At 38.1% G+C, this 57,974-nt stretch overlaps 7 protein-coding genes across 7 annotated transcripts; 1 reads left to right on the top strand and 6 right to left on the bottom strand.

The window, feature by feature from the left end:
- Nucleotides 1–74: 74 nt before the first annotated feature.
- Nucleotides 75–2,128, bottom strand: LOC135594416 (pectinesterase-like). The gene is made up of 2 exons (XM_065084792.1): nt 1,020–2,128; nt 75–912 (listed from the first exon to the last, which is right to left on the bottom strand). Exons 1-2 carry the CDS (start codon nt 1,996–1,998, stop codon nt 218–220), a joined length of 1,674 nt encoding a protein of 557 aa, XP_064940864.1. The 5' UTR covers nt 1,999–2,128; the 3' UTR covers nt 75–217.
- Nucleotides 2,129–13,959: 11,831 nt separating this feature from the next.
- Nucleotides 13,960–15,252, bottom strand: LOC103999428 (putative F-box protein At4g22180). The gene has a single exon (XM_009421183.2). It carries the CDS (start codon nt 15,250–15,252, stop codon nt 13,960–13,962), a length of 1,293 nt encoding a protein of 430 aa, XP_009419458.2.
- A 6,039-nt stretch (nt 15,253–21,291) lies between these two features.
- Nucleotides 21,292–25,097, bottom strand: LOC135593883 (protein OXIDATIVE STRESS 3 LIKE 1-like). Its single transcript, XM_065084201.1, has 2 exons — nt 24,643–25,097; nt 21,292–22,028 (listed from the first exon to the last, which is right to left on the bottom strand). Exons 1-2 carry the CDS (start codon nt 24,915–24,917, stop codon nt 21,548–21,550), a joined length of 756 nt encoding a protein of 251 aa, XP_064940273.1. The 5' UTR covers nt 24,918–25,097; the 3' UTR covers nt 21,292–21,547.
- Nucleotides 25,098–26,792: 1,695 nt separating this feature from the next.
- On the top strand, nt 26,793–30,637 carry LOC135594160 (uncharacterized). Its single transcript, XM_065084569.1, has 4 exons — nt 26,793–26,959; nt 27,042–27,211; nt 27,286–27,488; nt 30,289–30,637. The coding sequence occupies exons 1-4, from the start codon at nt 26,887–26,889 to the stop codon at nt 30,362–30,364; spliced, it is 522 nt and encodes a 173-aa protein (XP_064940641.1). The 5' UTR covers nt 26,793–26,886; the 3' UTR covers nt 30,365–30,637.
- Nucleotides 30,638–31,531: 894 nt separating this feature from the next.
- Nucleotides 31,532–38,563, bottom strand: LOC135594159 (putative F-box protein At4g17565). Its single transcript, XM_065084568.1, has 2 exons — nt 38,454–38,563; nt 31,532–32,927 (listed from the first exon to the last, which is right to left on the bottom strand). The coding sequence occupies exons 1-2, from the start codon at nt 38,561–38,563 to the stop codon at nt 31,598–31,600; spliced, it is 1,440 nt and encodes a 479-aa protein (XP_064940640.1). The 3' UTR covers nt 31,532–31,597.
- A 1,488-nt stretch (nt 38,564–40,051) lies between these two features.
- On the bottom strand, nt 40,052–41,197 carry LOC135594158 (F-box/kelch-repeat protein At1g57790-like). Its single transcript, XM_065084567.1, has one exon. The coding sequence runs from the start codon at nt 41,195–41,197 to the stop codon at nt 40,052–40,054; it is 1,146 nt and encodes a 381-aa protein (XP_064940639.1).
- A 5,625-nt stretch (nt 41,198–46,822) lies between these two features.
- On the bottom strand, nt 46,823–47,971 carry LOC103975032 (F-box protein At3g56470-like). The gene has a single exon (XM_009389941.2). It carries the CDS (start codon nt 47,969–47,971, stop codon nt 46,823–46,825), a length of 1,149 nt encoding a protein of 382 aa, XP_009388216.2.
- Between the last annotated feature and the right edge of the window lie 10,003 nt (nt 47,972–57,974).

Raw genomic sequence — 57,974 nt, 5'->3', positions numbered from 1 at the left:
TGGAAGCTTTTCAATCAGAGATTAAGGTTAGAGTTGGATGAATGCAGCAGGAACATGTGTCTTGGAATCAAATCAACCCTGGAACGAAGTGTTCGATTAAAATGGCCATATCACAGGTCAATACATAAGCAAGGAGCCTCAATCCCACCTCTCAATCTCATCTTTCCAACTCCACATGGTTGCTCACTCCACACTAACCTCCCATGGATCTCGGATCTCAAAATTTAAGGCCACCAAAGTAGCGTATGTTGGAGAACTTGATCCACTTGGAACCTTGGATCAAGGACTCCACCGTGTACTTCTGTGCCTCGGTCCTGCCGATAACATGGTATCCAGGCCAGTTCACCCTGCCGCTGGTTCCGGCACCGGGCCCACGGTTGTTGTACTCGGCGTAGTACAACGTGTCAAGGAAATTTGCTCCGTCCCACGGCATCCAACCCTCAGGCTGGATCAGGTCTCCGATGGTAGATTCCATGACGATGGTCCTCGAGTATGCCTTCCATGGCCGGCCAAGGTAGTTGCGGAACTTCAACCTCTCCGGGAACAAGGACTTGTCCGGGACGATGCGGCAGTTCTGGATCACCAGCGCGGTGGTCTCCTTCGCCTGAGATCGCCCATGAGCCGTTAAGATGTTCTGCTGGTTGTCCATCGGGCGTCGCATCACCAGGAGGCAGTTCTGAAGGATGGTGGAGGAGTCGCCGAAGATGAAGTCAATCGTCCCGGAGACGACGCAGTTGCGGTAGAATTGTCGGTGGGCCTGCACGTATAAGGTGTCTTGGTACGCATCCATCCTGCAGTTGAAGAAGGCTGACATGTCCGACTGCACGCGGAGCGCCACAGCTTGGTGCTTCTCTGCTCCGGCCGTGTTGCTGAACCCCATTGACTTGGCGATAAAGCCTTGTCCGAGGGCAGCTGGGGAATGCCAGTAACATGAGCTTTCCTTCTGCTCTATACTATTGCAGTAGTGCAGTAGTAAAGTAGAAGCATATATAACATGGGAAAGTAAGGAAAGCACAAACCGAAGGTCGCGGTATCAACAGTTTGCACGCCATCGACGTAGTTCTTGCTCCCGGTCACGACTGTCTTCCTTGATCCATCACCGTACATGAGGACGTTCACCTTATCCTTGCCAACGATGACATTCTCCTTGTAGACCCCAGCCTTCACGTAGATCACGTACCGCCCAGAGTAATCCTTTGGCATGGCATTAACGGCATCGTTGATCGTCTTGAACTTTCCACTCCCATCCTTAGCCACCACCACATTAGGGGTCAGCTGGCCTCGCGCATGGGCAGCCAGGAGCTTCCTGTCATGGCCCGAGAACCACGAAGGGTACCCTTGCTCATCGACCAGTAAGCGTCGACTGCCCATGGTTATGTTAATCGGGATCTTGAAGGACTTTAATAATGAACTAAGCTCATCGACAATGGCAATGGCATTGCTGGTGACCTTTGTGGCCGTGCTTAGACCGTCCTTCATGGTGGACTGGAGCTCCGGTTCGGTGATGCCATCGAGACAGGTCTGCTGGTAGGAGATGACGGCCGAGAGCCATGTCTTGATGTCATCGGTCCTCCTCGCCAGACCCTGAAGGTCATGAGTCTCCGAGAAGGCAGCATTGAGCTCCTCATCGGCATCCTCGAGGAGCTGCCGGCAAATGTTGAACGCAGCCTTGTTCATCGGGTCATTCGCCTTCAAACTTACGTTGTTGGACAGGTGGAAGGCAGCTTGGATTTCGTCAATGGCCGCCTGAAAAGAAGCTTGGATGACTTCCTTGGGGGAGGAAGAGCCATTGATGGCAGAACCAATGGTGCGTTCACAGTCGGCTTGGTAGTCAGTTTTGGCGCAGAAGGCCGAGACGGACTTGGACGTGGTGGTAAGTGAACCATCACCCTCAGAAGCATCGGTCTTATGATTCGAACTCACAACAGTAGCTACCACTCCGATCACCGCGGCCACGAGGAGGACCGCTGAGACAGCACCGAAGATGGCCTTCGACATCTTCTCTTTTATTCTTTTATTCCGAGATAGGCCTGTGCATCAAATTAGCGATACAAAGGAGTGAAAGGAGGATGTTTATTTTGGAGCCCTGGCTCCTGATGTGATAGGCCGACTAGGGATGAAGGGAGGGGGGTGTTTATATAGGGAGGGAGGGAAGGAGGGGTGGGGGGAAGAGAATGGATAAAGCAAGCAAACCAGAGGCCATGCATGGGTTCCATTTCCTTGTGACTTGGTCCTGTTTGAAACAAGATGTGGACGATCGTTTCCCATTTCCTTGTGACTCGGTCCTCTTTGTAACAAGATGTCGATCTGTACTTTTGTTTAGCCATTTTAATCGCCTATATTTTTGGCTCCTGAAGAAGTCTTCTCCTAACTCTGAGGGAAAGCTTTAGACCATTCATGAATTACAATTACAAATTAAGTCCAAGCATAAGCATTATAGAAATTTAATTTGCACTATCCTTGCATTTGTTGGAGCTTCATTCATTAGGTTGAACCTTTGGTTAGCACTGTTACAAATGATATGTCCATCCACAAAACTATAGTATGATGCATGTCAAGTCAACAATAGAAAGTAAAATTTTCACCATATAAAGTCATCGTCAAACCGATTCTAATATAACTAGTCTTTTAATTTCACTGAATCTAAATCGACTAAAAATACTTATTCGAAGTTAATAGTTGTACACTCATTAGATACTTATAAATTAATTTTAATTTACTTTTGATGTGAGATTAATTGTGATACTATATTTTTTTCATCGGGTGTTGTTAATTCACCTTAAAAATAATAATATATAATTTAATATAGCAAAATAAGAAAAATTAAAATGAAAGAAAGAAGTTATTTGTAGAGGAAAAAACTTTATCAATCCCAATTATATACTCATTTATGAGTTATAGATCCCATGAACCCCCTAAATATAAAAAAATTAAGTGATATGGGACCCATAAAGTAGCTATGAATTCTTGACTTTTATTGTGTCCTTTTAGATAAGTTTTTGAGCTAGGAGTTGTGCCATTTGTGTTAAGAAAAAGATTTTGAGATCATTCGGGTCAAAAGATAAATATAGTCATCTTTATGGATGAAATAATGATGTTTTACCATTATTGGGCTAAATGATCTATCTATGATCTTTAGGATTATTGCCAACTTCAGATGGATTCGGGATCAACTTGGGAAAATTAGGATATATTTCATTAACTCAAATCCCATGCAAACCGGGAAACCAGTATTCAATCAGGAAACTGTTGAATTCAGTTCTTTTCATTAACTGATGATTTGGTATGCTGATTCCAATACAGTTTTCAATGTGAATTAGTTCAGAACCAATCACACTTCTGCAAAATCATAACATAATTGAGATTTGGAATGGTCAGATTATATAAAAAGCGAGCTTTGCAGACAACCAAAATTGTAAAGCAATTATAACATTAAACATAGAGATTGTTGTAATAAGTATGATTTGCAACATCAGATACTCAAATTCCAACACCTTGTGAGTTTCCTTAAATAATTCCTAAATTGTAAAATTGAAATTTGGAATAAAAATACAAATAACAAGATGTCTATAAATAACTAAAGGTGCATACATTGTGGAGGATGAGGTTGTTGAGTCGAAGGATAGATCGATGAGTCGAATAAATCAGAAGTTCATATGATGAGCCGATCAAGTTTCTATCATTCTGCTGAAGGGTTAGTCACGTACACAAAGGATTGAATGTCGAGTCATTGGGCTAAAAATATATTATTATTGGGTTGGAACCAAAAGGCTTTTGGACTTTGTACTAAGCTGGCTCAAGCGATAACACTGCTAGGGCAAGTAGTGATAGTTAGGCCAAGTAGTGGCACCATTCAAGTCGATAGTGATACTGCCTAATATGATAATGGTAAAGAGTATCTTACCCTTTTATTCTTATAGGTTTTTAGGGTTTCTTGCGCCTATAAATATCCTTTTTAGATTGGCCAAAAAAAAAAGTTCCTTCAGCTCTTCAAGTGTTGAAAATCTTCTCCTAAAAACTTGCTTTGAGTTTTATTGGGCTTGCTACGTCATGGAAGGTGTCGAACATTTGTAAAAGCTCGAGCGTTCCAAGTCTAAAACTTCTAAGTTTTGAAGAAGAAAAAGTTATAAGTGATAATTGATATTCACATATTGGAAACAAGATAAATAGTGAAAGCTTGATGTCGACATAGGTCAGAAAATCTTGATCACTATAAATTGGTGTGTCTATCTTCTATTTGTGCACCTCACTTTCGCATACTTGCTTATATTAGTTCTCTACTTTTTCCTTTTTTTTTAACCTTTGAAGATTGTCAAATTTATACTAGAACTAATTCACTCACAAACTCCCCTTAGTACCATTACTGATATCAACACGACTTCTCTAAATTGATTGTTTCTTCAAGTTGGTCATGTCTTTCAAATAGTTCTCTACTTATATTAGTTCTCTACTTTTTCCTTTTTTTTTAACCTTTGAAGATTGTCAAATTTATACTAGAACTAATTCACTCACAAACTCCCCTTAGTACCATTACTGATATCAACACCGACTTCTCTAAATTGATTGTTTCTTCAAGTTGGTCATGTCTTTCAAATAGTTCGTAACTTCAACTTGGTCACATCTTCTAGTCGATTGTGATTTTATATCGTTTATATCCTTTGAGACAATCACATCCTTAAGTCCATCACATATTTAAGCTGATCATATCTAAGTTCGATCTGTCTTCAAGTCAACTATACCTTCGGCTCGTATTCGAGTTAACTTAATCGTAGAATCGACCGAACCCAATGCATCATAATCAGATAAAACAGTTCTCAAATCACCTAGAGAGAATGACAAACCATTGCAAGATTCTAATTCTTAAGCATGATAACTCTGGAGAAGTGGACCGGGTTGAATCAACTCAATGAATATAAGATGTTTTCACCCATGTTCGGGTGTTGTTCACACTATATAAGATATGTTCATACTATCATACTCAATTTGTCTGATTTACTCAATATATTGTTCATGCTAGTTGGTATAGCACAAAGAAACCCATCCAAAAACATTCTGAATTCAAAATTGTCAACTTCGATTTACATGTTTCTAAAGACAAATTAAATTAGATCGATCAATCCAGTCTCTAATCTACTTATCTATATTTTCAATGACCTGATCATCTTTCAACTTACAATATTTGAAGAGACCTCAATCAAAGTCTCTCTCTTGATGCCTCAATGAATTCTCCAAAATTTGAGTCATAAAGCCACAGTATAGTTTTTCATTTTTGCAACCCAGCATTTTGGTCATCCATTTATGCAAGTTTTAATTTCAATTCTATGCTATAATTTCTGAGGTAAGTTTGAAGATATATGTATCTTTTTTTCCTTTAGCACTAGGATAACCAGAGTTAAATGAAAATGTAGCTATTTGACACATAAATTGCTAAGAGTTGAAATAATTCCAATGATGATTGCCAGTGGTTTTTCCAAATAAAATGGCATGATAATAGGTATATAGAGACGAGATAGATCTCATCATTTCTTTCCTGTTACTAATCTCACCAAATAAGACTCCAAGGGTAGTGTAGTCATTGGAATAATTAATGATGTGTGGTAAGAACATACAGAAATCTATCAAAAAAACATACTTTTGAGAGGAGCAAAAGGCATCCACTGCTTCTGAGCAGAACGGGTCAGTGATCCATATGTGTCTTTATGTTGCCTCCCCATACAGCAAAACCAATTGCAATGTGTTGTATCTATGATTTGATAATTGAAGCAGGACCATATCATTTCCCTTCTATCTTCTAACTTCGATCAAACAGATGCAAATTCAGAAAATAAAGAGAAACTTCTTTTTGTTCCAAGTACAGCACAAAAAACATTAACCTTTGGTACAATGATAAAGTTGGTAATATTGGTAGGCCTTAGTACAATAATGATGTTGTTCCTTTACAATCGGAGAGATTAGGGAATACAAATTGATAACCACCTCACAACACCGTCACACTGGGTAGAACTTTACGTAGATTAAAAGGGACTTCACTTATTTGTTAAGCAGTAGAATTTGCCATCATGATACGTGACATCCCCGTAAAAATGATCCTTTAATGATATTATCCTATTAGATTATGTGATCCTATGGTAAAATGTATAATGAATATGATTAGATTTTAATTATGATTATTGTTCAATAGAAAGGAAGTCTAATTATGACAGGATTCCTTAAAGGATAATATTGATGGGAGGGACTCTCCTAATTATTTATCCTAAACCCTCTGTTCTCACCTATAAAAGAATATGATCTTATAGGGATGAGTATAACCAATACAACTAGTTATTGATATTACTGATATATTCTCAGTCTCTTTTAATATTTAAATCCATCACTCATAGCAGTCTTATGAAGGATAGGAGGAAGTCTAGTTCTTCTTATAGATCGACATCACTATAACTTTCAGATTTAATGATGGTGCACCCACAAATCAGATAAAAACTTTTTAAATGATATCGAAAGGTATACATTGTAAATTTAATATATTATTATTTAATTTTAAATTTTAACTTTAAGGTTTTTCGTATAATAGTAGCATAATGATGGTTTTTATTATTTAATATACTCACGATGGGTATCAAAGCCATGTTTGTAAAATCAAATACTTTAGATCTATTTGTTAATATATTTTGCTTGTAAAAAGGTGTTATTTTATTTTTATTTACAATGCATGAATAAATCACCTATAGTGTTGATTTGTTGTTCTATCTAGTTTGTCTTATCATCTGCTTCTATGCAATGTTAGGTTCCTTGTGCTTGATTGATGGACCACGATTAACAGTTTACTATCGATAACAGTATCATTAAGGAATCACTAGTAGTAGCTGTGTACCCAGTGGAAGCACAATGGGGTGTGATGACTGTAGCAGTACCACTACGTTTGGTGCCTACAACAGTTTCGCTACCAGTGGCGGTTGCAGCCATACCACTATAGCAAAGCTTGCTGGTTGTGAATAATATCAATTGAATGCTGAAGGTTATGGTTCCCAACGGCTGTACAACGTGATGTGCTGGTATAATCGCGTACCATGATGACTATGGGGGTTGTCGGTCAGCGCGTGTGCATGGCTACGCGGTGGGACGATTCATTGGCGATGCTCGGTTAGTAGTGCACCACGAAGGCATTCCGTCGGTGTGGTCTTTGATCGACTATATGAGGACAGTCGCTCCATTACAGGCATGGGTGGTAGGCAGCACATAGGCAATGGGCAATCACTGCATCATCGATCCACATGCATGGGCGCGCTGGAACTAGCTACAACTATGAGGGTAAATTTTTAAAATTATAGGTTTGTCCTTATAAATTTTTTTAATTCTAACTATGTTCTTTTGATAATTTTATTCTTCATAAATAAAATATTTTTTTCGTATATCCTAATATAATTATAGTTTTATCCTTCATAAATTAAAAATTTTAAACTTATAACCTCAATTATAAAATCGATTAATTTAATTTATTATAACCAAATAAGTTGATCAAACTTGATTATTACTGTATTTTAACAATTTGACTAGATTTAGATTCAATTAGTTAAGTTTTTGACCGAATTCTCAAAAAAATTTAAATTTTGATCTATTCTTTAACAAATGATTAGCCCAATAGATAAAATACTAAGTCATGCATGTGGCACCAAAGTAGATATTGTGTGGAATGTTAATTTGATTGCCAATCATTGTAAGGACATTATGTGGGGGTGTTAGAACAATCGAGTCTCGAGTCTTGACGTCCACGATGGTTTTTCTCTACCAATTGTTCTTCGTCTTGACTTCTTGAGGCGACGATAGAGGTGATGCTGACCTTCTCCAATAATCTTTCGTGTTTGAGAGAACTAAACCAAACGTTTTGTAGGATGTGGAGAATAAGAATGAGAAAAAATCAAAAGTCTAATTTCGAATACAACTACAAAATTATTCGGTTAATATACTATTAGAGACAAAATAGTTAAAGGAGAATTCTAGGTCTTAAATATGGCCACAAAATCCCTCTATACGTTTGTTTCTATTCATCCAAATGTTCCTCAATAAATGCAACATTATGTGATTCATGAAATCATGTGTATAATCATACTTGGCACAATCACCGATATTGATTTATAAAATTAAATTTATAAAGGAAAGACTTAAATCAAAATATCAACATAAGAATTGCTAATAATCATAAACAAATTCATGCTTCACAGAATGTCCAAAACCATCCTAGAATAATCATCTTGTCAAATACATCAAAAATAGTTTTATAATGAATCCCTCCCATTTCATAGGTCAATTTGTGCATATTATATATATTCTCTATTGGTCATCAAATAGGATGATAAGGTATCAATGAAATGCATGTCATGATATGAAAGCAGGAAACTATGAAAAATAGCAAGGTATAATAAACTAACAAAAGTGAGGATCCCTACCTCTTCTCTCCTATCGCTTGTGTTTTCTCCCTATGATGGTTTGAGAAGAGAGGAGCCATATGGTACGTTTAATATGGATATTGTAGCTCTCCCAAAAATGACAATCTCAGTTTCTTTCACAATAAATTATTCTACAGTTACATACTATCCTTAACCTAAACTAAATTGGAAACAAAATAAATCATAATTATTAATTATAACGAAATCAATTTTAATTCATAATATAGCCTTACCAAATATCCGGACCTAATATATAAAACTTTCCTTATGCCCAATTTATTCTATGCAAGAAAACTGTAGATTCCTATTATGTGGCCAAACTATTCATATGAAAAGTTAGGTTGGGTGGTCTATCATACACCATTATTTTTTATATCAAAAGTTAATTCATATGTTATTTCTGAAAAATTTTGAATACAAAATTATGTATTTCTCTATCCTATCACCATCAAACTAATATAGTAAATAGGTGTTTTTACCATTTATTAGTGATCATGTGTCTGTCCACTTGGGATTTACTACTCCCATAGCTAACTTGTTTTGATTTGTTTTGGAATAATCTTAGTATAACACAAAGGCCCTTTACAGAATTTGTAGGTTAGCATGTTGTTATAGATTGTTCCCAAAGGTGTTAATGTCTACAAAGGTGTCAATGTCTATGCTTTTCTATGTACATGTGTCTTTCAGAATATATATATAAGGGGCCTAAATTAGCTTTGGTAACTCAAGTTTGATTAAATTTTATGATCTTTATGGTTTGTAATCGTAACTCACTTGGAGATAAAAATTCTCATAAACAAAGCCCCCGACTTAAACTTATTAGGATTTTCTTGTGCAGAGATGCGATGTAAAATGTTAGCTATCTTAATATCCTAAAACCCTTTAGGTGGTATCAGACTTTACGGGGCTTGAGATAGTATATAAGGATAGGTCATCATATCACTAACAATCGGTATTGCATGTGCCCTCGTGAGCATCAATTATATGAGTACCAGGCTACATTCATTCTTTTGTCGTGTGATCGTTTTGAATTTACGAAATCTATCTTTTTATTGTATTTACCATAATGTTTTCAATTAATATCTACTTATGTAATCTAAGGTTATGCTTTTTTATAATGATATAATAGTTTGTCTATGTGTTTACTTTCACTAACTTATTCCGAAGGAACCTAAGGATTTGTATGAGGTCATATGAAGACCGACCTTTTGCAAACATATATAAACACCCCCTTCAACCTACCTTGTACTCCAAAATGCATCATCAAGATCATATGCATGTGCCTTAAGGCTCCTTTTGACTCAGACACCATGCATGTGAGATAATTCTTATCTCATTAAAACGAGAAAAGCAAGAAATCATATGGTTTTGCAATTGCCTCTACAAGTGCAAAAGTTATTGACTTCTATCCAAGGATAGCACTATGAAGTAGGTGCTTCCACTTCATATTTCATCTTTTCAGCAGACTCCACTCATACTACTTGGTGCTTTCACCGAGTTTAAATCAAATTGCTTTGCTTTCATTAATTTATATTGAGATAATGGTGGCCTTTGCATCCTCTATGTTAGGATCTTAGTGGCACTATAAAGGTGGTGATTAGTTCTCCTACAAAATTTAAAATTTTAATAAAGAAAAAATAATTATATAAAATCTAATTAAAATAAGTAAACAAACATAAGAGAGAAGCACAAGTAAAATAATAGAGAGGCATAATAATTTGATTTTCTTGACTTATCCCTACTCGTTTCTTTTAACAAGTAAAGATTAATAACCTTTTATACTTTTTTCTTTTTAAGGCTTAAAAAGCCTTCACTTAACAACTGATGACTCACACCTTCTATAATATACTAATAAATCTGGTTGTATGATAAATGGGGTGTTTAGATCTAAATTAGGTATGATTTCTAAGTTTATCACGGGTTGGCTATTGAGAAAATGAGAGAATAAATTGGAGGCCCTACAAAGATGAAGGATTCATAGAAAGCCCTACAAAAACTACAACATGGGCTTGTCTAATAAAAGTACTTTGGATACCTAAATTACTATAGAATATTGAAAGCTTCAAGAGATAACTAAGATTATTTTCTTAGATATGATCAAGAATGCACATGGGGGCCTTTTTTGGTATGCTTGGGTAGTCGTTAAATCATAATGGGGATTAACTCTACAAACTTTTATGTGAAATATTCGATCATTGTTAAGTCAAGATGTTATGTATTGAATCGTCAAATGTTACAATTATCAATAAGGTATTTCGTGCAAATGCTAAGGATAACAAGTTATTCTTTTGATAATGTAGACCATCTTGTTAGAGTTAAGTCATTATCCCTATAAGTACCGAGTGATCCTCATTGTAGGATGATGACTTAGTTGTTATATTGATCAGGCAAGGTATACAGATGAGTATGATATGTCATCAGATTCCTTGTGTCAAAGCTCCCATATTAATTACAAAGATAACTCAAACTCAAGAAGTTGGAAGAAACTCAAATATCTAAAAGAGAAATTGAACACTTGAAAATTTCAAGATGGATACTCCACCAACCAAGCTTAAATAGGGCATCTATAACCTTAAAAGTTCTAAGAATGTAGAGCAAATTAAGAAAAAGTTCTCGTAAACATGGTTTGTCTCACCGGTCCATGCTAGTGTATCGACTAGCTATCAATACGATATGCATCGAGCTATACAGAGTCATACCAAGCATATTAATATGGTACATAGGGGCATGCTAATACATGACCCACACTGATCCCCTGTTGGATTAGTACATATTGCATGTACTGAGTAGTATATTGTAATATAATGAACCTTGTTCCTAAGAAATGTTCCAAGGTGATACTACCACCACTTCTTTCAACATTATCATCAAACCACTAAATCAACATTGTCTAGGTCATTCTAGATGTGCCTGATGATACTACTCCCTATCTAAGTAATATTACCACCTAGGCTAAGCCTAGGCTATAAAGCCTAGTAAGAGCCCAAAATAGCACGGAAACTAGCTTAAGCAACCTATCCTCATAAAAGCCCATTTTGAGGCCAAATAACAACTCATTGATGACCCAATTAAGAATGTGTATAGGCCCGATGACTCAACTAAGGCTTCAATAACTCAACCAAGGTATTAATGAGTTGACCAAGGGTTCGACACATCAATGGTTCTTTCAACTTGTTGTTGAATCTTTTGGTGCATTGTTAAATCTTTTGGCATGTCCTCTAGTCTTTTGGCATATTGCCTTACCTTTTGATATGTCGAGTTATCCTCCTCCAACATAACATTCGATTCTCCTACATTATGTCCAATTCTCTTATATAATATTCGATCTTTCAATACAACTTTCAATCATCCAAAATAACAACATACAACTCTAGTGATTGACACTATGAGTCAAAGTTCATGTATGTCACTTGACTTTTCTAAAGATTAGATCTACAAATTCAATAAGTAGTTTGACGATCAAATCTAAAATTCAACAAAGATATCACCAAGAAGTGACATGGGGGTAGTAGATCATGATGGAATAATTTGAGATAAAGCAATACACTAACAAGTCTAATCAGGGACTTGATCATTCGGAGGAGGGATGGTTGGAACTATTGAGAGCTGCATTGTGGTGGGCAACATGATAAATGAGTGTAGTGGTGCCATAGAAGTCAATCTTTTGTGTATGTATTAAATTTTCAGTTTAAGAAGAACTATGAACTCAAGGGATAAGTACTATGGTATCATACAAACAAGTCTTCCATGCATGTATTGAATTTGCATTAAAAGAATGACTATATAATTAAGGAGTGAGTCTCATAGTCTTACAGAGGTAGGTTTTCGATACATGGGGTAGTATGTTTAAGTACATACAAGTAATCCAATTAGATTGAATGTGGACTCCAAAAAGAGTGCCACTAGACCACTCAATCATAGAGAAAAAAGATGCAAATGTGAATTAATAGAAATAGGGCCACGAGCTTAATGGTGTATCATGGTATAACATAGGCAATACTTCTTAGTTGTTCCTGATCTCTTACTTTTATGAAAGGAGAACACATTAGTTGAGGGCCAAAGCACTAGAGAATATAATAGTAAACTCCAAATACTAAGATAAAATAAAAGGATAGTTGTGAAAGAATTTCATAAGGCCTATGTCAAAGAAATTCTTATTGAGATAATCCAAAGTGATGAACTTTGGATTGAAGTGACGATGATCGACTAAGGAATGAAGTAGAGAGTATATTATATCCTTTATTACTTAGAGGAGTAGATAACAAAAAAATAAATAAAAAATATAGTACAACCGGCTAAATCTATGAAAGGGTTATGAGACAAAATTTAACCCCTTGAAAGCAATAATTCTCTTTAAAAAAAGAGAGAGAGACAATAAAAAAGAGGGGAAGTTTAGTAATCAATTATAAATAAGAAGGAATGCTCCAAAAGTCTAAAGGCAAAGGCTATTACTTCGCTTGATGTATGGAATGATACCTTTTAAGAAGTAGGCGAAGTTGAGTAATTTTAATTTTCTTAATTTAAAAAAAAACTGATAAAAATACTCTAGTTTTCTTAGTAATTTAGCAGAGTAAATTTATATAAATTCAAAACCCTTTGAATAAAATTGAGGCAATCAAAGCACTTGGATAATTTAATTTTTTGCTTTTATAATTAAAAAATAAGCTTGGCACTTAACAAGGAGACCCATTAAAAAGAGCAATGAATTCAAAATTCTCATCTTCGCCTTACAATTTTTTTTAAAGAAATGAAACTCCACCGATCAATCTATCCTCTAATATACATATTAATATTTTTAATGGCCTAAGTGTCTTTTACCATTTAAACTTTGTAGAGACCTCAGTCCCAAGTCCATTGATGCTTTTATGAATTCTTTGAATTTGATTGATACTACATGGTCTAATTTTCCAAATTTTCAACCTAGAATTCTGCATCGACTTCTTGTATTCGATCGATCATGCAAGTCTTTGTTTCAATTCCATACCATAATTTTTAAAGGATCAAAACGTAAGTGCTTTCTCTCTCTCTCTCTCTCTCTCTCTCTCTCTCTCTCTAACTGCGATAAGTAGTCGTCGTAGTTTTATTGACTAACACATAAATTTCTAAGTGCTAAAATAATTCCAATGATGAAGTCCAGTTCCAATAAAACGACAATGATGGATCGGTATAGTTAGTATCCTAAACAAAGCTCCGGGCTCAATGTTCCATTGTATCTTTAGGTTGTCTCTCCATAATGGAAAATGAATTGCTATGTGTTGTATCTACGATTTCATATTCTATGCCACATCAAGACATGCAAATCAGGACATTGAAACTTTGTGCAATCAAATATGATTTCCAATATAAAGCAAAATATATTCTTGCCCACAACAAAGCACAAGTTAAATGAATTAACATCGAGATGGTTAATCAACTCTAGACTAATAATGTTCATAGGAATAATGATCAATCAACATATCTCTACATTCAGTAATAGGTTATTCAAAGACAACCAGAACCAGTTTTTCTTTTGTAATCACTGTAGTGAGGGTGTGAACCAGATGACTGATGCCAAGTCGAATTGAGGACAAGATGATGCATAGTAGTTATCCGAACATTCTTCTTTCAAATTGAACCATCCAACATCAGAAGTGAGTAGTTCAATGCCATTGCCAAATGCTACTGTGTAGGATTCGATGAAGAAGATACCGTCTCCATGTACTATCGGTAAATTCTCATTTGATACCAACATGGAATTGTTGGTACCAATGAACAATGACATACTTCCCAAGTCGTTTGTAGCAGCAGCCCAACAAGGGTTAGTCTCGGGATTAGCCCTCAAAACCATGAATTTTTTTGGCCTACGCAGTTCCATTTCATTCGGTAAAACGGGTTGATTTATATATCTTAGAAACATAAACAACTCTCCTGTGCTCGAGCGTGCTAAGTATTTTTTATACGTACAGCTGAGATTGGAGCCGCGTATGTCGTGAAAGTATGTAACACTAAATGTTAATCTCTCAACGACAAGTGCCACAGTGGGACAATCTCCACTTAGGTCAAAAGCTTCGACTTCACATTCATTTGATAGACAGTAGAATTTGTCATCATGATACATGACATCCTCATACTGATGATCCTTGGTTGATGGTTCCTTAAGAAGAAGCCACGCATCTTTGCCTGCCTTCGTGTAGGCAAGATCACCATAAGCACCATAGAGTGTCACCGCGACGTGGTTATGGATAGTAGGATTTGAGGAAAAGACAACCTTGCCAATGAAGCGATCGCGGAATGCTTTAAAAGGGTTATAAGCAGGCACATCAGTTGCTGGATTGTCCATAGACCAGACGTCACATTCAAGCATGAGATCATCAGTAGGTAGGGTGGTGAAGGAGGGAAGGTAGATTTGAGACCTTGTTAAGGGATTTAGGAGGCTGACGTCCAATCGAACATTGGCGATCGCAAGCCAACCAGCATGAGAACCAACACAACGTGTGCCACGAAGCTCGGGGATAGGGGAGTACGTGAAGAAGAGGCCAGTAGGGAGAGATGCGAAAGTGCAAGAGTCGCTTTGCTCACTTTCATGATCGGGTATGAGGAGCCATGGGGACGGGACATCCATGTCCAAGACTGCAGCATGATACCAAGTTGTGCATGTGGCACGAAGGCAAAGACGGTGTGGGATGGGAAGTTCTTCGCTGATCTTTGTTATGAGATCGAGTGGTAGTAATGTCCAATCTGGTCTCTCTGTGGTGATTCCTTCCTCCACCTGTGGTTCTTCCTCTCGACTTCTTGAGGTGACAGTAGAGCTGATGTTGGCCTTCTCCATTAATCTTTTGTACCTAAGAGAATTAAATACCAGTTTTTGTACCAATTAAAAGTCCAGTCATATTCTAATTTCGAATACCACTCCAAAATAATTCTGTTAATATGACTCAAAATTTGCTATCTATTTAAGTGTTCCACAATAAATGCAATGTTCTACAAGTCACGAAATCATATGCATAATCACAATTGGCATAAATCAATATATAATGCCCACAAGTAGAAATCAGGTCTGAGTTGAACCAAAGTCAAACAACAATGCAAACAAAGGTTCAAGAAGTCAAAACACTTCTTTGACTTTTGTATCAGGCCAAATTTAGTCCAACCCACATGACTTCAATGAAACGTAAGAGAAGTCCCTCAACACCTCCCATCTACTCTCCAAATCCGCAAGAGAGATTGTAGAAGACAAGAACGATGATATATTACGCATGAAACATGTATAAAGGTTTTAGAAGAATCTTATATCACCCAAAGGAGACTAATGAAACATAGCAAGGTGTCAAGGAAAAGTGAGGATGCCTACCGATCTCCCAATTAGCGATGCCTAGTGCTGCTTTAAGAAGAGAGGACAAGCCTGTTTTTATCCGTTGCACTAATTCATCCCCCTCTTAGTGTCGACACGATTCTAATAGTCTCTTCCAAGATATAATGCTAATTTTTTCATAATAAAATAATTGATAACTGCATACCATCTTTAACTTGTATTCTTAATTTTTTTAACCTAAACTAAATAGGAAAATAAATATAAATCATGATTATTAAGTAAAACCAAATCGATTTAAACTCCTATTGTAGCTTTACTAAACATTCAGGCCTAACATAGAAAACTTTGAAGGTGTTAGCTAGTATGAATTTTGCTTATATCTCATATCTCTTGGAAAGATATTAGTATAAATTTTGAACTTAGAATATATTAATCAACTTAATTGGTAAAGATTTTGATAATTTATCGCAATGTCTTGGATTCGAATCTAGTCTTCACTACTTACATTTTGAAAAAAAAATTCTTAGATTACAATAAATAATAGCAGGTCATGATTCCATTTTCATTATAAACCAATTTAGTAACATGACCTAATTTACTCCATGCAAGAAAACAACATATACCTATTAGGTGGCCTGGCCAAACTATACATGATAGAAGTTAAGTTGTCATTGTTTCTAATAGGATATTAAATTCATAAGTTATTTCTTTTATAAAATCCTACGAAAAATTTCAACATAATTGAATCACTGCGATGAGCTTTAAAAAAAAATAAAAATAGTAGAGAGGCCATTTGAAATATCTCATGCATTTCTATCATTGTTTCCTAGATTGACAAAGAAGAGAAAAAAAAAGGGAAAGAACCATCAGGCTAAATGGAAGGAAGGCTATATGTAGAAACTTGTGTTTCCTAATCAAAAATATATTTTAGTTGATTAGCCATTATATTTTTTTTCTTCCATTTATTCTGTTTTCCATTTTCTTTATGTATGGGCCTATAAAAATGAACAAAGGAATTGTACTTAGATCATCTTTTCTTAAATGAATGAAAACTTTATTCTCCAGATATTGCGTGAGTGTTGTGAGCAGAATGCATGTAACCTGATCTAAACCTACCATAGGGTGATATAAACTCAACACTGATGGGTCATTTTATAGATTGGAGGGGAGGGGAGCTGTGTGATGGCTGGATGCTAATTTTTGCCTCAAACTGGCTGCTGAGTTGATGGTGATTAAATGGGGCATGCAGAAGGCTTGTGATGATGGCATTCCCAAGTCAGAGGTGGAAGTTGACTCTCAGCTCATTATCAAGACGTTAAATGAAGAAGAGGATCCACCTTGGAGACTGCTGACTTTGTTTAGGAGTATTTGGAATTTGTCTGACTATTTTGATGAATGCACATTTTGTCATGTTTTTAGGGAAGGAAATAAGAGCAGTAATTGATTAGCACATTTTGCATACTCTTTCAAAACATCTCTAATTTGGAGGTCCTCGCATAGTGTTCATGTTTTTAGACAGTAATATATTCAGTTTTTTTTGGAAAAAAAAAATAAAAGTCATTTTCTTTTTTAGCCATAAAAATGGAACCAAATATTATGATGGTAAGAATATTAAAGGTATTATTAATATTTCTAACATAATGTGAGGTTTCGTTTGTTGATATGCTTTATCAAATTTACAAGGAAATGCTGTTTCCAAACCATACAAGGATAGATATTAAAACCCAGCTTTGCTTTTACTGGTCTTCATGAAATTTCTCCTAATGTGGTTCTTAATCTACCATTTCCCCACTTTTATTACTCTTTCTCGGTTTAAAATCATTATAATTCTACAAGTTAAAATCATTTAAAACATTATGCTGCCAACAAAATTGACTTTGCTTTTGGAGCTTATGCAATGTGTTATCATTCCATACAAAGAAGCATAAACTATATAAGCTGAGAATTAACTCTAATACATAAATATATACATGTAATAAGGACAAATCTTAAATAAAATATTCAAACAATATGACTAACATGACGGGGCCACACATAATAGAAAGCATTGTATATGCATAATAGACGTTCATTCACGCGTCATGATTGTGCACATTATGCCCTGCCTACAATCCTTGAATATAAGTAAAATATTACGTTTTCAGTTAATAGTTTCTTAGTGACTAAAAGAGACACATTTTTCTCACTAAAATAAAAGTTGTACATACTTTTTCTGAGTTGGGATAGTGACTAAATAATATATATGATTCCGAACGAGAACTAATGTGTGGATGTAAGCCATTTTGGACCTACTGCAATGGCTACCTCCTCCTCCTCTTGTCCAATCCTAATCGTTAGTCTTGACACCTCGGCACTCACTAGGATCCCCCTGTCCGATGTACTGCCAACATCTCGGGATTGGCCAAGGCTCGTAGAACTATTGACCAAGAGAGTGCCCCACTCCCCAACCGTGGAATTCAGTGTACTACTGCACTACCATTTTACTTTGCCTAAATCCAAGACCTAGTCAGCAAATTCGATGGATGACTCCTTAAGAATTCAGCTACGACAAATGGACTAATGCTTAGAAAAGATGCGACGAGAATTTCAACAATCCAAAGGGGAAAGGCCGGATGACCCCACCTCAAGTCGATCCTCATTCACTCGGAACATCCAAGAGGAGCTAATCCCAACAAACTTTTACCTCCCATCACTAGAGGCTTTTGACGATAGTACCAACTTAATAGAGTACACTATCACCTTCCACACCAGATATCACTGTATGATACCTCAAACTTCTTGATGTGTCGTACCTCCCTAACAACATTAAGAGGCTTAGTACAAGAATAGTACACTTTCTTAAAGTCACTCCTGGTCGACTACTTTGCTCAGCTTGTAAAGGAGTATGAGCTCTACTTCCTCGGAAATATATGCCCGAGGCTATTAGTGGTAATACTTCTCAGACTCGGGCAAGGGGAGGAAAAAATACTCTTCGACTTTGTTGCTTGATTCACTAATGAGATCCGAGGTGTGCAAGAAGCTCATTTGTCACTTATAATACAAGCTTTCATGATGGAGCTCAAGCTCTCTCGCTTTTATTAATCATTGGTGGAGAGGCTACCGATGACGGTACCTAAGATGCTCTAGAGGGTCAACCAGTACATTGCCGCAAAGACAATGGTCTCAAGTAAGCATGAGAATACATAAAAAGCTAAGATAAGAGCGACTACCATAAACCCTGACCTTGAGGTCAACATTGGGAAGAAGAAAAGACTAACCCGAGCTACCTCACATAAGGTTTGAGCCGACTCCTTTGAACATGACTAGAACTGAAGTCATTTTCCAAATAAAGGAAAAAGGGCTCTTAAAGGATCCTCAACCGATGAAGACACCGCTAGAGAAAAGGAACAAAGAAAAAAATGTTTCATCATCGTGCCAAAATTAGTGTGTAAAACCGAAAACGCAAAATGAAAATCACGCATGTCAAGACATATTTGTTACATAAGGAAATCATATATCCTTGTAAAATCCTATATCTATAGGAGTGGATGAAGGAGGTCAACTATCCTCCTCTCTAACGATAATCCATATAGTTGATGTGACAAAAACACCCCTCAAATCAGTACACGATCTTCCTCTCCATGCACATCACATGATCAAGAAGGGGTTGACCCTTCTTACTATCCACACGCCCTAAACTGGGGCTATCGACTTAGGAGGAGAGGGAGTGAGGAGAATAGGAGGTGGCAGCCAAAAATTATCTAGTCTATTTCCCTTTAGTTTCTTGCTATTTATAGAGGTCCCTATCAACTTAACTCTAATGAATCTTGTTATATTGGGTTAGTAGATCTCTATCCAATAATCTCTAATTGGCTCTTATTTGATCTTATCCACAAAATCTAATAATTCAAGGGCTCATTGGATATCCAATAAAATAAGAGTTTTAGTGGATATCTTATATTCAAACCTCTACTTGGCGCAACACTTATTATATATGTGTGACCCTCTTGGTCCAATATCGAGTTGGTCGTGAGTCATACCTGTCAGAACTCCTTCAGGCTCAGTGAATTATTCATTCAACTCATCGACTACGAACGTAGTAGGCCAATACGCTGCAGTCCCCATACGATATAAGAAAATCCAATCCATTGGACTTGTTTGTCCTTAGTTACCGTGTATCTATAGTCCCTCATTTATCTAATATCCCAAAGATCATATACCTGATATGGTGTTGTCAGCCCATACGGAATCTACTCGAATCTCACTCTAATCGGATTCTCTTGGAGAACTCTTTCTCTTTCGATCCGAATGACCCTAGCTAGGGATTTGCTTGAGAAAGAATACATAAGATATTTCTCTCATGATACCGAGAGCGGATGATCTTCTATAGTCACTCAATTGTTCTCATATAGGACATCATTGATGTCTCAAGTTTAAGGACCAATGAAATCGCTGTCTAATAATGAAGTATCATCAACCATCCAGTATTCCGTGAGCGGATCAATTAGTGAACTCATTCTCCAATGAGCACTTGTACTGTATCCCTAGTGTCCCCACACTGGCAGCTATAAGACCAGTCACCTCCATCATATGGATGAGTATACAGCATATCGATCTGTCCGGTTATCTAGATGTTCCTCTCAAATATCCTATGACCGAGATTATTTAAGATTGGATCATCCCGACTCACGTGTCTCGAGCGTATTTGACCTTGTGCCTCCGCGATATTAGATTCCAAGGGTCATGAGCCCTTGACTCCCCTACCAGGGAGTCATTGATAAGGACATTTAGTCTCACTTTAGTTAAAGAATAGATGAACTAAAGACTTACGATCCTTAAAATATTTTTTTTTTTTTTTGCTCACCCCGAAAGGGTAAAATATTGATTTATCACTACTACTCGTAGTACATGTTACACATGCATCCTTTCCACTTTCATCTTACGCATCTGATATGGTTCCATCTTCTATTTTCGTTGCCAGGTTTCATATAGAATGTATCATATCTTTTTAACAACCCCGAATTAATGGAGGCAGAATCTTGAATCAACCGAGCAAAATTTTCAACGTCATCATTTTATTGATAGTCCTTCAGATTTCTTATGCATCAATGACATTTTATTGTGATAAGAATTGTATCATTTGGAGACCGGAAACATTAGAACATTTTAATATCGTTTCCGCGAAGCCCTTTATAATCCATCATGAATTGCAACGAACATTCATATGTCGTTTATAATATTATTAAACCAATTAAGAATGTGCTAATGACATTCATTTGGCATGGATAACTCAGGTAATCTAACTCTCCTTGTGCATCAAAATTTCAAATGTTGCACTTGTTAAAATTTTGAATCAGCTGCACTTACACAATAACTAAAGCATTGATCTGCCTATCATGAACCGAATTTATCACTCATCAAAGGTTAGAAGTTTCGAAACATCTTTTCAATCAATTTTCTTTACCAACAAAAATGCAAATTGAACCACACCTCCTGATATGGTATAGCTTAAATTAAACCATACATCAGATGCATCATTCCACGTCAGTGGTCTTCCTCAGGTGATAACGCAGCATATGGAAGAGCAGGGCATAACAAGTATATAAATGCAAGCACAAGGAGTCAGATAGACAGGAGGACCCCTGTAAATTAGAGACCTAGTCAGGCCATTCATATGACACTCTCTCATGTCTAGCAAAAACAAACTTAAATTTCCTCCCCTGTACAAACATTCAATCAACCATCTGACAATCACCAAGCAGATAGATGAAAACCCATGATCCAAAAAAATAGGGGACATGGGACCAAATCAATTCAGAGAGACATCTTTGAGCTACTGATTCTTTTTGTGGTCATCCCTTGTCTGAATCGAGGACGAACAAAGGATGCCGTGGAGATCTGTCACTGAGAATGATCTCATCGGGGAGGAACCGAATGGAGTAGTTGAAAGAGAAACAGCAGTAGCTGAAGTAGCATCGCCAGAATATTTGCCCTGATGGTGAGGGGGAGGAAGAAGATGACCCAGAACATTATCCTCTTCACTGCTGAAGCTGTTGCTGCTGGAGCTGGCACTGTTTAGGATCGGGCTTAGCATGCTTCGGCTGGAACTGGCAGGTCTTTTTGAAATACGCCCTTCCATGTTTCCTAGCTTGCTAGACTTATCTGATAGAACACTGAAGGCAAGAAGATTCTTGCGCTTGCGGGTATAAGCATTTTCAGATTTTGCAAGATCCTTACAAGAGGAAGATGATTTGGCATCCACAAAGCTTGTGAAAGATTTGGATTTGCCGGTATAGAACTTGGAGATGCCACGCCTGCAGAGAGAGAGAAATCAAGGCATGCTGACTCATTAAACCATATGGCCTTAATATAATCTAGAAACAAAAGCCTACTATTACTATGGCAACAATTGCCAACTTATATGCTTGATATCTCCTTTTTTTTTTTTTTCCAAGTGTCAATAGTTCATCTCTCTAGTCACTACCATTGCAATAAAATGTTCCAAAGTCTTTTTGAATCATTCCCAAAGTAAGTAGCATGATGCCCTTAACTCGGTGCATCAATGTCGTGGATGATGAAATGTTTCATGAACAATAATGCATGGTGTTCTACTTCATGCAAATCAAATGTACGTAATTATAATCAGCCTCATTCAGAAATGCAGACTTCATAAAATCTCTCAGAATCCTACCGAATAGACAGTTCTCTAAAAGGATGTAACGTCAACAATATCTCAATTAATATAATTTATTACATGATGGTAAAAGAATGGATTACAATAACATATTATCTCAATACCACCATGACTGGACACAAATGCACCACAAAGTATGTAACGTCAACAATATGTCAATTAATATAATTCCTTACATGATGGTAAAAACATGGATAATAATAATATATTATCTCAATACCACCATTACTGGACACAAATGCACCACAACTGCTGCCCGTATGTGTATTGAACTACATTAGCATGGATCAGGTATCCATGCAACAGAATCACTTATCTATTGTTAACATCCTCACTGATATCTCAATTAACACAATCTGGTAAAATCAATCCTCAAAGTTGAACCTAATTTGTGTGGCAAATGACTAGGTAGGGAAGTGAAATACAGAAATGAAACCTAAAATGCATTTTAGATACAGCACCATCACATTAAGATGCAGGAAAAAAGAATGTGGCGTGCAGCTGAAGAGCTAATCCAAATGAAATCCCTATACAATGATGAAGGGATGGACATGCCATCTATACCTATCTCTGAAGATCTAATCACTAGCACAATCCTTTGAGTGAAAAGATCTTCCTAGGTCATCTTTAAGAAATGTTCTTCAGATCAAAGATAATATTTTCCAATAATGTCTAGAGACAACAAACACAATAGATCCATTGTCCAAGTACAGGGAATATGTACTGCAGCAAAATGGAGTGGCATGGAACCTCAAATCCATGCTCTAATTTGGAATAGCATTAATCACCAGACCAAGATAATTAATTCAATGAATTAAGAGTGAAAGGGAAACTGGATTGGAAGGTGCGGAGAACACCCATCACAAGAAAACACAGGATTAGTCATTCAAAAAATCCATCATTTCCTTGTCAATACTGTAAATATCTGACAAGGACATAATCTTATTTTCAGCTGGCAAAACTCATCGAACTTTCTAAAATAAAATATTATCTTGTTGTCCCATGATGTCAGTGATAAGATAAAACTAATTCTAACAAAGCCAACATTTATAATTTATTAAATATATTATTTCTTTTAAAAAACTAAGCTAAAACAAACTGAAAACTAAACTCCAAATTAGTATGCATCAGATAATAGTGAATTGATGATGTCTGACCTCTATCTCATAGTGTAAGATTACATGCAAACTATTCTAGCGTCTCATGCTCTACAAACAAAAGTGTTATGGCAACATTTTGATTGGTTTACTATGTCAGTGACATTCTGCTCAGTAGATGTGGCGAAAATCATTTTAAAAACCTTAAATTTTGTCTGCATTATAATAAGATGAAGATTTAATCCTGTTGATAAAATGATGCCAAAACTCATCCAAGATTTTGTCTACCCAAAGTTAAATGCATCTCGTTCCAACTCATCCCAACATCAAAATGGTTTTCCGGTTATCAATCTCGATCACAGCTGATTAGCGAGCGATAGTAGGACCAAAAACTTTTGTCAAAAACAATAAAGATATGTAGAAGGCATTAAAAGGCTCTCCATTGCTCCAGAATCACAAATAAAAGCCCCTTTGGTCTCATATTATAACCCCAGCCGCCACTTCGGGTGAGAATCCTTACTTTTATGTCTGTAGTAGGCTTGTATAGGAGACTTACGGTAACATTTGAAAAATCAACAGGATGTATGCATCGCACGTATTACAGAGTTCAATGCTAACTGTCTTCTAAGTAGAGATCTCAAAAGTCAACTCATACCAGGGGGATAGAAATAAGATACCAAATGAAATAGTAGCCCTTGAATTATCCAATGAAATTGCTCAAAGAAGAGTGAGAGATCAGACACTAGTAACTGATATGGATATCTGCTGATTATAAAGAAATGGGCAATCTAAAAGCGTTGGATAGGCACAATTTCTGAACGGCCCTAATTCACAAATCCAACTCATATCTGGGGAAATTTCAAGCAATATCAAGAAAAGAACAACTCAAACCCTAAAATATAATACATAACAAGCAATCATAACGATAATCGTAACAACGGCTAAACAAGTTCTAGAAATATTTGCTACATCAAGAACAAAAAGGCAACACCACCATTATGTTTCTTGAAAACATTTCTCACAAACATTACCCGCGTTACATTTCACCCAAATGCACCAAGAAAGCAAGAACCTAATCCGAAGCATTCAAGAGAAGCTAGTCAACGTAGGAACTTTTGCATAGATGAAGAAGGATACCTCAAGGGCAGTGAGTCCTCGAGGGCGTCCATGGTCTCTAGTGGCCCCTTCAACCTGCTCTGGACCTCCGCCTCCCCGCCGTCCGACCCCGATCCACCGGCGGAGAGGTCGCTGTTCCTCCCGATGGACGAAGAGCTGCAGGAGTCCTCGCCGCCGTCCCCCGCCACCGCAAGCCTTGCCGCCGCCTCTGGCACCTCGTAGATTGGGAAGCAGGCGGGCCGCTGGAGAAGCCCCGACCGGCCAATGTCGCCCCGTTTCTCCAGTGCGATCGACATCCGTCCGATCGATATCAACTTTTCGCCTTCACCGAAAATCCAAAGAACGCGACGGTTCTGATCTGTCGGCGATGCAGATGCTCCGATCACAGTTGCTCCTCTAAGAGGAAAAAGAGAAAATAGCCGAAAGGATAAGCGACGGAAGACTGCGCCGTCGGCACACCAATTTATAGACTTAAAAACCAACAACAAGAAGTAAAAGCAAAAAGCTTATACTCCTTTTATTGCACAAGAATCAGTTTAGGATGGTCATTAGCGGAGGTGGAGCCTCATCTTACAAAAATAGTCGGAGGACGAGCGCAGGTGGGTCACCAGTGGTCCCCATCTTTCTCTCCAATAGCAACGCATGTGGCTAAACGTGTACAACCTTGCAGGTAGAAAGAGCAGTGCGATAATTTAATTAGATGATTAGGTAATTAACGCAACGCCGGAATTAATCGAGACCGTTCCAGTCCTGTTCCTTTCAAGCATAGGCTTCCTCGTGCGGTCCGCCGTAATGACGCGTGTCCATCGTCGTGCCTGTGAACGGACGCTAGTTTGCCACGTGGAACTTCATGTCCGGTCATGCTTCACAGGGAACAGGCGAGGCTTATCCGGGCCCCATAGCTCGAGTATCTCCAACCGTTGCCGCTTAGTATACCATGTACGGAAAGAAGATCTGCCGTCCACACGTCCGTAGAGATCACGGATGGTGACGATCAACGGGAGGAGATCATGACGTATCCGCCTTCGCATCTTCTTCGAGCCCGAAGCACGACGCACCACCCAAACCACACCCATAAAAATCAAGACATCAAGCGCAGCGATCGTAACGGTAGGGCCCCCAGCGGGTAACGAACCCCCCACGTAACCGTTCGCTCAAGGAACAAACGGTTCGGGGGAAAGCAACGCTGGCTGCGTGATGAACGAAACCGTTGAGAGAGAGTGTGTGAGAAGAAAATGGTGGGGTCCGCGTTAAAGAACGCAGGGAAGCCACACGGCGAGAAGGACTTGGTGGTATCGTCCTTGTCGTGACTTGATGCTGAGTCACACAGCCAAATCGCATCCTACCCTTCGCTCGCTGATCACCTCATCTCTCCACGCTTTTGAAGGAAAGTGATTGTGGCCGGACACCGAATCGGACGCTGCCACGAGCAAACATATTTAGTCCTATATCAAGGAAGAAGTAAGGGAATTAAAAGTTAATAAGCACTAAAGTTAGCTTTACTGGGGTGAGAGTTAATGGGGTGAGTTAATAAAACAAATTATGCCTAAAGGTATGAGTTTTCATAGAGACTCAACCTTAATGAGGTGAGATAGAAGATATTTTTTATTACTCCTATGGATATAGGAAGAGATGGGTGAGTTGAACTTTGGTTGAGTAGATTCCAAGTTAATTGCAAGCTATTTGATTTAATTGAACTAAAACAAACAATATCAACATTCAACATTAATATAGTGGGGATGGGGTGAGTGATCCTATATTCCAACATAATCTTTTGTAAGAACAAATAATTTCTACCCTCACATTGAAATAAGATATAGTATATGGGACTTTTTCTTCTCTCAAGTGAAAGTCTCCTGACCAATCGAACTTATTTTTCTTTTTTTCAGATTCAACAGTACTTAAAAATTTTAATAGGTTAGATCATTTTCATCATATCAGATTAAAAGATCAAAATTGATTATATCATATTGATATTAGAATATGGGTTTTTTTGAAAAATGTCATAGTAAAACCAAACATAGAAATTCCTATATTAGCATGTTGACAAAAAAAAAAAAAAAAAAAAAACTCTGTTCTCAACTTTCACTATAACAATTAACCTTAGATCGAGGACTCTATTTTCCGGTTTGATCTGAGATCCATAATATCAAATGATGATTTTAGAATAATTATGGATTCTTCTCGAACCAAAGAGCGGGAGACGAGTGCTGTTCCTCAAAAAGCTAGGCTGCCATCTCCGAGCCCTCGGGGCGCCTTCTCGCCATGGCGTCCGGCGAATCCCAGAAACATCTCCTCTCGCTGATCCGCAATTTCGCCTCGGAGAAATCCCAAGAAGGTACACTATGGCCGCTCCATGCTTCTCGTGCCTCCACTCTAGCTCCGATGCGCCCCGCTCAATCCGCATGTCTTCGACTCAGAGCTTAGGGTCTCCGATCTTAAGAAGCGGCTCCTCGAACTTCAGAACGATCTCAATGTTGCAATCGCCGACCTCGATGGGGCCAAGCGGTCCAGGGAGATGGTCGAGCAGGAGCTGAGGGGATCGCAGGTTCAGCTTTCTATGATTGGTGCATCAATCCAAGCGCAAGAGGTTCTGATTACGCGTCCTTTCTAGTTGCCGATTGATCTTGTAAATCCTTTTCTATTAGTAACTATCGTGCGTAGGCGAGGATTTCTCAGCTGCAGGAGGAGATATTGAAGCTCCGTTCTGATCTGGATACACTCAAGGTGAGAATCGCTCTCGTGCTCTCAAATGTTGTTAGATTTTCTTTCGTTATTGTCATTCTTTGTTTTCGAACTTTGACCTTGTTATTTGATCTTCTTAATCCACCTGGCATCGGTGAACAGAGTGAAGTGCGTTTCATGCGGTAATGCTAGTTTTTTGTTCTTGTGCGATATACTAAAAACTGTATAAACTCAATCACGATCTTTATGTTGATGCAGAGACGAATTTGTTAATAGTATGTGCGAGCTGAACAAGAAAATAAGGTCTATTCCAACGTGCTTTTACTTTCATTTGTTTAGTTTTCTTATTTGTTTACTTGTATATGATCTTTTCGTTCCAAACTCCTTAGCTAAGTTTTGCACTATTCCAGGCATTTTTACATTTTGACCTTTGCTCATGCCTTTTCATCTTGGCAACATCGGTTAAATTTTCAGCTACATAAAACAGCTATATGATTTATCACATTGTTGGTATATTCTTTTACTTCTGTAGAAGGTGTAGTTTCCCAAATGTTGTGTGAATTTGCAATGTCAAATCTTAAAAAGAACCATAAAGTCAAAATGTTTAGGACACAATTTCATCCAAGGGAAGATAGGTCAGTAGTCGAACTAGTACAATGCCGTATATTTTGAAAACATCAATAAACATGGCTACAAAGTTATCACAAGTCTTAAATGTAGATGAATATATCCGTCTTACTGGATAGCAACCACTCGTAGAACAAACTGTATTATTCCAACCATTTGGAGTCAGCTACATGAATATTTTCTCACCATTGATCCTTGTGTTTGTCTTACTGAAAATTTAGTAAATTAAGAAAAGCAAAAATTAAGAAAAATTCAAATGGGAATTTGTTCTCATATGCTATGCTGATGAGAACAGCCAATATGTACTAGAAATGGTTCTGATTGGTCAAAATCAGCACTGTTGGCTGCAGCATAGACCACTCTGGACCATTTTGCACTTAGGATTGATGAACTGCTGTGGGTTAGCTTTAGTCAGTTAAGCCCACCAAGGTCTGGCAGCTACAATCAGCACTCTGTTTCTTTGGAGTTAGTTCTTGGGGCTATTGGAATTAGATCTGGATAACCACTGGATGATTTTTCAGAACTCGATGCTATATTAATGAATGGTGTTTCTGACAATTTTTTATTCTGGAGATAGATTCCCTCTTCTTTCTTGATGCACTTGCTATTTTACAAAATTCTGATTCTAAGAATAAAATAATGCTGATTGTAACTTCAGGTATCTGTTCCGAAAAATTCCTACTATGATAGAGTTCCCTTGTGCCTTTTTATCTCAACTATAGTTTATTCACAGACCATCTTCTTTTTCTGCAATATTTTATTTCAGTACTTGTGCCTTTTTATCTCAAATATAGTTTATTCCAGTACATACAGATATGACAAAAAGGAAGATGAGCACGAACTTTCAAGCCTGATTTACAAAATAAGTGTTAATATAGTTGAATTAATCCAGTTTATGCAACACCAAAGTCCAAAGTCCAAAGTTCTTCTATATATTGTCGGTATCCTTCAGATTTGTTTTTCCTATTGGATGTAATCCTACAAAGGACCTAATCAATTTTCTGTAAGCTTTCCTATATTATTCCTCTGGTCCATTTACCAATGTTCAAGTACTTGGAACCTATTCTGTAGTGTCAAATATCTTGATAAATCCAAGAGAGTACAATTTGTTATTGAGGCTGTGCAAAAACCACATTGTGATGATGCTTTGCAATGATATGTGTCCTGTGATCTGGAAGCTTAAATAGGACAATAATTTCAGTCTTGGAGTAAAGCAACAATGTAGCAATAACAAAGCCAGCTTGTGTATATTTTATTGAATGCAGATAATGGAGTTAAGCAACAATGTAGCAATGACAAAGCCAACTTGTGTGTATTTTGTTGAATGTTATGTCATAATGCACAATAGACATTCCATTCTGTTAACTAGATTAAAATTTCCTTTATAAAACATGTTCCTAAAGGCTTTCTTTTACTTTTATTATTTGATTTTGCAATTATATTGGTCAAGATTTGAAGTCTTGGTTCGAGACCTCTACTGGTAGTTGGGTGGGATCGGTTGGGTTAGGTATATGTTAGCATACTGATACATAGTACATTAGTGTACCAGTCAGCACGGACTAAACAAAATGAGGGAGAGAAGGAGAAGGGAAGAAGGCAAAGTTTCTAGTTTCTGTGTGAGACTTATGCCAATCACTGGCCAGGTTGGCATGGGTCCCATATGTACTAGCATACTAACATATGGTACACTGACATTTTGGTTGTCAGTGACCAAACATAAAGAGAGAGAAAAGAGGGGAGGAGGAAGAGGAAAGAAGAGGAGTTGGAGAGTGAAAGAGGGAAAGTGGAGGAGTCATGGAAGAGAAGTGGAGGAGGAAAAGGAAGTTCTGTACTGGGAGGGGAGGAAGCAATGACACAACGGTGCAGGCTAAGAGGGACAGGGAGAAGAAGAGATGGTGGAGGGAGAGTGATATCTTAATGAGAAGGAGAGAGAGAGAGAGAGAGAGAGAGAGAAAGCAGAGCATGAGAGGAGAAAAAGGAAAAAGAAAAAAAAGAAACAATTGTCATCAAAAGCTATACGAAAAAAATAATGATTGAAAGAATGATTTTTCGGAACTAAGAAGTCCAGTACATAGACAAAACATTGTTTGAAGAAGTTTGGTGAACAAACATTTAAACTAGGTAGGCTTTATTGTCTAACCAACTTATCTAAATATTTACCAAATTTTGTTGAAAATCAATGATTGAAAATTTTCTTTTAATGCTTAAATGAATAATTGATCTATTTATCGATGCTCTATTTGATGTCTAACAAATTTTATGACACTAGCATTTCAACAGTCTACTTTTTAGGTCTCAAAATATATAATATTTACTTTTGAAATTCAAAGTATCTGTAATAGTTAACTCCTTCAGGCAATTTCAAGAGATTACTGTCAATGCTTTCCAGAAAGAGCAACCTGGACAACTTTGTTCAGATAATGGCAAGTGATTTTTAGTTGACTATGCAGCTTATACATTCTGAATAGACATGGTTAAGTGATGTGCTGATCTGCTTTGTATCTTTGGTTAACTGGGAAGATGATCTGTAGATTTTATTTGTAAACAGTCCAGGTTTAAGTTTCCATTGTATACTTAGCATGTCATGTAGCAACTTATATGTTCAAGATCAATACCGAAAAGTTACAGAATTCAGAACTCATTTGTGATTTGATTCATCTGATATATTCTGGTCTTTCTTCACAAGGAAAACAACCTGTAAACTTATAACTAGACATGAACCCTTCATCTGGTAAAATTCTTCCAGATCTTCTTATAAATTTTCTTCTGGATCTTTGTTTACTAAAGTTTCATGAAAGATACAATTTCTGAAGTCCTTCAGATGCAACGAGGGTCTCGCTACGGGACCTTTTGGTAGTAAAGGTGAGCCAACAATGTAGCGCAACGAGGCAATCATGGTAGGATGGAGACGATTGATGGAAAACGATCGTAATAGAGCGAGCGAGTGGTAAGGCGATAAGACAAGTATCGATAATTATCTTTTTGATACTTATAAAATATAAGATACGATAAGACATAGATATGCATGTTTGATTTATCTCATTAATATTTTTCATTCAAAAATCGATAAATTCTTCTCCTGCATTGTTCTCAAGATTTTGGGTCCTTTATTTGTCACCAAATTGCATAATATCTTTAACACACAAATTTTGTTGAGGCCCAATGATTTTTTCACAAGTCACTATCTTTTTCCAAGTAAGATCTGTATTCTGCAATGTGTGGTATTAAGTAACTATTTTTCTCTATTTCCAATTAGATGATGTAATTCTTTTATATTTAATTCACTACAGTAACCTCATAAAATAGCACCTGCTGGTATAGGATCTCAAATCAATCACTAATTCTAGTGATACCCACAACTAAAGATGACTGATAAGGCCATAAAGAAATCACTATAAATTAAAATTTCATATAAGAGCAAAAGGCATCTACATGTTTCTTTATGTTGTTTCCTCTTGAAGGAAAACTTGCTTTCATCTTCTATGGTCATATCAAACTTATAAAACAGATTTGCAACTTCATAAATCAAGCAAAACATTTTCTTGTACACAATATCAAAGCACAAGTTGATATAGTTACTGTGGCCTGTAATGCATCTATCATCTCTATATGTAGTAGTAGGAGTTGTAAGTCAAATAAGAGCAAGAACTGCTCGTTTCTTGGTTCACAGCATGGAGGGAGTGAACCAGATGGGTGGCAGCAAGTGTGGTTGTAATTGAGAGTTTGCCCGCGCCCGCGCCCACTTTCCACGTTCCACATCAGACACTACAATGCTATGAATGATTTCGGGCCGGCCATTGACTCTGGTTCTGACCGGCGCCTCCGTAAAGTAGACGCAATCTCGTCGTGCACCGCGAAAATTCTCGGTAGAAATCGATATAGCGTTGTTGATACCGATCAACAAGGACTTATTCCCCAAGTTCTTCACCGCTTCCCAACATGGCTGACGCTGAGGATTGTACCTCCAAACCATGATAGCCTTCCATCCCAGCGATTCATATGAGAGAACTGCGTGCCTCAAAATCAGGAACAGCTCCCCGGTGCTCGAGCACGCCAAGTATTTGCTGTGAATGTGTCTGACACGGGAGCAAGGAATGTGATAGTCGAAATGTGTCAAACCGAGTGACGTGCTCTCGGCGACCACCGTCACGGTGGGAGAAACTCCACTGAGGTCAAAAGCGAAGACTTCGGCTTCAACTGTTATGCAGTAGAATTTCCCATTGTGGTACATGATATCCTCGTATGAACGATGCTGAGTCGATGTCGTCTGAAGAAGATTCCACTTGTCTCCGCCTGCTTTTGCGTAGGCGATTTCACCACGGGGAATTCCATAGAGACTCACTGCGGTGTAATTATGGGTAGTTGGATTTGCGGAGAAGATAACTTTCGTAACGAAATAACAGGAGATTCGGTTGAGATGAGGAAGGACACAGCTGCCGTCGACGAGCTCAAAATTGGGTAGGGTGAGGAAGGAGGGGAGGCAGATTCGAGCCGCTGTTAGAGGATTTATGAGGCTGACATCCAGGTTTTTATTGAAGACTGCTAGCCAACCAGCTTGAGAGCCCACATACTGCACGCCGCGGAGCTCAGGGAGAAGGGAGTAGGTGAAGGAGCGTCTGGTGGGGAGAGACAAGAAGTTGCAGGTATCGCTGTTCTTGCCGACTAAGAGGAGCCACGGGGACGGGATGACAACGGGTAGGAGTGCGGAACACCAATCCTTGCATGTGGCACGAAAGCAGGCACGGTGAGGGACGGGAAGCTTTTCGCCAATCTTTGTGAGGAGATCCAGCGGGAGCGATGTCCAGTCACGGCTGTCCATGGCGGTCTCCGCCTCTGCTCCTTGTTTTCTTCGTCTCTTCATCTGCTGCCTTTCGTGGCTAAGAGGAACCAAACCAAGGACAGAGATGTCGATCGCAATGGCGGAGGAGTTGTTGAAGGTGGCGGAGGACCAACGTTGACGAGTTATATAGAGAAGGTTCCGATGACGAACACAACTGGGAAAACGATTCCGAATAGTAGACGACTGATAACAGTGCGGACTTTGTTGTAAGCGAAGGATGCCACTTTGTGTGGGTAATTTAGGCTTGAGATAAAATTTTAATGTAATATATATATTTTATATTTATTATACTATATAATATCACAGAGTAGCTTTGAATTATTTATGCTATAAAAATATCTTTAAAGTAAAAGACATATTCGGGTACAAATCATAAAGTCATTAATTTGTTTCCCATCCACGATTTGGAAAAGGCTTTATAGGCATCGCTCCTTCGACCACTGATCCCCAGCTACCTTGCCATCTAACATTCAAAGCCTCTGCCCTTGCTCACACACCGCCTTCGTGGGATGCCGTCATCTGGAGATGCAACCTATAAATGTCGCCAACAACTAATCAAGCTTCTTTCAAACGAGAGAGAGAGAGAGAGATGGAAGGAAGCCATGCTGCGTAAGGGAAGGGCTCAGGACAGGAGCGTGGACTGCGCAGGAAGACCACTTGCCAATCCTACAAAGGACCTAATCAATTTTCTGTAAGCTTTCCTATATTATTCCTCTGGTCCATTTACCAATGTTCAAGTACTTGGAACCTATTCTGTCGTGTCAAATATCTTGATAAATCCAAGAGAATACAATTTGTTATCGAGGGTGTGCAAAAACCACATTGTGATTATGCTTTGCAATGATATGTGTCCTATGCTTTGCAATGATATGAACAATAAGATTTCCCCAATTATACGAGGAAATCTCTCTATTCTGTTGAGGGAAATCCTTCCTCCTAATCCTATAAATAGGAGAGGAAACATGTTAATAGATTCAAGCTAAAGCTATTTCATTTCTACAATAAAGCTTCTTCAATTATTGTTCTTATCTTCTATTATTTCTATCACTATGATCTGGAAGCTTAAATTGGACAATAATTTCTCAGTCTTGGAGTAAAGCAACAATGTAGCAATAACAAAACCAGCTTGTGTATATTTTATTGAATGCAGATAATGGAGTTAAGCAACAATGTAGCAATGACAAAGCCAACTTGTGTGTATTTTGTTGAATGTTATGTCATAATGCACAATAGACATTCCATTCTGTTAACTAGATTAAAATTTCCTTTATAAAACATGTTCCTAAAGGCTTTCTTTTACTTTTATTATTTGCTTTTGCAATTATATTGGTCAAGATTTGAAGTCTTGGTTGGAGACCTCTACTGGTAGTTGGGTGGGATCGGTTGGGTTAGGTATATGTTAGCATACTGATACATAGTACATTAGTGTACCAGTCAGCACGGACTAAACAAAATGAGGGAGAGAAGGAGAAGGGAAGAAGGCAAAGTTTCTAGTTTCTGTGTGAGACTTATGCCAATCACTGGCCGCGTTGGCACGGGTCCCATATGTATTAGCATATTAACATATGTACTAACATATGGTACACTGACATGTTGGTCGTGATTGCTGTGTGAGAAGAGGAGTTGGAGAGCGAAGAAGAAAAGGAAGCAAGAGTAATCCAAGATCGCTGTATAAAGGAACTAGATACTTTCTCCTTTCTTTCTATTTTTTCACAAGATCATCTAAATTAATGGATTAGGGGATTAGAGAAGAGAAAGATTGAGAAAAAACCTTAATCTCTCAGAGATGATATTCAGATGCACATATAGCCCCCAGAGGTTCTATCTATTTATAGGTGAGAGCAGATGGTCTAAGATAAGTTATTAGGAGAGTTTCTCCCATCAAAATTATCTCCTAAGGAATCCTACTTTAACTAAATTTTTTTTTTCTATTAGCTAATAACTATAATCAGAATCCAATCATATCTATAATATATCTTACTTAATTAAATAGGATTAGATAATCTAACATTCTTCCATTTGGCTCATTAAACAGTAAGATACAAAAAGATTTAAAATCAAAAGGATATTAAATCGAATTTTCTTTTATGTGAGTTAAAGACCTTTGTCTCCATAGGACAATTTCAAATATGTAAATATTAAGTTAAGTTTCCTATTATTTCATAACTTAAAAGAAATCATATTATTTACTTATTAGGAACATCATTCAAGATATACATAGTTGTCCTTGGAGCTTCTTCTCACATTGATTTGGGTACAAAAAAATAATCTATCATGCTCCTAACCATATATAAATGATATGATGATATCTTTTAGTAATCATATTCTGCTGTAACACATTTGGTAAATCATATACCTTATTTTTCCAAGAATCTAGCAAAAGAATTATAATTTGGGTCATCATAAATATCATAAAATTTATCACCCTTGTTAGATATGATGATCTTGACTTTTCTATCTAATTGTCTATCAATTTCATTTATATACACTTCAATAGTGTAAACGGTCATAGACTTTACATAAATTAGATATATATAATCATATCTCAACAGGTTATTTATATGGTGATAAAATGTTACTCTTTAATGAAACGAAAGTATAGAGTGATAAACATAATATCAAGGAGCTTATAAAACTATATTTTATTTTAATATTTAATTATAGGATCATTGTAAACTTATGATTCATGTTAATTCTGTATAAACTATTATACAGAATTCAAAGGTTAATTTTATTGAATCACTATAAGTTTACAATCACCAAAAAGGAAATAATATTCTAACAATTTTAGGTAAAGAACTTAAATTCTTAGAATTATAAGAACACAACATGGATTCTTAAGATTTATCAAAACATAAGCGATAAATATAAATTAATATCGCTTTCACTTTAAGATGATTCCCTACATTAATAAATATCTCATTCTCTTTTGGTTTTATCCCTTTTTATTTTCTTTTTATTTTAATGAATACCTATTATTGGTAACATATTTTGAAGCATCAAATTAATCCATCAATAATATCTGTAATATTTGATTTGGACCAAGTTATATTTATATATTTTTTCATTTCAAATCAAATCTTATAGTATATTTCTTTTTCACATAACTTTATTTGTTACAAAATAACACTTTATTGTGAAGATATTCTTTTATGAGTTTATATAGTAAAGTAATTATAAACTCAAGTTGACTTACGTTTCATCCTTATTTTAGTGTTATCTATTCCTTGAGTAGTACTCAAAATATTATGAGTCTTGAGCTAACAAATTTATCATTTATTTTGAGGATATAATCTTGAATTCCTCAAATATTATCATTTTAAAATATCAACTAATGACTTATCAGAAAATTTAAATTTATCCTTAAATATTTTTATATGCTAGTTGTAAATTGTACTGAAGTCTAAGTATTATAAAATTGAGTCTTTCATACCTTTCTTGATAGTCACCTCAATTATTTATTTCACAGAACTTTCAGTAATTTGTGTCCTATTCAATTAATCTAATCAAGGTCTCACTCACTCAATACAACTTACATATGTTCAAGCCATTTATTTTAAAAAAGTATAGGAATATTTATAAAAACATAATAAAGGAAGTGGCACAGTAATAATATAACATTAATACTTTGAGTTTCTAAAATATGATGAATTATTGATATCATCTATATTTCATCTTTAGGTGAAATATTGACATATCTAGTGATCACTCAAGATTACTTATGGAGGACTGATATCATTCTTATGGAATAGTATTGTTACCTTTGGGTATACAACCCTAAACTGTAAGAATATCCAAAATAGTATCATCCTACCCTATCACATAATTATTTGAAATAGATTCTCCTTTGGGATTATCTAAATCTCATAATTATATGTGCCATCATGAATATTATTTTATTTAATATCATTTAGGATGAATTCCATAATGTATTTTATATATTATTGGTCCAGGTCACTTTGGACCAATACAAAAAGATAAAATACAATCTAAAATATCCCATGAATGACATGAACTTTATTGTAATTCATATCTCATAAATCTATCATCCCATGCTCTTTTGGTAGCTACCAATCAGATAAAACTTACGAAGATAGATTACAAATAATATTCACTAAATTTCTTTATCCTAATTCATGTCATTGTGAATATTATTTTATTTAATATCATTTAGGATTAATTTCATAATGTATTTTCTAAATTATCGGTCTAGGTCACTTTGGTGATTGTAAGACCAATACAAAAATATAAAATATAATCTAAAATATCCTATAAATGATAAGACATTTATTGTAATGCACATCTCATAAATTTATCATCTCAAGCTACTTTGACAGCTACAAGTCAGATAAAACTGAAGGAAATGAATTACAAATAATATTCATCAAATTTATTTAATTTAAACTAAGTAGTTCAATAATAGAATAATAACCATAATAATTATTGAACATTAATGTTAAATAGTTTAATAATAAAATAATAACCATAATAATTATTAAAAATTAATGCTAAGCAACTCAATAATAGAATAATAACCATAATAATTATTAAACGTGAATGTTAAGCAATTCAATAATAGAATAATAACCATAATAATTATTGAATATTAATCAGCAAAAGAAAACTCGTATGATAATCATGATAATATATAAATCATGCCTTCATGTGAAAGGAAAATATTATTTCATAATTTCAAATATATACATGTGAATAACTAAATGAATATCCAAGAATAATAATTGGATTTTATTTACCATATTTATAATCAATAATTCATATGAGAAAATTATAAAGTAAATCATAATTTATAATTTTTTTAATCAAAATTAAATCTAATCAAATAATCAAAAATATAATCATGATTAAATTTAATCATAATTATAATAAATCATATTTATCAATTTTATAATTGAGAATATAAACTAAAATTTTTAATTTCATAATGATAAAACTGTAAATATTCGATAGGATATAAATCGAAAATATGCGATTTATAAAAGGTAGAACTATAATTTGGCATAAATTAGACCCGAGGGTAAAACTATAAATATGTCAAAACCCTAGCCTACGTGTGCGGCGCTGCCTCTGTCCGCGTGCAGCTCCTACGGCCGCTGCGGTAGTTCCAGCCTACGGCCTTTCTTGCCTATGGATGGCGCGCACGGTTGGCTGTGGCTGTTGCCAGGCATGCGGTCTGCAGCGGTACTTGCCCGCGCACAGCCACAATCGCCGTGGGGCTGCCTCTGCCCATGAGCGAACGGTTCTGAACTTCTTTTCTACTAATCAATAACCAATCAAATCATATCTATATTATATCTTACCTAATTAAATAGAACCACATGGAAAAAAAAAGGAAGAGAAAAAGGAAAAAAAATTGTCATCAAAAGCTATAAAAAAAAATAATGATTGAAAGAATGATTTTTCGGAAGTAAGAAGTCCAGTACATTGACAAAACATTGTTTGAAGAAGTTTGGTGAATAAACATTTAAACATTTACTTTTTTCAGTACTCTACTTTATTTTATTTCATAAAATATTCTTTATTTTTTAAAAGATGAGATTACTCATGTTGTTCGTCTTTTTCGATTGTCATCCTATCGTGACTATTTTTGCCTCTCCCTACCATCTCGTCATGCTGTGGGCCATCTCTACTATTGTGAGGCCCTTGTCATTACTGTTGTCACCTTCGTCCTACCATCTTCACGTTATTACCTCTAACCCTCCATATGGTCGCTACCTCCATTCGTGAGGCCTTTCCATGAGGCCCCTTTGCCACCTCTTGTGGAGTGCTCATCGAAGCACAAGTGTATGAGCTGGCCAATGGCTTGGAGGCGAGTCGATAGTAGTTCTTATGGGTTGCGAAAAGGCCCTAGTGCATTATTCTTCGATGTCAATAGTGATGTTGGTCCCTAGTGCTTCTTGCTTGAGGGCTTTATAGAGAGGACCAAAATCTTATGTAAAATGGTTCCTCGTTGGGCTCTTTAGTAGAAGATGGATGTGGTGATGATGATGAAGGATGTGAGCATGGCACTATGGGTGGAAATGGGCAAGGGTAGGTTGGTGCATAGGGAGGAGATCACAAAAGAGAGATAGATATTTGTTGAAAATGGGTGAAGGGAAAAAGCTACGACAAAGGGTGAGATTGTAGGCATGAGAGAGGATAAGGCATGGTGCATTCGAAGAGTGCAATGAAAAGTTGAGGGTGAGATTGTAGGCATCATGAACAACCATACCTCGTCACCTTTTGCACTATCAATGACCACACCATCCCCTCCTCTCTATCCTTTGTCGTTAGAGAACAAATGAATGATAAGAACAAGAATATGGGAAGTAGATGCTGGGGATGGAGGCTTCACAAGGGCAAGGCTACGGCCTTGTGGAGGGGGGCTTCACAAATAAAGGTTGTGGCTATGCAGAAGTGACTTTGGTCTCATAACAATACGAAGTTGATGAGGACGACAACGAGGGTCTCGTTACGGGACCTCTTGGTGGTAAAGGTGAACCCATAATACAGCACAATGAGATAATCATGACATGGTGAAGATGATTAATGAAGATGACCATAATTCGAGTGGTAAGATGATAAGACAAGTATCGATAATTACCTTTTTGATACTTATAAAATATAAGGTGTGATAAGAGATGGATATGCACGTTTGATTTATCTCATTAATATTTTTCATCCAAGAATCCATAAATTCTTCTCCTGCAGTTCTCAAGATTTTGGGTCCTTTGTTTTTTCACCAAATTGCATAATATCATTCACACACACAAATTTTGTTGAGGCCCAATGATTTTTTCACAAGTCACTATCTTTTTCCAAGTAAGATTTGTATTCAGCAATGTGTGGTCTTAAGTAACTATTTTTCTTTATTTCCAATTAGATGATGTAATTCTTTCATATTTAATTCACTACAGTAACCTCATCAAATAGCACCTGCAGATATAGGATCTCAAATCAATCACTAATTCTAGTGATACCCACAACTAATGATGACTGATAAGGCCATAAAGAAATTAAAATTTCATATAAGAGCAAAAGGCATCTACATGTTTCTTTATGTTGTTTCCTCTTGAAGGAAAACTTGCTTTCATCTTCTATGGTCATATCAAACTTATAAAACAGATGTGCAACTTCATAAATCAAGCAAAACATTTTCTTGTACACAATATCAAAGCACAAGTTGATATAGTTACTGTGGCCTGTAATGTATCTATCATCTCTATATGTAGTAGTAGGAGTTGTAAGTCAAATTAGAGCAAGAACTACTCGTTTCTTGGTTCACAGCATGGAGGGAGTGAACCAGATGGGTGGCAGCAAGTGTGGTTGTAACTGAGAGTTTCGCCGCGCCCACTTTCTCCGTTCCACATCAAACACTCCAATGCTAAGAATGAATTCGGGCCGGTCATCGACTATGAATCTGACCGCCTCCGTAAAGTAGACGCAATCTCGTCGTGCATCTAGAAAATTCTCGGTAGAAATCGATGTAGCGTTGTTGATACCGATCAACAAGGACTTATTCCCCAAGTTCTTCACAGCTTCCCAACATGGCTGACGCTGAGGATTGTACCTCCAAACCATGATACCCTTCCATCCCAGCGATTCATGACAGAGAACTTCGCGCCTAAAAATCAGGAACAGCTCCCCGGTGCTCGAGCACGCCAAGTATTTGCCGTAAATGTGTATGACAGCGAAGCAAGGAATGTGATAGTCGAAATATGTCAAACCGACTGACGTGCTCTCGGCGACCACCGTCACGGTGGGAGAAACTCCACTGAGGTCAAAAGCGAAGACTTCGGCTTCAACTGTTATGCAGTAGAATTTCCCATTGTGGTACATGATATCCTCGTATGAACGATTCTGAGTCGATGTCGTCTGAAGAAGATGCCACTTGTCTCCGCCTGCTTTTGCGTAGGCGATTTCAATTTGGGGAGTGCCATAGAGACTCACCGCGATGTAATTATGGGTAGTTGGATTTGCGGAGAAGATAACTTTCGTAACAAAAAAACGGGAGATTCGGTTGAGATGAGGAAGGACACAGCTGCCGCCGACGAGCTCAAAATTGGGTAGGGTGAGGAAGGAGGGGAGGCAGATTCGAGCCGCTGTTAGAGGATTTATGAGGCTGACATCCAGGTTTTTATTGAAGACTGCTAGCCAACCAGCTTGAGAGCCCACATACCACACGCCGTGGAGCTCAGGGAGAAGGGAGTAGGTGAAGGAGCGTCTGGTGGGGAGAGACAAGAAGTTGCAGGTATCGCTGTTCTTGCCGACTGAGAGGAGCCACGGGGACGGGATGACAACGGGTAGGAGTGCTGAACACCAATCCTTGCATGTGGCACGAAAGCAGACACGGTGAGGGACGGGAAGCTTTTCGACAATCTTCGTGAGGACATCCAGCGGGAGCGATGTCCAGTCAGGGCTGTCCATGGTGGTCTCCGCCTCTGCTCCTTGTATTCTTCTTCTCTTCATCTGCTGCCTTTGGTGGCAAAGAGGAACCAAAGCAAGGACAGAGATGTCGATCGCAATGGCAGAGGAGTTGTTGAAGGTGGCGGAGGACCAACGTTGATGAGTTATATAGAGAAGGTTCCGATGACGAACACAACTGGGAAAACGAGTCCGAGTAGGACAAGGTCTCCTTAATGGAGACGACTGATGACAGTGCGGACTTTGTTGTAAGCGAAGGATGCCACTTTGTGTGGGTAATTTAGGCTTGAGATAAATTTTTAATGTAATATATATATATATATATATATATATATATATATATTTATATTTATATTTATTATACTATATAATATCACAGAGTAGCTTTGAATTATTTATGCTATAAAAATATCTTTAAAGTAAAAGACATATTCCGGTACAAATCATAAAGTCATTAATTTGTTACTCATTCACGACTTGGAAAAGGCTTTATAGGCACCGCTCCTACGACCTCTAATCCCCAGCTACCTTGCTAGCCATCTAACATTCAAAGCCTCTGCCCTTGCTTACACACCGCCTTCGTGGGACGTATCTGTGAAGAATTGAGAGAATGATCTTGGACCGATGCAACAAAAAATAGTTTGTGGGCTAGAGGCTTCGTGAGTGAGTCTGCTAGTTGATCAGCTGTATGAACATAAGAGACACAAAGTTGATGTCTGACAACTTGATCTCGCACGAAGTGAAAGTCGATGGCAATGTGTTTCATGCGAGAGTGGAACACTGGATTGACACATAAGTAGGTTGCTCCAACATTGTCATAATATATTGTAGGAGTTTGGGTGGAGCTAACTTTGAATTCCTTGAGGAGATTTGTAACCCAATTGAGTTCAGCAATAGCGGTAGCAATAGCACGATATTCAGCTTCAGTTGTAGACCGGGCCATTGTCTTTTGTTTCTTAGAACTCCAACTGATTGAATTAGACCCAAGAAAGATCACATACCTTGACGTGGAGGTTCTATCATCAAAATTCCCTGCCCAATCAGCATCGACAAAGGCATGGAGATTAAGAGGAGAGTGTTTACGGACAAAGAGACAATGATTGATAGTCCCGTGAAGATACCGTAAGATTCGTTTGACTACAGACCAATGTATAAAATATGGTCGATGCATGAACTGGGATAGTTTATTGACCACAAATGAGATATCTAGACGGGTGAGAGACAAGTACTGTAAGGAGCCAAGGACTTGATGGTATTGAGTTGGGTTTGTAGTAGGGCTTCCGTCATAAAGTTTGAGCGACTCGCTAGTAGACATAGGTGTTGTAACTGCCTTTGCATCTTGCATATTCATTTTAGATAATAGATCTTGAATATATTTTCGTTGTGATAGGAAGAGCCCGGAAGATGTGTATGTTGCTTCCACTCCCAAAAAATAACTCAAGGGTCCTAGATCTTTAAGAGAGAATCAATTTGCTAAATGCTTGAGGAATGCCTTGATTTTCATAGGATTGTTGCCTGTGATTTGGAGTTGATGAAGCCAACTGATGCCAAAAACGAGTTAAGTTCGGTGTACCAAGCTCTTGGAGCCCGACGAAGACCATAAATAGCTTTTTGTAGTTTACAAACATGCTTTGGATATTAAGGGTGGATGAAGCCAAGAGGTTGCTGCATGAAGATATCATCAGTTAGGGTCCCCTGTAGAAAGGCATTGTTAATGTCGAGTTGACGTAAATGCCAGCCTTGTAAGATGGCCAAACTTAGAATAAGTCGGATTGTTGTGGGTTTAATAATAAGGTTGAATGTCTATGTGAAGTCAACACCAGGTCATTGATGAAACCCTTTGGCTTAATTCGAAAGACCCACTTACACCCGATGATGTTTTATGTGGGATGAGAGGGTACAAGGGTCCATGTAGAATTATGAAGGAGTGCATCATATTCTTCACACATGGCTTTACGCTTGTATAGAGATTTTTGGGCTTGAGTAATTGTGGTAGGTTCAGTGGTCTCTGACGAGGATGTTGTGATGGTATGTAGGTCAAGGATTTGTCGTGGTTTAAAGACACCACTTTTGGATCATGTTGTCATTGGATATCCAGGGGCTATAGGGTGTGTTGTAGGTATGGGCGGTAGAGGCTAAGGGACTTCAGTGTCACTGGTCTCAAGAGAGGATAAAGGCAGCGAATGTGATTCCGAGGGAATGCCTTCAGTTGTAGGAGAACCTAGTGAAGAAAGGAGAGGCACAATGGAGGGGGTGAGGAGCTGTTGCACCGGGAGAATGAGAGAGTGTGAATCCTGAGGAGAATGACTGGATGATATTATGGGAGACTCGATTGACAGGATTGATGGTGTACTCCAGTGATGTATATGTGATGGAGTAGGTGGCACAGTAGGAGACTCAGGGTTGTGAAATGGAAATGTAGTCTCTATAAAAATAACATGACGGGATGTAAAGACTTTTCGAGATTGGGGTTCATAGCATCGAAAGGCATTATGATCAAGGGAGTATCCAATGAAAACATAAGGTTTAGATTTTGATGTTATCTTATGTGAGGCATATGGACGCAACCATGGATAACATAGACAACCAAACACTTTAAGTTTTTGAAGGTTCGGGGATTTATGAAATAATTTTTCAAATGGTGACTCATACTCGAGGATTAGAGTGAGTATACGATTAATGAGGTAGACGACAGCTTGAAATGCTACAGTCTAAAAAGTTGGTGGTATAGAGGCTTGGTGTAGGAGTGTGAGACCAGTTTTAACTATATGTCGATGTTTGCGTTCAGCAGAGCCGACGAGTTGAGGAGTGTGTGGAGGTGACTTGAGGTGTTATATACCACAAGCAGATATGCAGGATGTGAGGGCTTGATATTCGCTGCCACCATCAGAGTAAATACTCTTAATTTTAGATTGAAAGAAGTTCTCGACCAATCTTCGAAATTTAGTAAAGACTGTTGAAACTTCAGATTTATGATGAAGAGGGTATAAGCATGTGTATTTGATGAAATAGTCTACGAAAATAATATAAAATATGAATTTGTCAAAGGAAGTGATTGGAGCGGGGCCCCAAACATTAGTGTAAATAACTTCAAGGGGTTTAGAGCAGGATATGGAGGATTTTCCAAAGGGAAGTCTATGACTTTTATTACTTAAACAAGCATCACAATGAGTTATGATGTTATTGGATTTAAGCGTAGGAAGAGAATAACGGAAAATCAGTTTTTGCTGAATAAGAGTTGAGGGATGACCAAGACGACGATGCCACACATCAATTGGAGCTGCGATAGAAGAATGGGTAGTGGGTTGGGTGATTTGTGGAACCGACAGCCACTCGTAAATGTTGTCTTTACTCTGGCCTCGGACCAAGGATGTCCCCGTGCTTAAATCCTTGAGAAGAAAGGAATTATGAAAGAATTCAATTGAGGTATAATTCTATTTATAGAATTGGGAAACAGAAATGAGGTTTCGTTTGATTTGGGGTGCACACAAAACATCATCTAGCATAAACGAAGTACTATGTGAATTAAGCACTATGGAACTAGTATGAGTAATGGGGAGTCTGTTATCGTCACCGATGATGTTGTCCTCAGTTTCGCCATAGTCGTTATGGATGGATAAGTTTTGTAAATCAGACATGATGTGATGAGATGCGCCAGAGTCCACAATCCAATTTTCATCACCAGTTGTTGAAGTAGCAGTAAGATTTGCATGAGGCCAATACGACGGAGGAGGAAGTCTGGATCGAGTTCTACAGACTTTTACAAAGTGACCAACTTTGTCACATAGTTGGCAGACAACTCTTTGTTGAGGAGGGGACGTTTGTTTGGAGCTCTTGTTGTACCGGTTGCTCTTCTTCTTAGGTTTTTAACTGACTTGAGCCGTAATGGATGGTTTTGGCAACCTGTTTTTATGCGTGAGATATATCTCATAGTCAGTCAACTTGTCATAGAGTTCTTCAAACGATACTGGTGAATCACGTGCCCGTATTGCTGTTGCCAATTCCTTGTACTCGTCTCCTAGGTCATTTAGGATATGGACAGTAACTTTTCATCACCGAGGGAATGACCTATCAAGGCCAAGTTATCGATGATAATCTTTATGTTGTGTAGATAATCAACAACAGTACTTCCCTCTTATTTTATCTTCATGAGATTGGATAGAAGACTAAGCATGCGAGTACGGGAACGATTGGCCAGGGTGGTTTGCAACTTGCACCAAGCTTCGACAGCAGTGTCACATGAAGAAATGAGTGGGGCGAGGGAACCAACGACCGAGGCTTGAATTGCTTGAAGGATGAGACAATCCTGGCGTAACCATAGTTTATGGTCCGGATTTGGTATTGGACTGGATGTGCCTGGGATGTTGAGCATCGCCGGCGGACAACGAAGAGAGCCATCGACAAATCCTAAAAGATCATAGCCAAATAGTAGATTAGAGAATTGAGCATGCTATGATGCATAGTTGCCACCGTTGGATAATTTGAAGGGAATGAGAGTGGCATCATTGATAGAAATAAGGCCGGTAGAGGAAAAGGTACTATGGTTTCCTATGGGAATAGTAATTGGAACGTTAGATGAAGACATGTTGGACATATATAGGAGCAAAGTAGAAAAAGTGGAAGTATGTAACAATTAGATAGGTAAAAAATATATAGATGGGTAAAAAAAAACTGCTGATGCCACCTGTATCGATCACTTGCAGTAGGATCAATATCGCTTCAGTCGCCGAAGGTAGAGGTCACGCCTAGGGGGCTATTGCAGTGCAGCATAGGTGTTTGGCGATTAGATGTAGCGACAGAAAGATATGGCAACTGTGTTCATGGTGATGGGAATCGTCAGAGGTCAGGTGCCGAACACATGCCTAGCTCTAACGAGAACAGGCTACAGAAGGGAGAGTAGAGCCTTCCTAAGACCGGAATGACTCTGATACCATGATAGAAATAAAATACAAAGAAGAAGAATGCATTGAGTTGAATACAATACGCCCTATTTATACATGTTAGAAGAGAGAATTTACATCTCTTCAACTATCGATAAATTCTTCTCCTGCATTGTTCTCAAGATTTTGGGTCCTTTATTTTTTCACCAAATTGCATAAAATCATTCACACTCAAAAATTTTGTTGAGGCCCAATGATTTTTTCACAAGTCACTATCTTTTTCCAAGTAAGATCTGTTTTCAGCAATGTGTGGTATTAAGTAACTATTTTTCTTTATTTCCAATTAGATGATGTAATTCTTTCATTTTTAATTCACTGCAGTAACCTCATCAAGTAGCACCTGCAGGTACAGGATCTCAAATAATCACTAATTCTAGTGATACCCACAACTAATGATGACTGATAAGGCCATAAAGAGATCACTCTAAATTAAAATTTCATATAAGAGCAAAAGGCATCTACATGTTTCTCTGTGTCCTCTTGAAGGAAAACTTGCTTTCATCTTTATGGTCATATCAAACTTGTAAAACAGATGTGCAACTTCATAAATCAAGCAAAACATTTTCTTGTACACAATATCAAAGCACAAGTTGATATAGTTACTGTGGCCTGTAGTGTATCTATCATCTCTATATGTAGTAGTAGGAGTTGTAAGTCAAATTAGAGCAAGAACTACTCGTTTCTTGGTTCACGGCATGGAGGGAGTGAACCAGATGGGTGGCAGCAAGAGTGGTTGTAACTGAGAGTTTGCCCGCGCCCACTTTCCCCGTCGCACATCAGACACTACAATGCTAGGAATGAATTCGGGCCGGCCATCGACTATGGTTCTGATCAGCGCCTCCGTAAAGTAGACGCAATCTCGTCGTGCATCTCGAAAATTCTCGGTAGAAATCGATATAGCGTTGTTGATACCGATCAACAAGGACTTATTCCCCAAGTTCTTCACAGCTTCCCAACATGGCTGACGCTGAGGATTGTACCTCCAAACCATGATAGCCTTCCATCCCAGCGATTCATATGAGAGAACTGTGCGCCTCAAAATCAGGAACAGCTCCCCGGTGCTCGAGCACGCCAAGTATTTGCTGTGAATGTGTCTGACACGGGAGCAAGGAATGTGACAGTCGAAATGTGTCAAACCGAGTGACGTGCTCTCGCCGACCACCGTCACGGTGGGAGAAACTCCACTGAGGTCAAAAGCGAAGACTTCGGCTTCAACTGTTATGCAGTAGAATTTCCCATTGTGGTACATGATATCCTCGTATGAACGATTCTGAGTCGATGTCGTCTGAAGAAGATTCCACTTGTCTCCGCCTGCTTTTGCGTAGGCGATTTCAATTTGGGGAGTGCCATAGAGACTCACCGCGATGTAATTATGGGTAGTTGGATTTGCGTAGAAGATAACTTTCGTAACAAAAAAACGGGAGGTTCGGTTGAGATGAGGAAGGACACAGCTGCCGCCGACGAGCTCAAAATTGGGTAGGGTGAGGAAGGAGGGGAGGCAGATTCGAGCCGCTGTTAGAGGATTTATGAGGCTGACATCCAGGTTTTCATTGTAGACTGCTAGCCAACCAGCTTGAGAGCCCACATACTGCACGCCGTGGAGCTCAGGGAGAAGGGAGTAGGTGAAGGAGCGTCTGGTGGGGAGAGACAAGAAGTTGCAGGTATCGCTGTTCTTGCCGACTAAGAGGAGCCACGGGGACGGGATGACAACGGGAAGGAGTGCGGAACACCAATCCTTGCATGTGGCACGAAAGCAGGCACGGTAAGGGACGGGAAGCTTTTCGCCAATCTTCGTGAGGACATCCAGCGGGAGCGATGTCCAGTCAGGGCTGTCCATGGTGGTCTCCGCCTCTGCTCCTTGTGTTCTTATCTTCATCTGCTGCCTTTGGTGGCTACGAGGAACCGAAGCAAGGACAGAGATGTCGATCGCAATGACAGAGGAGTTGTTGAAGGTGGCGGACGACCAACGTTGATGAGTTATATAGAGACGGTTCCGATGACGGACACAACTGGGAAAACGATTCCGAGTAGGACAAGCATTCCGAATAGGAGACGACTGATAACATTTCGGACTTTGTTTTAAGCGAAGGATGCCACTTTGTGTGGGTAATTTAGGCTTGAGATAAATTATTTAATGTAATATATATATATATATATATATATATATATATATTTATCATACTATATAATATCGCATAGTAGCTTTGAATTATTTATGCTATAAAAATATCTTTACAGTAAAAGACATATTCCGGTACAAATCATAAAGTCATTAATTTGTTACCCATCCACGTTTCGGAAAAGGCTTTATAGGCACCGCTCCTTCGACCTCTAATCCCCGGCTACCTTGCCATCTAATGTTAGTACTTCAATTAGTATAATATGAAGTCTATTTTTACATAATGAAAAATAAGATTTCTTTAACTGAGCAGAAAGATTACCTAATACAGTTGAGAAAATCTCATCTACTGTGCAGTTCAAGAAATCTCTCTATTATCAGATAAAATCTCTTTGTTATCAGATAAAATCTCTCTGTTATGGATCGATGCAACATGAGAGACACGAAGTTGATGTCTGACAACTTGATCTCGCACGAAGTGAAAGTCGATGGCAATGTGTTTCATGCGTGAGTGGAACACTAAATTGATACATAAGTAGGTAGCTTCAACATTGTCATAATATATTGTAGGAGTATGGGTAGAGCTGACTTTGAGTTTTTTGAGGAGATTTATGACCCAATTGAGTTCAACAACAGCAGTAGCAATAGCACGATATTCAGCTTCAATTGTAGATCGGGCCACTGTCTTTTGTTTCTTAGAACTCCAACTGATTAGATTAGACCCAAGAAAGACCACATACCCTGATGTGGAGGTTCTCACATCAAAGTTACCCGCCATATCAACATCAGCAAAGGCACGAAGATGAAGTTGAGTGGTTTTGCAGAGAAAGAGACCATGATTAAGGGTCCCTTTAAAATATCGCAAAATTCGTTTAACCGCAGACCAATGCATAGCAGAAGGCTGGTGCATGTATTGAGATAATTTATTATTGAAAATGAGATATCTGGACGGGTGAGAGCCAAGTACTGTAAGGAACCAAGTACTTGTCGGTATTGAGTTGAGTCCGTGGTAGGGCTACCATCACATAATTTGAGTGATTCACTAGTAGAGAGAGGAGTAGCAACTTCTTTCGCATCCTACATATTTGTCTTTAATAATAAGTCTTGAATATACTTTCTCTATGAGAGGAGGAGACCTGACGATGTAAATGTTGCTTCCATTCCCAGAAAGTAGCTCAAGGGTCCTAAATTTTTAAGGGAGAATCGATCAGCCAATTGCTTAAAAAATGTCTGAATCTCCAAGGGATCATTGCCTGTAACAATAATATAATCTACATATACTAGAAGATATATTGTATTTCCATGTTGTTGTCGTAGGAATAAAGAGGTATCAGACTTGGAGTTGATGAAGCCAATTGATATCATAAACGATCCAAGTTCAGTATACCAAGCTCGTGGAGCTTGACGGAGTCCATAAATGGCATTTTATAATTTGCAGACATGTCTCGGATACTGGTGATGAATAAAGCTAAGGGGTTGCTGCATAAAGACATCTTCAGTTAAAGTCTCTTGTAAAAAAGCATTGTTAACATCCAGTTGTCATAAGTTGACGCCTTTGGAGATGGCCAAACTTAGAATAAGCCGAATTGTTGTGGGTTTAACTACAGGAATAAAAGTCTCTGTGAAGTCAACTCTAGGTCGTTAATGAAACCCTTTGGCTACTAATCGTGCTTTATATCTAGCAACGGACCCGTCGAGGTTCCGCTTAATTCGGAAGACCCATTTACACCCGATGATGTTTTGTGTATGATGAAAAGGTATTAGAGTCCATGTGGAGTTATAGAGAAGAGCATCATATTCTTCACACATGGCTTTACGTCAGTGAGGAGATTTTTAGGCTTGAGTAATTGTGGTGGGTTCACTGGTCTCGGGAGAGGATTTAGTGATAGCATGCAGATCGAGAACCTGACGTGGTTTAAAAATACCACTTTTGAGCGTGTTGTCATTGGATGTCTAGGAACTGAAAGTTGTGGTATTAGTATGGGTGGTGGAGAGGCATCGACAGGGGTCGAGATAGGCTGAGATACATCAGTGGTACTAGGTAAAGAAGGTTGTTGTGATTCTGAGGATATTATATCAGTAGTAGGGGAGGCTTGTGAAGAAGGAAGATGAGAAGGAATGGAGGGAGTGGGAAGCTGTTGAACCGGGAGACTGGATGGTATACTCCAATGATGTATCTTTGTTATAGTGGTCGACATTGTAGGAGACTCGTGGTTTTGAAATGGAAAGACAGACTCCACAAAAACAACATGACGTGAAATAAAGACTTTTTGAGTTTTTGGTTCGTAGTATCGAAAGGCATTATGTTCAAGAGAATATCCTATGAATGTGCAAGGTGTAGATCTTGGTGCTATCTTATGTGGGGCATAGGGACATAGCCACGGATAACATAAACGACCAAATATTCGAAGTTTTTGAAGGTTTAGGGATTTAGAAAATAGTTTTTCAAATGGAGACATGTATTGGAGAACTGGATTGGGCAGACGATTAATAAGGTAGATGACAGTTTGGAAGGCTACAGACCAAAAGGTTGCTGGTATGGAGGCTTGATGTAAAAGCGTGAGATCAGTTTCTACAATATGTCGATGTTTGCGTTCAGTAGAACCAACTAGTTGAGGAGTGTGTGGGGATGATTAAGGTGTTGGATACCACAGGTTGAGAGGTAGGATGTGAGAGCTTGATATTCACCCCCACCATCAAAGTAGCCTATTTTAATTGTAGATTGAAAGAAGTTTTCGACCAACTTTTTAAAGTTGGTAAAAATTGTTGAAACTTCTGACTTATGACGGAGAGGATAAATCAATGTGTACTTAGTAAAATAGTCTACAAAAATGACATAAAATCTAAACTTGTCAAAGGAAGTGACAGGAGCAGGACCTCAAACATCAGTATAAATAATTTTAAATGGTGTAGAACATGATATGGAAGAAGAACCAAAAGGGAGTCTATGATTTTTATTACTGAGACAAGCATCACAATAAAAGCTATTATTTGTAGGAGTAGAAAGAGAATAACGAGAAAGTAATTTATTTTGGATAGAGAGAGAGGGATGACTGAGACGACGATGCTACACATCAATTGGAGCTGCCATTGAGGAGTAAACAGTGGGCTGTTTGAGTTATGGAATGAACGACCATTCATAAACATTATCCTTACTATGACCTTAGACTAAGATACCTCTGTGTTTAAATCCTTGACAAGAAAAGAGTTAGGAAAGAATTCAATAGAGGTATTATTTTGTTTGCAAAATTGAGAAACAGAAATAAGATTGTGTTTAATGTGAGGTGCACACAAAACATCATCGAGTGTAAAAGTTGTGGTAGGTGAATTAAGCATTGTGGAACCAGTATGAGTAATAAGAAGTCCTTTACCGTCACCGATGATGATGTCGTCATGTCCACTATAATTATTGTGGATCGACAAGTTTTGTAGATTAGAGGTAATGTGGTGGGATGCGTCAGAGTCTACGATTCAATTATGATCAGTAGTGTTTGGAGTAGTTGTGAGATTTGGTTGAGGCCAATGTGATTGTACAGGAAGTCGGGGTCGAGATCGACAGACCTTTGCAGAGTGACCGACTTTATCACATAATTTGTAAACAACTCTTCATTGATTTGTGTGTTCAGGGCGCCGGGACTGCTGATGATTGAAGTAGCCACCTTGGTTATCGTGATTGAAATGTTGATGATGTGGAGGAGGGGTTTGGTTGGAGCTCAAAGGTTCAGAAAGCATCTTAGTCGAACCTTTGTTAATAGTCTTGTTATACTGATAGCCCATCCTCGTGGATTTTTGATTGACTTGAGCCATGATAGATGGTCCTAACAATTTGTCCTCACGCTTGAGATATATCTCAAAATCAGTCAGCTTATCATAGAGTTCTTCGAACGATACTAGTGAATCACATGCCCATATTGCTGCTGCCAATTCCTTGTACTCGTCTCCTAGGACATTGAGGATATAGACAATCAAGGCCAATTTATCAATAATAATCTTTATGTTGTGCATATATTCAGTAACAGTACTTCCCTCTTGTTTTGTTTTCATAAGTCCGAATAGGAGACTAAGCATGCGAGTTCGTGAACGATTTGCCAGGGTGGTTTGCAACTTGTTGTTGGGTTGGCAGCCCACAAATTCAGCCCATAGTGGGCTTGGGCAGCCCACAGCCCACACCCCCTCTTAACCTAACCCTAATTAACATTAGAGGGGTGTGGTGGCTACGTTTTGGAGGCAGAAAAAGGCATAAATAGGGCAGCAACGTGGGAGAAGAAAATAGCCACAAGATTCCAAAAAAAAGGAGGAAAACAAGGCAGAAAAGGAAGAGAAAGAAAGGGAAGAAGATAAGAACAATGTAGAGAGACTGTTCTCAATCATCTAGTAGTGTTCTCCTCTCAGGTTAGATCAAATCTACAGTAGACTCTTGTTGTGATTACCTGGGGAGGTTTTAGATATTGTGGGCAATGACGTGATCCTTGTATCCCAGTTATTCTCTTGTGATTGTTGCTAGGGTTTAGGGTAAGAGATTGAGATTTGTATATTCATTATTCTCATAGTGGATTATCTCTAGTTTGCCTCGTGGTTTTTACCCTTCACATTGAAGGGGTTTTCCACGTATATCTTGATATTCTATTTGATTGTGATTCCATTTAATTTCGTTGCGTATTATGGTCTTCTAGTATTTGTTCATATACAAAGGTTATTCCTGTTTATATCCCCATCAACTGGTATCAGAGCACTGAGGTTTTGATGATTTCAATTTTGTATTTGAACATGGAGGCCAGTAATGTTTCTCGCATGATTAGTTTAAATGGAAACAATTGGATGATATGGAAACTAAGAATGGAAGATCTCTTGTATTGTAAAGATTTGTATGGACCTTTATAGGGGGATAGTGCAAAACCCATAACTATGACAGATGATGAGTGGAAGAGGTTAGATCGAAAAATAATTGGGTTTATTCGACAGTGGCTTGATGATAGTGTCTTTCACCATGTTTCTACTGAAATTTTTGCATATTCTCTTTGAAAAAAGTTGGAAAGTTTCTATGAAAGAAAAACAGCTGACAACAAAGCCTTTTTTATCAGAAAACTTATAAACCTAAAATATAGAGAAGGTGCTTCTATTGTTGAACATTTGAATGAAATGTAAAGTATTAATAACTAGTTATCCTCTATGAAATTGTCTCTTGATGATGAGTTGCAAGCATTGTTACTTCTCAGTTCATTACCAGAAAGTTGGGAGACACTGGTGGTTTCCCTTAGTAATTCTGCGCTAGATGGTGTTGTCACTATGAGTCAAGTAACAAGCAGTTTGTTGAATAAGGAGTTGAGAAGAAAGAGTTTGGCAACATCTCAGAATGATTCACAGGCACTTATCTCAGAGAACAGAGGAGGGTCAAAGTCTAGAAGCAGTTCACGCATAGGTAGAAGCAAGTCAAGATCAAGAAAAGATATTGTTTGCTATAATTGTGGTGAGAAATGACATTACACGAACCAATGTAAGCAACCTAAGAAGAGCAAGAAAAAGGGAAAAGAAGCAGAGTCTATAGAGTCAAAAGATAATATCATAGCTACAATGCAGGGTGGTGATTATTTGATTTTGTCTCATTCTGATGATATTTTTTCTTGTGTGTGTCAGGATCTTGAGTGGATGATTGACACAGGTGCTTCTTATCATGCTACACCACAGAGGGAGTTTTTTGCTACATACACGTTTGGAAATTTTTGTGTTGCCAAGATGGGTAACTATGTCACAGCAGACATCATAGGCATGGTTGATATCCATTTAAAGACCAACCTAGGCTGCAAGTTGGTGCTTAAGGATGTGAGGCATGTGGTTGACTTGAGGCTGAATCTAATTTCAGTTGGAATGCTAGATGATGAAGACTATGATAGCAGATTTCACAAAGGGCAATGGAAGCTCAGTAAGGGTTCTCTTGTTATAGCTAATGGAAAGAAATGTCATACTTTGTACAGGTTGCAGGCTAAAGCTTATGATGAGCAGTTAAATGCTATAAAAAAAGACTTCAGCATAGAGTTGTGGCATAGGCGATTGGGACACATGAGCGAGAAGGGGCTGCAAGCTCTTTCAAAGAGAGAGGTATTACCAAACCTCAAAGGTATACATCTGAACCCTTGTATTGATTGTTTGGCAGGTAAACAACATAGAGTTTCATTTGCTAGTTCTGTTTTGTCTAGAAAAATGCATGCCTTAGACCGTGTTTATACAGATATATGTGATCCTTTGAGGACAATAACTCATGGTGGATCTGTTGATGTTCTTGGTATAAGTGGTGTACTTTATTTTGTCACTTTTATAGATGATTTTTCCAGGAAAGTTTGGGCCTATGCTTTGAAGACTAAAGATCAGGTGATTAATGTCTTCAAAGAGTTTCATGCTAGGGTTGAAAGGGAGACAGAAAGAAAATTGAAATGCATAATATCATATAATGGTGGTGAGTATACAGGTTTGTTTAATGACTATTGCAGGTCACATGTGATCCAACATGAGATGATAGTTCCTGGTACACCTCAGTATAATGCAATTGCAGAGAGGATGAACCACACCATCAAGGAAAAGATCATATGTATGCTTTCACAGGCTAAGCTACCCAAAAGGTTTTGGGATGAGGCTTTAAGGACTGCAGTTGATGTGATCAACTTATCACTATGTATAGCCCTAGATGGTGATGTTGCAAAGCATATATGGTCAGGGAAAGATGTTTCCTACAAGCATTTAAGAGTGTTTGGTTGTCGCGCATTTGCATATATTCCAGACAATGAGAATCCCAAGCTGGATGGTAAGACTAAAGAATGTATTTTTCTTGGCTACCAACATGATCATTTTGGTTACAGGCTTTGGGATCCAAAAAAGCAGAAGGTGTTTAGAAGCATAGATGTAGTCTTCTTTGAGGATCAAACCTTTGAAGATTTGAAGAAGAAGGCACCAGCCAATACTTTTGCAGAAGGATTAGCATATTGTGACCCAGTTATTCTTCCAGTATATCAAGGTGATGGGGGAGATGTGCAGGAAGATAGTGTAGAGCTTGATGTTGATTTACCTGCAGGACATGTTGAGCAAGAAGAAGTTGGAGAGCAACTTCCAACAAAACCTCAGTTGAGAAGATCTTCTAAACAACATCAACCTTCCAGAAGATACTCTACATATGAGTATGTGATGCTTACTGATGTAGGTGAACTAGAGAGTTACCAGGAAGCAGTTGAAAGTGAGCAGAAAGAGAAGTGGTTAGTTGCTATGCAGGAAGAGATGGATGCTCTTCAGAAGAACCACACTAATGATTTGGTACTGCTACCAAATGGAATGAAGACCTTACCAAAAGAAAGGCAGGAGATATGCCGACAACTGGTCGGCATGGCTTCACATTGAGGAGTCATGGGACAGCCTCCCTAATGGGCTGAAGGGGAAGGTTGTTGGGTTGGCAGCCCACAAATTCAGTCCATAGTGGGCTTGGGCAGCCCACAACCCATACTCCCTCTTAACCTAACCCTAATTAACATTAGGAGGGTGTGGTGGCTATGTTTTGGAGGCAGAAAAAGGCATAAATAGGGCAGCAACGTGGGAGAAGAAAACAACTACGGGATTCCAAAGAAAAGGAGGAAAACAAGGCAGAAAAAGAAGAGAAAGAAAGAGAAAGAAAGAGAAGAAGACAAGGACAACGCAGAGAGACTGTTCTCAATCATCTAGCAGTGTTCTCTCAGGTTAGATCAAATCTACAGTAGACTCTTGCTGTGATTACTTGGGGAGGTTTTAGATATTGTGGGCAGTGACGTGATCCTTGTATCCCAGTTATTCTCTTGTGATTGTTGCTAGGGTTTAGGGCAAGAGATTGAGATTTGTATATTCATTATTCTTATAGTGGATTGTCTCTAGTTTGCCCCGTGGTTTTTACCCTTCACATTGAAGGGGTTTTCCATGTATATCTTGGTGTTCTATTTTATTGTGGTTCCATTTAATTCCGTTGCGTATTATGGTCTTCTAGTATTTGTTCATATACAAAGGTTATTCCTGTTTATATCCTCATCACTTGCACCAGGCTTCGATAGTAGTGTCACACGAAGATATGAGTGGGGCGAGGGATCCAATGACTGAAGCTTGAATTGCTTGAAGAATGAGACGATCCTGGCGTAACCATAGTTTGTGGTTTGGATTTGATACTGGACTGGATGCTCCTAGGATGTTGATCATCGCTGGTGGACAAGGAAGAGAGCCATCGATATAGCCTAGAAGGTCATAGCCAAATAGAATATTAGAAAATTGAGCACGCCAGGATGCGTAGTTGTCACCTTTGGATAATTTGAAGGGGATGAGGGATGCTGCATTTATAGAGATAAGATTTGTATGTGGGAAAGTACTATAATTCCTTGTTGGAATAGTAAGTGGAGCAACAGAGGTAGATGATGAAGACATATGGAAGATATGGACTACTATATGGGAGTAAGTAGAAGTATGTAGCAATGACAAGGATCAAAAGAAAAATAAAAAGGAAGAAGTGTTAGTACTTTTGCAGTAAGAAAGCAGGAAGAATCAACAAGTTCTACGGTAAAGAGGAAGAAAAATAAAAAGTAAGAAGTGTTGGTACTTTTCTACGGTAAGGAGGGAGGAAGAATAAAAAAAAAATTCTGTAATAAGGAGGAACCAAGAGTGTGTGCTCCTTGCGATGCAAAGTCACCAAATGCGTTCACTGGGCCCAACAAATGCTTGGCATGACATCGTAGGCTTGGAACTTAGTGCGGTAGCCGTGGTTGAGACTGGAAGCAGGGAAGCTGTCGTCGAACGACCGACTGTGGGCGACAAGTGGGGGGGCAGATCCGTCTAGGATCTGGAAAGGGGGGACTGCCACATACGAGGAGAAATTTGGCAGCGGTGTGATATCGGACAGTAAGAATTTTTCTCGACGTCGACTCGATAGGGGTGCTGTAATAGCAGCGATGGCTCCTCACAATTTCTGTTGTGATACCAGGAAGAATTGAGAGAATGAAGAAAAACACACATCAATTAATATCATATGAAGTCTATTTATATATGATGATGAGAGATTGTCTCATACGACCTATAAATGTCGCCAACAACTAATCAAACTTCTTTCAAACGAGAGAGAGAGAGAGAGAGAGAGAGAGCGAGAGATGGGAAGGAAGCCATGCTGCGTAAGGGAAGGGCTCAGGACAGGAGCGTGGACTGCGCAGGAAGACCACATACTTGTGTCCTACATCAAGGTTCATGGAAAAGGTAAATGGAGGAGCCTCCCCAAACGAGCAGGTGCACTTGTGATACATCTGTGTATGATAAAGAAATAATTTGAAGTGCATGACAGGATTGAACCATCTCATTTTCATGTATTTGTCATTGACAAAAGCAAAAACAAAATCTGATTATGGCCAATGCATCTCCTTTGTGATACTTCTATTAGAAAAATAAAATTATTTAAAATACACATAATATAAGTGTCTATTGTGAATAAAAAATATCTTAAATATTCAATAAACTAACATATCCTTTTTTATTATGATGTATTCACTCAAGACAAATGAGCATATGAGCACCTAATATAATCGTTGTGTCCCTTTTGCCTATGATGTGTAGAGTGTAACTACGATATAAAATAGTCAAAGTATTTAACATGATCGACTAGAGCCAAAGCATCCCTATTGCCCCTAATCTATTTGTTAAGATAAAAACAAGTAATCAAAGCACCACTTAGCTATGT

This window comes from Musa acuminata, chromosome BXJ1-9 (genome assembly GCF_036884655.1).
Source record: "Musa acuminata AAA Group cultivar baxijiao chromosome BXJ1-9, Cavendish_Baxijiao_AAA, whole genome shotgun sequence".
NCBI classification, from domain to species: Eukaryota; Viridiplantae; Streptophyta; class Magnoliopsida; order Zingiberales; family Musaceae; genus Musa; species Musa acuminata.
Note: the sequence above shows the minus strand (reverse complement) of the source record. Positions and strands in the feature narration are given on the sequence as shown.

Coding starts and splice junctions, on each gene's coding strand:
- LOC135593883 (XM_065084201.1), bottom strand. CDS start 24,917: ATGTCGATCGCACTGGAGAAACGGGGCGACATTGGCCGGTCGGGGCTT. Junction 22,029..24,642: donor GAGGACTCACTGCCCTTGAG/GTATCCTTCTTC, acceptor CTCTCTCTGCAG/GCGTGGCATCTCCAAGTTCT.
- LOC135594158 (XM_065084567.1), bottom strand. CDS start 41,197: ATGGACAGCCCTGACTGGACATCGCTCCCGCTGGATGTCCTCACGAAG.
- LOC103975032 (XM_009389941.2), bottom strand. CDS start 47,971: ATGGACAGCCCTGACTGGACATCGCTCCCGCTGGATGTCCTCACGAAG.
- LOC135594416 (XM_065084792.1), bottom strand. CDS start 1,998: ATGTCGAAGGCCATCTTCGGTGCTGTCTCAGCGGTCCTCCTCGTGGCC. Junction 913..1,019: donor TGTTGATACCGCGACCTTCG/GTTTGTGCTTTC, acceptor GGCATTCCCCAG/CTGCCCTCGGACAAGGCTTT.
- LOC135594160 (XM_065084569.1), top strand. CDS start 26,887: ATGGCGTCCGGCGAATCCCAGAAACATCTCCTCTCGCTGATCCGCAAT. Junction 26,960..27,041: donor CTCGGAGAAATCCCAAGAAG/GTACACTATGGC, acceptor TCTTCGACTCAG/AGCTTAGGGTCTCCGATCTT. Junction 27,489..30,288: donor AGTGAAGTGCGTTTCATGCG/GTAATGCTAGTT, acceptor TAACTCCTTCAG/GCAATTTCAAGAGATTACTG.
- LOC103999428 (XM_009421183.2), bottom strand. CDS start 15,252: ATGGAGAAGGCCAACATCAGCTCTACTGTCACCTCAAGAAGTCGAGAG.
- LOC135594159 (XM_065084568.1), bottom strand. CDS start 38,563: ATGAGCACTCCACAAGAGGTGGCAAAGGGGCCTCATGGAAAGGCCTCA. Junction 32,928..38,453: donor GTGAAGATGGTAGGACGAAG/GTGACAACAGTA, acceptor TCGTTTTCCCAG/TTGTGTTCGTCATCGGAACC.